The sequence below is a fragment of the Amphiura filiformis genome, chromosome 8, assembly GCF_039555335.1.
Source record: "Amphiura filiformis chromosome 8, Afil_fr2py, whole genome shotgun sequence".
Lineage (NCBI taxonomy): Eukaryota > Metazoa > Echinodermata > Ophiuroidea > Amphilepidida > Amphiuridae > Amphiura > Amphiura filiformis.
The window spans coordinates 23,320,227-23,392,315 of record NC_092635.1 but is presented as its reverse complement, the minus strand read 5'-3'; the positions used below and the strand labels follow the sequence as shown (position 1 = coordinate 23,392,315).

General features: G+C 36.6%; 1 protein-coding gene and 3 non-coding genes across 4 annotated transcripts; 1 reads left to right on the top strand and 3 right to left on the bottom strand.

The window, feature by feature from the left end:
- Window positions 1-17,305: 17,305 nt before the first annotated feature.
- LOC140159462 (uncharacterized) lies at window positions 17,306-57,663 on the top strand. The gene is made up of 3 exons (XM_072182945.1): window positions 17,306-17,473; window positions 17,632-19,000; window positions 57,554-57,663. The coding sequence occupies exons 1-3, from the start codon at window positions 17,306-17,308 to the stop codon at window positions 57,661-57,663; spliced, it is 1,647 nt and encodes a 548-aa protein (XP_072039046.1).
- Trnat-cgu (transfer RNA threonine (anticodon CGU)) lies at window positions 23,679-23,752 on the bottom strand. Its single transcript has one exon. It is a non-coding gene; the product is annotated as a tRNA-Thr (tRNA).
- On the bottom strand, window positions 23,987-24,060 carry Trnat-cgu (transfer RNA threonine (anticodon CGU)). The gene has a single exon. It is a non-coding gene; the product is annotated as a tRNA-Thr (tRNA).
- Window positions 24,295-24,368, bottom strand: Trnat-cgu (transfer RNA threonine (anticodon CGU)). The gene has a single exon. It is a non-coding gene; the product is annotated as a tRNA-Thr (tRNA).
- Window positions 57,664-72,089: the final 14,426 nt, after the last annotated feature.

Below are 72,089 nucleotides of genomic sequence, written 5' to 3'. Positions count from 1 at the left end.
TTGACCATATAAGGCATCAAATTGAACTTTTTAAAATTCACAAACGCCTATTTGCACAAAATGATGCCTAAAATCATAAATAGACCAAAATATAAAAAATGAGAAAACCGTTTCTTGAGTCGATCATGCTTTTACGATGATCATATTTGCTTACCTATAGATGCTGTATTTATTGAGTTATCGTGTACCTAAATCGTCATTTTACCGAGAAAATGAACATTGAAAGAATGGCCGTTGAAGTTTAAAGTGGTCACATTCTGCACTTTCATCGAATCTTACAGGAGAATGCGGCAGTTTTCGTTTTTCTACCTTATATAACGTGAACATCGGGTAAATCCACAGCCCCTTGAGAAGTTTGAGCGAAATCCATTCATAACTTGATATTTAAATCGGGGAAAGAACTTGAAAAACCCACATTTTATCAGCTAAAACGGAGCCATTTGACCGCTAGGATTTTGTGAAATCAGTGCTTCCGTGGTGCTTCCATAAGATGCGCCGCGCATGTAGATACGCGTTGCGTATGCGTAGCGTATTTGTGCGTTAACAAATTGCGCGATACGCCACGCGATGCGCGGTTGCGCGCGTGTACCCTGCTGGTACAACAAAGATTTTCTTTCCTTTTCAATCTCAAATACGAGTGGAATAGTGAAATAAAATCCTTAAAATATTGCAGTTGGAGTTTACAAATCTGGATTTTCATTCCTTGTATTTATAAAAAACATAACAAAGTACAAACTTATCAAAAAAACCTCAATTTTGCGAAAGAAACCATGTCTAGAGTACACAGCCGCGTTAAGCTTTTGATATTGCGGCGAATATTTGTATTATTGATACAGAAAATCCGGTGCAAATCTCCTTCATCGCCATTGTATATACAATTTGTCAATGAGTGTTATTCCCATGGCGTTGTGAAAAAAATCGTGTCAAACGAGTGCCGACATATTATATATGAAATTATGAACATTATAACGAACACGTCGAACTTCATTGAAAGAATTTATAGATTATATTTTGAGTATGTATAACCAAACAAAAAAATAACATTTCTCAGAGGTGATGGGGTAAAGTAAGTCATGTGTCGCTAAAATTGGTTTGGTTTCAGGTTCAGGTTTGTGAAGTGACGGGTTTAACTACCTCAGTCGTTAAACGCCAGGGGGGAGTCCCCTATATGTAAAGGTGGAAGTGTATGTGCGGCGGTCAAAGGTCCATTTTCAGGCTCTCCGGCAGTTCTTTAAGACCCACATTTGCATCATCCAGTCCATTGATCCTCAAACTCTTGAGTTCAAATTTGGAGAGATTAGCCATGTTTTTGGCCCAATTTAGGATAACAGACCCCCACAAAAATGTTGTATTTTGCCCAAAAATCAGTTCTTAGTTCCGAAGAAAAATTGAAAGTCAGTTATTTATGATAAGGAAAGAGGTACCGCGAGAATGTACCTCATTTCTTAACACAAATATGAACCACTTGTCTTTAATCACTGACATTTCAGTGAAGTAATTGGATTCTTTTCCCCTATATAATATACATAACTTTTGTTCCCAGTGTGTAGTTAAAATTTATCAGGGGTGTAGTACCACCTTAAAGGAAATCTGTAATATAAACTAATCAATGGCTAATATAGTTATATACTCCTACATTAAACATACCAGACGGTCTATATGAATTTCGGAATATTCCTAACAAAGAAAAAGAACTTTTAATCCTTCGTTTCTGCGATTCATGGAAGCCGACATGATAGCTGCTTGCGTATCCTTTCTGCCACAAGCGGTAGTGTAACATTTCACACATACCCTCGGCTACCTTCGGCGAGCGTGTGTTGCTTTATGGCATTCGCGACCCCACAGCGAATTTTGTTTTTAGTGCTGTTTTTACACTTTTCGTTCTCAAAAGACATTGCTGATCATAAATATTACTTGAAATACATTTTTTATGTTCTTCTGTAGTTTTATGGGTAAGAATTGTTGCGTTTTCTTTTGAACGAATGTTGAATCAGAACTTTGGTAGTATTCGCTTCGTGTCACCTAAGTTCACGAGGGACGAGGCTTGTGGCACGGATTTCGCTGGTTTCAAAATCGGGGTACCGTTACAGCGTAATAAAAATACATCGGGTATCAATATGGCAGCCACCATGGATTGCAAACTGACGGCTGATCGTCGTAAGGAATTAAGAATTTCTCCTTTATTGGGACGTATATAAGCGTGGGACTTTTACTGTTTGTCGTTTTTATTATTACTGCAACTATATAGCCATTGATTAGTTTATGGTACAGATTTCCTTTAAAGTAACGTAATCACTTGCTGCCACCATGTGATGACACTGTCGTCCTTTCTTGATGTAAAGAAGGGGATTAACTTCTCTCGTTGATGATTACTCACTGCTGAAAAGTGATGCTATATTATGTGGCTAGTGAGTCGGTGAATCGGTAAGCTTAAAATGGTTACTCAATCCTTAATTCCGGTAGCCAAATATTGTCATGCAAACTTCCTTTTGTGATCAGGCAAACATAACAGATGTACAGTTCTCAATAGCCTTAGTTTATATATTTCTCCTTTTATTTCGCCTGGTTAAAACAACATAAAATTAAAAAGTAAACATGAAAACACCTGATATGCTCTGTGACTGTTCAACACCTGTGGCGCAGCCAGCACTTTTCAGAGGGTGTACAAAGGAGAAGGGGGAAAGACAAATTGTAAGGGGGGGTACACAAAAAGCCTAAAAATCTTAAATATCGGGACGGCCACCATCCCACAGGGGGGGGGGGGGCAAGAAAGGGGAAAACTTTTCACAGGGGGCAACTTCCCTCCCCCCTTGGCTACACCACTGTTTAGTGCTGCGGGGAAATCCCGACTGTGTAAAAAATGTTAGTATTTATACCACACCTTTCACATGTACATGTACACGTGTACCTAAGCGCTTTACATTTATTTATTCCGCTGTCGTTAGAATATGTTCCATTTCACCCTGGGTAGAGAGAGAGAGAGGCAAGTAAGGTAAAGCACCTTGCCCAAGAGCACAAAGGCACCGCCGTGGAACTCGCGAACAGATTTTAGCAGACCCCGTACCTCCGCGCCAACGTGCCCCATTTCCATATTATGGATTGCTACTCATGCCATAATTAAGTAATATGACATATCACTGCATGATAGGTAAGATGTCAATTTATATAGATTCATCAGGGAGTACATCGAAGTTTTACAAATAACTGTTAGAATACACGAAGAATATGTACTATTTTTGTATCATGTCCCCCTGGTGTGATTTGCACTCCGTAAATATAATATTTGACCATTTCAGCATTAACTTTAAAAAGCGCGATTTTATTTAAATTTCGACTATATTTAGCAATTTTTAGCTTCAATGTGGCAATTTATTTCTGCGCATGATCGTGTTGCAGTGCTAGGGGCAATTAAAACTCCGGCTCTAAAAACCTTAATTGTGGATGATAAACTTTTAATTTATTAGTCAGGCTTCGTTCCATTAATTAAGGGAGTGTTCATTAATACTTTGGTAGGGGGGGCTGGTCTTACTCAGATTTTTCACCCGAAAACTTTTTTGACCCCCCCCCGATGGACCGCTAAACTTTCTGACCCCCCTCTTTGACAGACAAAACTTTTTTGACCCCCCCCCCCCTATTATCGTATAACAAACATTATACTTAAGTGTTGTTTCCAGTGGTGTGGTATCTGGGTCACATGTCATTGAGGATCGAGGCAAATGTTTGAAACATTTTGAAACATTCCTGGTGGGACAATTGCGCATGAAATACAAGCACAAGGAAATTTTCATTTTATACTTAATTTAGATTTGTCCCAAATCAGGGTGTTTATCTGATTTTACAGGGATAAATGAAATAGAGGATTTATTTGGAGGTTCATGGGCACATCAGCATAATTTGGCTATTATGATAGGACAAATGCGCGCAAAAAAATTTGGCCATATTGGAGTTTGAATGGTCAAATAATGTTAAAATTGGAACTAATTTATGCAAAAAGCTAAAATGGTCAAATATGATTTGGTCAAATATAATTTGGTCACGCATATGTACACAGGTATCAGTTTTGGCACCCAAAGACCGTGGCACCTGGTAAATCTACCCATGGGCCTATGTGTACAAAATAATTTTGCAATGAGAAATAGTAAACTGAAGTGTGCAGTAATATATGCAAAGAAATCCAATTTATTTGCAATATTTTCTTGAATTAGTTGTATTTTGATCAGATTGGCAGGCCTACATAATCATGTGTGTAGCCTACTTTGAATAGATTCTATAGTGATAAAAAGTGCCAGTATTTCTTAGACCAACCCAGATGTTGCATGTTGCTGATCATCTTTAATGTTATATTAATTGATAGATGTGTACACTAAGTGCCATAATATTTTCAAACAAAACACTGAAAACCCAAACTTGCTCACGTTAAAAGTGATATAGAGGGTCTCAATGCGCGCGAAGCGCGCGAAAATTTTGGATTTTAAAGCGGAAAACTTTTTTGACCCCCCTTTCCTAGCACCTAAAACTTTTAAGGTTCAAAACTTTTTTGGCCCCCCCTCCCTTTTTACCAGCCCCCCACCAAAGTATTTCTGAACACTCCCTAACCATATTTCCTCGAATAAACGCCCCGGGTGTTGCATTTTCAAACGGGCGTTTATTAAAGGTCATTCCCGTTAAAATCATTAGGTAAGGTTATAACCATGATAACTCAAGCTGCAACGACGAACTATGAACTTAGGAAGACTGACATCTGGTTCACTTACCATTGCTTACGCGTTTGCGACCAGAGTTTCATCGATTATCGACGCTTTTATCGACCATGTGTGCATGGAATGGAAATATATTTACTTGAGGGGGGTGGGCGACTATTCGAAAAAATACGGTAAATTGAGTTACTTTGCTCCGTTTGTTTGCTGGGGTTTGTGTTTAGTGGTGTCTGTGGGTGGGTAGGGGTGTGTGTGTGTGTTTTTTTTGTTTGATTTTGTTTGTTTTTTATTCCCGTCAGTATGTACATTCTTCAGCACTATATATAATACATTTAAATTTCGCTAGACATTATTTCATTTGTAAATGAAATCTTACGAGGCACTTGAGTCTTGAGTCTTGATTTTAGTTTGACTTACACCTGAACGATATTATATAAAAACTATATACATAAATGCATTCATCTCCATGGGTCAAATAAGTGAATGCCCTCCAAAGGACAATCGTCACAATTGACAATCCGTGAGTAAGCATTTAAAGATATTGTATAACGCTACTAACTAAATCAAGACATTTTATTACTTACTTGCCATTATCCTTCTACAATTGACCTTATGTCCAGATATAAGTACCATAATATCTCTCCGCTTCTGCTATTTATTACATGTACGTAAAGATTGTCCCAAAATAATCTAAACACTCTATACCGTAAAGAGGAACAATAAAGACAAGCAATCAAGCTTTAATAAAAAACAAATATGCCATTTACTTCAATCAATGAATCGACTTGGGAGATCTCTGCATTTATATCTTGTATGGGAACTGTGCATACTCAAATAAAAATTCCTTCAAAAGGAATAGGGCGAGCAAATGTCAAGATAAAGGTGTAGTTCCATATTGATAATACAGTGCTACTTCGATTTTCATTTGTCATCATTAGAGAGAAGTGAAATTTGGATTGAAAGAATTAAACTAGGACATGTGGGAAGGTTAGTAGTATTTGAAGTTATCTAAATGGCGAAAAGACCAAGGAGATCAAATTTGCGAAATGATATTAGAACATATCCAAAGGTGTTTTTTTTCTGTATGATAATTATACAGCTACTTACTGTAATTTATTGTAAATTGTTTTATTGGGTTAGGTTTTGTGCAACTTGAGGCATGAAAGACAGTCTTGATAATTATCATTAATGGGAAAGTAAGAAATTATTAAGTGTTGCATATTCAGACTGAATTGCTTGATCTCATCGCGATTAATTTATTGTAACTATAACGTGGATACAAAGCAAATGGAGAATGTGCTGATATGTGATCTTTCTTTTATCTGGTGAGAGAGTTACAAAGAAACAGGATCACGATATAGTAAAAATAATAAAAATGTCTGCATCGTTACAGTGGAACAAAGAAAGCTGCAATTGATGAGAGAGTTTGTTTATGCTGTTCTTGTTAAGCATTCTTTACTCCGTGTTCTGACAATAAATTTTGGTCATAAGCAAGATCAGACCTACCAAATGTGTAACAACCAGAAGTAAGAAGAAATGGCACACACTGCTTGTGTGTAGGTAAGCACAAAAGAAATGGTCAAATTCTTTTGTAGATGCCTATTAATGATTGTGCAAGCGTGACCTTGTATGCAGATACACTAAGATGCACACTGCAATTTCAGCTTATAAATATCTCTGAACAAACATCTTTAAAAATGGACTGATCTTTGTAAGAATGGTGTCAAAAATTATTGGAAAGAGCTATCTACTTTGTTTTTTCAGTACTTACTGCCAATCACATGTTCATTAGTATATAAAAGTTTGAAGAACAACATTAGAAAAATACTGCTACTACAGGGGTTAATTTAAGCAGAACCCAAGCTTGTAATCACTGTTAAAGTCAATGTTAAAAAGTGGAATGATCATGGAAATCATCTCCTCTGATGTTTATTTTGAACTATATCATTTGTTCATTTCATACAATAGAGTTTTGGCCGAATTTTTTACACTTTTCAAATCCAGGGGTGAGTTTAACAAACTTTCATTAACTTTCTTAGGAAACCATTACATAACATAACTCAATATCAAAAAATTCATTCACAAAAAATAGATCCTTACAAAACTTAATCTTTGCCTCAGGGATATTGCTGAGAATTTTAGCTTTTATATGATACCCTATTTGTTAGGAATTATCTTCAAATTCTCTTAGAAAATTATAAATAAGTGAGGCTACATGAGCTCGGTTGTTACGCATTACAGGCCAATATGAGTGCCTCGTTAAGAAATTAAGTGCTAAATAAGCAGTTAATTAAGAACTTTATTTTTGTTTTTTTTTCTGTTTTATATACCTAAATATCTTATTCATAAAAAGAAACAATTAGAATGATGTTAATAATAGTTTAGACTGAATTCTACCAATTAAAAGATCAGTGGTGGGTACACAATGCAATTGGTAGGTCTAATCTTGCTTATGACCTTTGACAACAGTAATATTTTCACAAGATTAAATTTTAATCGTTAGGCCTAATCAGTGTTTCATATTATACAAATGACGTTGTTTACAAGTTTGCGAAGGATACCCAGAAATTATACTTAAGGAAATATTTCCTTAGAAATCTAGGAACTGAACAAACAAAGAAATGAAAATATCTGTTGCAACTTTCGGATTTGCATACATGTAATTCTAGTTGTACAATAATTATTTCTTTAAAACAAACACATTGCTGCCTAAGATGACTTTATAGCATTGTTTAAATATCAAAATGAAGTAATAATTACACATTTTAATGAACACTATCGCATCTGTAGTTTCCCGGGTATATAGACAGCACAAATATTTTCTGCAACACCGGAAGTAATATGTATGCCAAGACTCAGTGCAGAAGGGCGAAAAGCGATTATACTTCTTGCCCAAAAATGAATTGATTACATTTTAGTTATGGTTTTGGTAAAAACGTTTTAATCAAACTACAACAACATTTTTAAAATGTTGTCAACAAGTTATTGTAAAAAATGTTTTTTAATGTTATACCCTTTATATAACCCAACATTTAGACGTTTTCTAGCAACCTTTTTTAATCTTTTGCGAATTGTCTCGTTTTTGGGTTTGTTGGGTTTTTAATCAATCATGCAAGATGTATAAAAGTATGGAATGAAAATTAGTCAAGGAATCTAAATGTAAATACAGAATGTTTGGGAAAATCCGAAAAGAATATTATTTTGGCTAATATTTACAAATGTCTTATTTTTCGGATGGTGGGGACATCCTGTATGATTATATGTTATATTATTTTGCCAAATTGCAATAGTTGGCAAAAATATTGCAGGGATCAGAGTAAGTGAAGTTAAAGTTCACATCTCGACAATGATCATAACGTAATTCCCCTGAAATATACATGACATCATTCAAATGCCATGTATACCGGCAATCTATATACACTCTAATTTCCTACTATTAATTTTTTGAATAGAATTCCTACTCGTTTATTTCTGTTTCCGTAACTATTCGTTTTGATGAGATATACTGTTCATTTTGATTAGGTATATTGAACCAACAATCTTATAGTTTCCGTTTTATTTTAACAAGTATCAATTCAAATTGACAAGACCTCAAACTCATTATTTAAGATGATGATCGACCCATTTTATTTTGGGAAGATTCTGTTATGTCCCCTTCGGAAAAGACAAACTATTCAAATTTGATACTTTTTGGTCATTTTTGACGAGGCAATCTTATCAAAATTTATAAGTTTCTTGTCATTTTGATGAGAATACCCAATTTATAAAATAAACATAAGTTTTTTTAGACAAGTGATCTGCCCGGGAATCGATCCAACGACATCAGTCCTACTAGACTGGTGCCTTAACCCCTCGTCCATGGCAGATTCCTGATTAAGGTAACTACAATTCGAACCTACTCCCCGCAAATAACCCATAGTAAGGCCACAAATGCGAGAAATAATTTGCCATACTCCCTGGGAAATATAACATTGAAAAACAGTGGCATGCTCGACGGAAAATATATAAAATAAACACAATTTTCACAAGGTTCGCCGATAAGTTTATGTGATCGCTTTATGGTGTTCAAATTTCAGCCAGTGGCCGAGTGGTTAAGGCACAGGTCTAATACACGTGAGGTCCCGGGAGAGATAAATTTTTCCAAGTTATCCGATTCATTTCGATTGGCATTGTCACTTTCACATGGTTCTGTTACGTCCCCGTCCCCCTAAGAATAGTCATATTGTCAAATTTGAATAGATTATATTCAATTTCTGTTTTTATTCCACAGAGACTTGCATTCCTCATGAATTAATTACAATTGCATTTTGTACAACATTAAGACATAGCTCCGTTTGGTTTGATTATAACGTTCGGGCCGATAAAAATCAAAGTGCTGTTTAGTGCTTACATCAGAAGATACAATGTGAAAGTTCGTTTTTAAGGGGGTACTACACCCATTGCATTTTTTTTTTTTTTTTTTGCATTTTGTGAAGAAATGAGAAAAAGAAATTGGACAAAGTGGTATGCAAATAGAAGGGGCAAATCTTCTCGTTCAATTGGTGGAATCGGTATCAATGAAGCGTACATGCTTCTAATGGTATAAGCCAAAAGGTGGTACATCACTGATGTTTGAAATTCACTTCATTTTGGAAAGCTTACTATCAACGGATTTCGTTAAAATTTTTGATATGTGTTGCTAACACATTAGGGAAATAATGTTGATATGTAAAATGGGAACAAATGGTCAAAAATTTCTTTTATGAACTTGGTGCTCCACAACTATCAATAAACGAACCGGTTAAAATGCTTCTATTTTCAATGTTGAGCTATATTTTGTATTTTGAACTTGCGACACTATTTCACTGAAACTTAATCAAGCCATAGGTAACAGGTTACCACAACCACACTACAGCAATGTTGAAAAAATTGTATTTTTTATCACCTATACCACCATATTAGGTAGTTTTCCGTAAGCTTCATTTTTGTGATTTTGGTAACTATTTTATATTTATTTGCTCAATCCAGCTCAACTAGGCGATCTAAATTGTACTCACCATTTACATCCCAAGGTATTTTAGTATATCCACCTCACACATTTCCATTATATATCCAGTAACAGACAAAATATCAAAATTGATGCCTCATTATGACATGTATGATATCACAGACTATCACATGTATTCAAAATTGATGCCTGAACCAATTGACCTATAACCTGACCTTTGATGACCTTATAGCCTTTTTAATCTCTTTTCCTAACAACACATTATAGAAGATACATACATGGTGTAGTATTAAATTGTCTATGTGGAAGAGATTACGCCTATTTAATTTATTCAGTGTTATAATCAGTGAGTACATTTCTATAGATAGTATAACAAAGGATTTAATGTATTCTATTCATGTATTCTACTTGGACATGTTGAATAGAATAAATTATGGTTTGTTATGAAACACACATCTAAGTTACTAGGATACAGTAAACAAAAAAATATATAGGGCTAAAATGATTTTCTAAAATAGTTTAAAAGCACTTTGTATGTAGAGATATTTTATAAGTTCAGGACATGAGGTGATGAACATATTTATATACTGGTACTTCATAAATTTGCAACAACAAAAAAGAAGATGGGTACTGATGAAAATCAGGGTATTATACCCCCTTAACTCATTATAAAACATCCGGCCAATAAACTTGATTCTATAAAACCTGATCCTTTTATGACGTTTTTATAAGCTGTTGTGATAACGTTGCTATGCCGTTATCATTGAGAAGGAAACGAATTTTGGGTATGGAATAAATTGCAACGACGCGTCGTATTATTTTCACTTAAGAAATCAATATCTTTAACTCAATATAAAAAGGTAGTATCGAGGCTTTAAATGTCTATCCTCTGGCATAAAACCTATAAGGAATAAGTTACCTCTTCATGTTTGTTTCCATGGAAATTACATAGATTGAGATCACTGACCAAAAACACGGATATGCTGCTTATTAAAGGAGTTCAAACTGTTTCAATCCTCAACTTTTAACCTTTTTAAATATTTCTTTGATGATTTGTATTTTCCCATTAAAATAAAATATAAAAAGAAATCCTTGACCCCTTCTGTTTCTTGAAAGTAAGTTACCCTTTTGCAAGCAAGCGAGCAAATCGTATCATGTAGCTAACGCACCAGTGTGGGAAGGCGCTGCGCGCAAGGCAGAAAATCTGAGAACAAAATAAAGCTCGGTAAGTGCGTGTAAGTGTGTGTTCAAAAGCGCAAAATAAGAAGAGCTGTCCCCTAGGCACGCCACTGTTTATGCCAACTCCTTAAAATAAAATAAAATGTCAATTTGTGAAACAACTTTTATATAGGCCTATACCGGTACTTATTATATGTTACATGTATACGTAGCTATTACCATTATACAGTACTATAGACATGTGGACATGGCAGCCTTAACACATTCTGATGTGTATCGATCAGCAAGCGCATTCAATTGACTTAAATGAAGCACTGCTAAAGTCAGTAGGTGATAACGAACTGTACATCGACGGCTAATGTGTGCCTTTTGTGCTTATGGCTACTCAATCACACCCTTGGGTTGACCACTTATTGACAGCAGCCTGCTAGGTAAATACGTACACCACATTTCGCCATACTGCATTTTAGAAACGCTTGCTGTTAGAATAAGAAAAATTTTAATTGTAATTATTGCACAGGTCACGGCGACCCTGTGACCTTTCCGGAAAAAGCCGAGTGGCAGGTTTTTCAAATAAATATTTTCTGTGCAAAAACTGTACCATCAGATAGGTAATGGAATATATGAATATTAACTGTACATCTATCACAACAATTTTTGATAACAACTTGCGTCACAATTGATCTAGCATAGAAGGTAGAGAATTTATTTCAATCTTAATTAAGTGAAAATTAATTTTGTAAAAACTGTATTTTTTTAATGTAATTTTCACATTAGACCCGACAAAAGATTACCGTTTTGCTGTTATGATAATCTAATCTTTTGATTTCGTAAATAAAATTAAGGGTCTAATGTGGATTTAGGATGCAAACTGGAACAATCCAATGCCTTGTCAAAAGCATTTGCTTCAAAATGGAGTTCGGATGCACTTCGTAATACAACAAAGCACATGCACAGCAGAGCACGTGGCCGATATCAAAATCGATTTTATGTATTGTGTATGTAGACCTATTCATAGGACCCTCGTATTAATTATCTCTATGCGCTTGAGAATTCAACAATATAAATAATGGTAGCTTTATTATAAATACACATTAATGTTTTAAGCAGATACAATTCCAAAATATGATGTAGTAATGAAGTTGCGATTTATTCCGGGTGTCCCAAAAGTCCCTTAACATTGTGAATTTGCCATAACTTGCGTTGGGTTAATAGTGTTGTTACAAAAATTGCACAGTATGTAGGTAATTCTTTTAGAAATGTTATGATACCAAACATGTCTATGTGGTCATGACCCTTTGGCATGAAATTAATGGATATCTACCGTACCGTAAAACCCACTTTTATAAACGCAAAATAAGTCTCGTCATTTGAGACGTGAACACGATATAACGTGTTATCATTTTAAAATCTGTTTTGTTTAATTTGGCTGTGTTTGTTTGATTGTTTGTTTGTTTGTTTTCAATGCGGAATCTTCATTTTCTGTTTTATCTGGGTTTTTATGGAAACTACTTAAGATCTTTTCTAAGGATTCGATGAACAGTTGTACACGGTACGTTGTTCTCCATTGAAAGTCGACGTACTGATCGCCTTGGGCTTTTCGCCACCGCTCTTCGTATGACATCAATGTTGTAGCCAATCTTCCTGTTCTTCCACGTCCTGCCCGAAGTAGATCATGAACAGATCCAGTTGATAGGAATTTCAGCACTAGTTGCTGGATTGTATTTCGGCTGGGTAGTGCATAATTTACATTAAACTGTTCCTTAAACATTGCTTCAGTGAATTTGTCCGACTTTGTCTCGGCAAAGAACCATATGACCTGAATCCGTTGATCTATAGGAAATTCATTTTCACTTCAACTGTTTTAAAGTAAAGTTTTATATTGTCAATATATCCTAATTATAATCTAAAACAGCAGTCATGCTTACGCTAAGCCATGTAATCCATGAATGTTCATACCTACATGTACGTAGCGTGCGCAGTGAGTGAACCAACTCTATTGTTCAGGGAAGCACATCATTCATGTTCTTGAACAAAGAACACATGAGCTTGCTTTTGTGGGTTTGATACACACATATGTACAGTCGCACAGTAAGGTCAAAGGGTCATCAATAATACTGTTTTTGGTATCAGAATAATTCTAAAAGATCAATCTATATGAATATGTTCTCCATTTTGGTATGAAGTAGGAAATATTTGAGATATGGTCAATTCACAATGTTAAGTTACTTTTGGGACACGCTGTATGTTTAAATTTTCACGATGACACTATGAAGTCCTTCGTGGTCGAGCGGTCTAAGGCGCTGGTCGTATGGTATACGTGATAGCCAAAGCGGTGCCGGTCGTGAGTTCAAACCCCGCCTCTGCCAAACTTTAAAAGAAGTGAAATTAAAATTTACTTTTAAAAAATTTCATATTGGGGAAATGTGACTGGGAGAATTTATGTATGGCGTGGAGTGGTGTGGTAAATACGCTGTCAGGTCAGCTTACCAATTTAATGGCGGAAGCCCTTTGTCCCGAACAAAAGGTATTTTTCGATTAATAGCTTGGCTCCAAATCAAATCGGCATGAAAGGAACAAAGCATTATGTAATACATTTCCACTCCTTTCAACCTAACCTCCTTGTTAGAACTGTCCTCCAACATGGCTGCCATTTCAATAATGTTATACCGTTCCCGTTGATTTATTGCATACACTCTATTGTATGGGCCATGAACGGCGACATGTAAATCGGGTGGTGATGTCAGAGCTCATTAGAGTTTGTCACTTGCTCTGTGGCAACTTTTAGTGATGCTTACACTACAAATGAGGCGAAATGTATCATAGGATTCTGGGAAGGGTAAGAAAATCTTCTCCGAGGTTTGAGTTGAAAAATATTGCAAAAAACTGCTACTATAGCAACCTTGAGAATAAATTTCTCCAACATTACCGGTTATAAATGGATCGAAAATTAAAAGTGTTCCGCTTCCTTTCAACAGGACCTGTGGTTTAGAAGTATGTGCCGCAACAGGTCACGGGTCAATTTCTGAGTTGTACAGGTATCGAAAAGGTGAAGTTACTCCGATATTTGAGTAATACACCTATTTATATATCTTCTTTCATGGTCACTGCTGGTTTTTAAAAATATTATGTGATTTCATAGCAACACCTTGCGATCAAAAATCACTGGTTATCTCAGCAGCTGTAGTCATGATTACGAATGCATTTCAAGTTATTACTAGAAAACGTTGTTATTCTGTGCAGATCATGTGGTCATTTGGATGGATGTTAAGGGTTTAGATTAAAGATAAACCCAATTACTACAATATAGTACATTGTAGTACCCGGGTGTCCCAATAAGTCCCTTAATATTGTGAATTTGCCATAACTTGCGTTGGGTTAATAGTGTTGTTACAATAATTGCACAGTACGTAGATAATTCTTTTAGAAGTGTTATGATACCAAACATGCCTATGTGGTCATGACCCTTTGGCATGAAATTAACGGATATCTACCGTACCGTAAAACTCACTTTTATAAACGCAAAATAAGTCTCGTCATTTGAGACGTGAACACGACATAACATGTTATCATTTTAAAATCTGTTTTGTTTAATTTGGCTGTGTTTGTTTGATTGTTTGTTTTCAATGCGTAATCTTCATTTTCTGTTTTATCTGGGTTTTTTATGGAAACTACTTAAGATCTTTTCTGAGGATTTGATGAACAGTTGTACGCGGTACGTTGTTCTCCATTGAAAGTCGACGATCGCCTTGGGCATTTCGCCACCGCTCTTCGTATGACATCAATGTTTGTAGCCGATCTTTCTGTTCTTCCACATCCTGCCCGAAGTAGATCATGAACAGATCCAGTTGATAGGAATTTCTGCACTAGTTGCTGGATTGTATTTTGGCTGGGTAGTGCATAATTTACATTAAACTGTTCCTTAAATATTGCTTCCGTGAGTTTGTCCGACTTTGTCTCGGCAAAGAACCATACGACCTGAATCCGTTGATCTATAGGAAATTCATCTTCACTTCAACTGTTTTAAAGTTAAGTTTAATCTTACTATAAATAGGGGAATGTTGTATGTATGTATGTATGTGTGTATGTGTTTGGCATATGTAAAAGGCTCCGTCAGTTTTGATCCAAATGTCGCCAAATTCATACGGGAGATCGAGGAATATACGGGAAATGGACTGGACTTTATTTGGTTGAAATCGGTCAAGAATTGGCTTCAAAATCAGTGAAAATGTGGTCCGTTGCTATGCTGGGTAAACAAAAAACGCGTCGTACGGGCGTATTTAATGCCAAGCCGCTCGCGTAGCGCAGCGATACCGCGCGGGTAACGCAGCACTACGCTATACCGCGCGTAAACGAAGCAGAGTCACGTAATGATTGATAATACGTAGGCGTAATAAATACGGGGAAAGGATGTGTGTTAAAAAGTACAAACAACATGAAGAGGTAGGCCTACTGTAATTGAAAAAAAAATGAGGACAAACAGGTACGAGTATGTGGGTTATAGTTAAGTCACAGTAAGAAAATGAAAACGGAATAAAATAGGCTAAAGAAGGAAAGAAAGAAACTAATAAAATCTAAGAAAAAAAGCTATAATAAAATTAGATAATTTAAATAAAAAAGCTATTAAACTGAGGACAGAACTAAATAAATAACATGAAAACAGGGAAATGTAAGAAAGGACAGATTTAGAAAATAACGGGAACGGGATTGAGTAAATAAAAAACATGGTAACGGAAATTCGCAAGCTTAGCAGCAAAAAGTTTTTAAAAAATGGCACAAAATTGGCCCATGTAGAAGAAACTAAAAAGAAAGAAAGAAGCTAAAATGGAAACTTAGGCGGGCAGACTCAGATAAATGAAATTTACTTTTTCAATGATTCTACCTGTTCAGTAATTCCTCCCGTTTTAGTGAATGCTCCCATTTACTCACCTAGCGGGGACCCGCGCGTAGCGCGGGTGTCCCGCTAGTATTGTCAATATATCCTAATTATAATCTAAAACAGCAGTCACGCTTACGCTAAGCCATGTAATCCATGAATGTTCATACCTAAATGTAGCGTGCGCAGTGAGTGAACCAACTCTATTGTTCAGGGAAGCACATCATTCATGTTCTTGAACAAAGAACACATGAGCTTGCTTTTGTGGGTTTGATACACACATTATGTACATTCGCACAGTAAGATCAAAGGGTCATCAATAATGCTGTTTTTGGTATCAGAATAATTCTAAAAGATCAATCTATATGAATATGTTCTCCATTTTGGTATGAAGTAGGAAATATTTGAGATATGGCCAATTCACAATGTTAAGTTACTTTTGGGACACGCTGTATTTCACCATAGACTCTAGAAAGGCAGCTTCTGTAACATAATCCCTGTGCATTAGTCCAATCATAGATTTATGGTTCTATTCCTTACAAGCCATTACAATTTTGCAACTTCCTGACGACGACAAAAATACGTCTGACTACAGAGGAACCCCGGGAGAGGAACACATTACATCATTTTACAAAGAAAGCCCACGGCAAATATGTTGAGAATGTAGCTGGAGAAAATGATAAAGGGTCAAGATGTGGATTCTTGAATTATTATTAGCAGAAGGATAAGACCACGAAGAAAGAGATTCAGAAGAAAAATCACGCAAAACAAAAAACAAAAAAAAAAGCAACAACAAACAAACAACCAAAACCCTTAAAAACCTAACTATATTATCAAACATGACACAATAGTGCTGCAATAATTGACTGTTTCAAAATTTAATTATGCTATTTTAGTAAATTAGAAGGGTTCTGTACTGTAAATTAAATTAGGTTTCTTGCATACTAATAAAATAGATGATAAAGACATTGAAAGGATCAATCCCTCGTTTCGAGTTTTAGTTTCAAGTTTTTAGTTTCTCTTTTGATCGACATTCGGTGCTTGGTCGATCCTTTTTATTTATTATATCAATTAATTGACTATTATTAATTGTGATAACATATGAAAAAGGGAAGGCTATAGCCGAGGCTATAGCCGCGGAGCTGAAAGTTACCCTTACCAGCACCCTACTACCATCTTAAGGGGCTGGGTTTCCCACTGGATGTTTTCAACATCCTTTGGGTGCTCCATGTGTTTTCCTGCTTATACTAGTTCTTCCTCCTTCTCAGCATCCAGTTGTCTAGGGCTTAATATTTAGTTTTAGTCTTCAGCTTCGTTTGCATGGTAGGACAGAATACCTGTTTCAGGTACTTCTGTAGGGTAGAGACACCTGAGTCTGGGAAAATCGAGACTTCACCGATGCCGCTGAGGGGTACATACACACAGATCTCCTCGGCAGGCGACCAGGTGTATCCCCATATGATTTAGTATGGGTGGCAACTGGACTAAATGCTGAAACCTTTCCTTTATATCCTCTATGACAGAAGGAGTGGCGACCTCTGTCTTATTCAGCCATTGACAAGAAATATGAGTTTACATTTAAGCACCAGGGTTAAAGCCCCTGCTATGAAGTCTGGACCATCTAAGTCACCGTTAGACTATGCTAACATCAATGACGGTTTGATCTCAAAGCCAGTTGATACCATCCCTGGACGGACCAAACCTGATGCAGATAAGGATGGTCAAGACAAATTTGTACAAAGGAAAAAAACATTGACCATCAGCACTTTCAACATCAGAACTCTCAACTCACTAGCCAAAAAGAAGAACTTGCTCATGAAGCCGCACATTATGGCATTGACATCATATGTCTGCAGGAACACCGGATTTGTCACAATGACTCCCTCTTGCAGGAAGATCTGAATGGATACAGATTAGTCACCTCTTCAGCATGGAAGAACCAAAGGAATGCTGCCACTGGTGGAGTAGGCTTCTTAATCTCACCAAGAGCCATCAATTCCTGCATGTCCATTATTAGTCATAATGAACGGATTATGGAAATTTCTCTGCTGGGCAATCCAACATCCACAGTTCTCTGCTGCTACAGTCCACATAACGAACAACCTGAAGAAGCTGTTATCTCCTTCTACCAAGAACTCTCTTCTACAGTTAATGCCATCCCAGCTCATAACTTACTTATAATTGGAGGAGACTTTAATGCTCAGCTTGGGCCATTGGATGCTCTCTTCACACCTGCTAAAGAAACCAATAGAAATGGCAACCACATGAAAGACTTCCTGCAGGAACATAACCTCATAGCCACAAACACAAGGTTTCAAAACCGCATCAACAGATTATGGACACATAGGCGTCCTAATGGCCAACTAGTTCAACTAGACTTTGTCCTGGTAAGAAAGAAGTGGATCAACTCAATCAAGAATTCACGTGCATACAGCTCCTTCGAGGGTGTGAACTCGGACCATAGGATTGTTTCATGCAAATGTCAAATCAGCTACCGGAAATGCAGAACTTCCATGAAAGACCCAATGAAACGTATTGACTGGAAGAAGGTTACCAGAGACACCATCCTGGGTGAGCAGTTTGTGGTAGCAGTCTATAACCGCTTCAGTTCTCTACACGATGAGCTACAAGAACCCAATATTAGCACCACTTATGATACCTTAGTTGCGGCTAATGAGGAAGTTGCACTGGAGATGCTCCCTAAAAAATCAAAGCAGTCCTACAACATTGCTGCATCAGACAAAGTCACTGAGGCAAGAGATGTCTTAAAGAGTGCATCTATGAATCACAATACTAGATCCACCCGAGCATCACAAAAGCTCCTCGAATCGGCCAAAGTTACTCTTGATAAAGCCTACACAGAAACTCTGGAGTCCTCTATTCAAAAGAAGACAGGGGAACTTGACAACCTCCATCATGAATATAAACATGCAGCTTCTTGGGAACTCCTCCGGGAGATAACTGACACCAAATCTGCTCCTGTGGTTAGAGTGAAAGGCAATACATCTGAAGAGCGTCGTGACAACTGGTTTCTACACTTTTCCAACTTACTAGGGAAACCAGAGCAAGACGTAAACCTTGAAGATACGTTCTTTAACAGCAATGTCTCTGACGATCTCCCAATACACACTGGTCCATTTACTATGGAGGAACTGCAAAAAGGTCTGAACAAGCTCAACAAGTCAAAAACACCTGGTCCTGACAACATACCAGCCATTGTTTGGAAAAACCCACTCTTCCATCAGCAACTGCTTGATTTCTGTAATGAAACCATGAAGGAAATAAGCCAAAAGCCTTGTCAAGATCCACAATTATACCTCTCCCGAAGAAAGGGATCTTTCACAACCATCAAATTATAGAGGTATCACACTGTCAGCACTTGCTGCCAAGCTGTATAACACTATGCTGCTCAACAGGATTTCTCCTCATCTAGATCCTATTCTCAGACGTAACCAAAATGGTTTTCGCAAGGGTAGATCAACCACACCACAGATTCTAGCCCTTAGAAGGATAATAGAAGAGCTTAAAATATCAAAGAAGCAGGCATATATTGTGTTTGTTGACTTCTCAAAAGCTTTCGACAGTGTTAACCGGAAGGCCATGCTGCATATTCTTCGTAATTATGGGATCCCTCAGGAGATTGTGAATGCTATTGCAATAATGTATGATAATCCTTCAAGTTTTGTACAAACAGGTGATGGACCAACTGAAGAGTTTCTCTCTACTGCTGGAATCCTGCAGGGTGACACCTTGGCCCCTTACCTTTTTGTGATAGTGGTAGACTATCTCCTCAGACAGTCGATAGACACTGACAAGTCCAAAGGGATTGACATCATGCCCAATAAGACGAGCAGAGAGAAGAACAAGTATTTAACCGATCTTGACTACGCAGACGACATCGCTTTAACAGCTACGTTATCACAAGATGCCCAAGATCTTCTGTCATCTTTAGAAGATGCTTCCGCCAAAGTTGGCCTCTTTCTCAATTCCAAGAAGACAGAATATATGTGTATCAATGGAGATAAGAACCCAACTCCAATCCTTTCTCGGGATGGCACACAACTCAAGGAGGTGTCGGACTTTAAATATCTTGGTTCATTTGTTGCCGACAGCAAGAAAGACTTTCTGACTCGCAAAGCTCAAGCATGGAAAGCTTGCAACAAACTGCACACCATCTGGCAGTCCAACATATCAAGAAATACCAAGCTTGCCTTCTTTAGAGCCTGCATAGAGAGTATCCTCTTATATGGAAGTGAGACCTGGACAATGAAGAAAGATCTTCAGGACCGTCTTGATGGTACCTACACCCGGCTGTTGATGAAGGTTCGAAATATATCCTGGCGTGAACATAAAACCAAAGCAGAGATCTATGATGGTGTTCCACAGGTGTCCTCCATCGTTGCTCAACGGCGAGCCAGATTTGCAGGCCACTGCTACCGTGCAAAAGACCAAATAATTTCAGATGTCATCTGTATGAGGCTTCCACGAACATGTAGAGGAAGAAGACCATTCAACTACATCGACTGTGTGGCAAGGGACGTCAATCAAGAAATTAATGACCTCCCAAATCTGATGGCTGATAGAGATTCCTGGAAAAGAATTGTAAACTCTTTCTCGGATGCGTCCGCAAGATAGATGAATCTTTGCATGTATTGAAATTGACCAAAATAAATTTAGTATTAATTTTGATAAATTAGTTGAAGCATCGAAGCAGTATCGACGGTCAATCCAAAGATCGAACAAGTTTGGTTCTAGATCCCGGGTGGGGGATGATTGTATGGACCACCCCCTGGCATAAGTTTGGTTCTGGTAATACATAATCGTGTGACCATAGGTGTAGATCCCGGGTGGGGGATGATTGTATGGACCACCCCCTGGCATAAGTTTGGTTAATACATAATCGTGTGACCATAGGCGTAGATCCCGGGTGAGGGGGGAGATGGGGGGGGGGGTAACCCCCAAAATTGTGCCAGGGGGTGGTCCTTACAATCACCCCCCCCGATCTACGCCTATGGTTCACCAGAACCAAACTTGTTCGATCTTTGGATTGACCGTCGATACTGCTTCGATGCTTGTTATTAATGAACTAATTAATCAAGATCGTTATTTTGAGAGACGTTGAGGGTGTCATCCTCTACAAAGGTTATAATATTATATGGTCAACATGTTTTTATATAGTCCTTTCTATAAAATGGAATATGGATTTCCTATGGAGCAACGTATGTGTCCCTTAAGGACCAAAACATGCAAGCAAAAAAAAATGATTCAAGCATGCTTCAGTTACCTAAATCACCCTATTTATTTCTGCTTATTCCTTTTACTGAAAATATCAAAAAATGACCTTTTTACCGTAGCCGGATGACAAATATGTAAGATATGATTTAAAAACCCTGATCCTGCTTCTTCAATTGAACTCACGAAACCTGTTACCAATTATATCCGTCGACTTAAGATATCACGTCGACAAAGTCGCCTTTGGAGTATCTCTGATACACCACAAGGAATTAACAAATAACGTTTCATTTTCATTCTGCAATGTTTTGTTGTTGTTGATTGGTTTGATTTTATATATTTCATTCGCTGTTTTAAGGGATCTAAAATGAGCGTTTATTGCGTTTCGACAGTATTTTTTGTGGGACATGAGAGCACCTCAGACCTATCGAATTGCATTCTGAATACGAAGCATGTCTTTCTGATATCAAATAATTTTCATTTTTGAAAATCACAATATAATACAAATTTTAAGACAAATGATAAAAATTTGATATTTTTCAAATTTTTGATATATAACAGTCCTCGAAGTAAATTATATAAATCTATTGATATATTCTTAAAGTGTATGTAGCAGGGAAGAAAAGCCGACGGTCAATTGAAAATGTTGACCTTTTATATTGAAGATATGGATTTTTTCCCAAAAAGACCTAATTTTTTTGTGTGTTTTGGGGGAAAAATTCCATATCTTCAATACGAAAGGTCAAAATTGTCAATTGATCGTCGGCTTTTCATCCCACCTACATACACTTTAAGTATAAATCATCAGATTTATAAAGTTTACTTTAAGTACTGTTAAATATCAAAAATATCAATTTTAATGATTTGCCATAAAATGTGTATTACATTGCGAATTTCAAAAATCAAAATTATTTGATATCAGAATGACATTCTTCGTATTCAGAATGCAATTCGATATGTCTGATGTACTCTAATGTCCCAAAATAAATACTGTCCAAACGTTCATACCCCACCCCTTAATCAAACTATCATTATGTTTTTATTAAGTTTCTTTCTTCCTTCCAACCTTTAACTCCCCCCTTTTCAGTTTCATATACGGTCGCATGTCTAGTCTCCACAGCAGCCAGTTTGGTTCCGCTCCCTCCACACAAACAGTCTGCCAATGGCCACTTATAACGCCGTTTCTGATTGGCTACACGTATATAGCCGTAGAGCTGTGCATACGGGAACTTGATTGACCTCAGTCTAGCTGGCGAGATGGCGGGTCAAACTTGCTCATGAATAATAAAGTAGCCGTGTAGCCGATCGACCAATTGAAAGCTTTGTTTGACGTCAAGCTGGATGACGTCGGCAGAAAACCGTTAGCGAATCAAAAAGGACCAGTTCGTGACCATTGGCAGACTGTTTGTGTGGAGGGAGCGTAACCAAACTGGCTGCGGAGGAGACTATCGCATGTCATAAGTTGGGTATGCTAAAAGGGTGGAGGGATTACACTTTTCTGAAAATTGCGATACAAATTTGATTGGCTTTCCGTAACCCCATATCCTACAGCAGTGGTTGATACCTCATTTTAAGCCTAATATTATACTCTTTCAGTCTACTGAAGCATATAATTATAAATTACTCAGTAAAAAATCACATCAGTTGAAATGAAAATTGCCAGGGGTGGAGGAGCAGGCGGATGCGGGAGTGTGCAATAGGGCATAATGTGAAAATTCACATGTCAGCATGTCAAAACTACTGGTTACTTTTTCAAATCTAGGGAGGGTATGATGTATTGACAGCTTTGAATGTTGAATTTGTACAACTAAAACAATTACTGACTACTTAAGGTGGCGCTACACCCTCTGATAAATTTTGTGACAAATTTAGCATTTTTCTCAAAAAGTAACTACACACTGGTAACAAAAGTTATATGTATATTATAGGGGCAAGGAATCCAATTACTTCACTCAAATTTCAGTGATTCAAGACAAGGGATTCATTATATATGTTAAGAAGTGAGGTACATTCTAGCGGTACCTCTTTTCTTATCACAAATAACGTACCGCTTGGATTGAGTCACTGAAATTCCAGTGTAGTAACTGGATTCCTTACCCCATTAATATACATGACTTTTGTTACCAGTGTGATATTATTTTTTGAGAAAAATGCAAAAATAGTCACAAATTTATCAAGGTGTGTAGTACCACCTTAAAGGGTTAGGCTATATGTTCCATTTTTTCATTTTTAATGAAATCCTAGTTGAATTTCAGTATTTTTAGCAATATGCTAATGTACAATTCTCTTCTTGATATTCATTTCCTCAATAATATAATAACCATCTCGCTAATTACTCATAAAAAGGTCATTGACCTTTACAATGTAATTAACATACATACAATTATTTTAAATAGTTCATTTGAAGCATTAATGTTTTGAGAACATATCCTCCAAATCTGATGACATTCTTGCATAAAATAAAAATTTTACAGTCATTTTTGTAATTGAGGTCCGATTTGAGAAAAACGCATTTGGTAATTGAGATTTACATAGACGCCTGTGTATTAATTAATTAGTAATTAAGCATTATCTCGAAAATTAAGCAGGTGTTAAGGTTAAAAATGGTACGGAAAAACAGTGGCATGATCGACGGGAATTATATAAATAAACATTAATTTTCATCAGGTTCGCCGTCGCAAATAATAAAGGAGACAATGAGAAAAAGTGATCCCGCCTGGGAATCGAACCCAGGACCTCAGGTTTACGAGACCTATGCCTTAACCACTTGGCCACGGGAGCTTCATGATTAGGCTGGTTGAAATTCGAACCCATAAGCGGTCACTTAAACTTATCTCCTCCCCGCAAATAGCCCATAGTAGCTAGAGCCGTAAATGCGAGAACTAAATTGACATCCTCCCTGTGAGGAAATATAACACGGAAAAACAGTGGCATGATCGACGGGAATTATATAAATAAACATTAATTTTCATCAGGTTCGCCGTCGCAAATAATAAAGGAGACAAGGAGAAAAAGTGATCCCGCCTGGGAATCGAACCCAGGACCTCAGGTTTACGAGACCTATGCCTTAACCACTTGGCCACGGGAGCTTCATGATTAGGCTGGTTGAAATTCGAACCCATAAGCGGTCACTTAAACTTATCTCCTCCCCGCAAATAGCCCATAGTAGCTAGAGCCGTAAATGCGAGAACTAAATTGCCATCCTCCCTGTGAGGAAATATAACACGGAAAAACAGTGGCATGATCGACGGGAATTATATAAATAAACATTAATTTTCATCAGGTTCGCCGTCGCAAATAATAAAGGAGACAAGGAGAAAAAGTGATCCCGCCTGGGAATCGAACCCAGGACCTCAGGTTTACGAGACCTATGCCTTAACCACTTGGCCACGGGAGCTTCATGATTAGGCTGGTTGAAATTCGAACCCATAAGCGGTCACTTAAACTTATCTCCTCCCCGCAAATAGCCCATAGTAGCTAGAGCCGTAAATGCGAGAACTAAATTGCCATCCTCCCTGTGAGGAAATATAACACGGAAAAACAGTGGCATGATCGACACGGCGTTATATAAATAAACATTAATTTTCATCAGGTTCGCCGTCGCAAATAATAAAGGAGACAAGGAGATAAAGTGATCCCGCCTGGGAATCGAACCCCCCCCCCTGAAAAATGGTGTTAATTATTAGAGATTGTCAATATATACAACATATCAAAGAATATATTTTTTGTAATTTTTGACTATGTAATGGAAATTGTACCCAACTTATGACATGCGACCATACGTGAAGATGATTTCACTTACTTGATTTTTTCTTCAAATTTCACATATTACTTCCTATTTTGTTATTTTTTATTACTGTCGCATTTCCCTTTGTTTGTCTACAAAACAACATTGCGTAAATAAATAATAGGAGTTGACTATTTATTCATCGTTTAATTGAACTACTGTTATAATTCATTTCTAATAAAATACAATCTTCCTTTTCCCATTCGTCTTTCCTGTGTTTGACCTCTATCTTTATTTGCATATCATTTATTTTTTGTATTGTGTTCTAATAATACGGTTTATGTTCATTCAGCTTGTCCCTTTGCGTCCTCTTTTCCCCCCATTTATTTCCACTAATGTCACCTCATTTCGTGCCTCTATATCCAAGTATACCCACCAAAAGTATTTGGTGATCTAACCATTGCGGCAATAAAGTTAGATCCACCTCGTATTCACTCATTTTCTTGTTCTGTTCCTCTTACTCAACATTTTATTTAGAGTGATAGTCACCAGCTAATTAGACTACCCCGTAGTCCACTTGCCCATTGTGCATACTCTGGATATTGTATTTAAGCTTAAAACTCTGATTTAATTAATGTGTGCACAATTGATAGATTTTCACATCTGATCAGTCACCCTACTCCCTCTGTTTGTTAGCTTCCCAAGTGGAAATTTCGGGGTTCGCTATCAATAAACTGGTAGATTCCAAAATCAGAATTGTTCAGTATTAAAGTGAGCCGTTATAATTATGCTAGATAATGTTGCATTCAATTACATTGTCACTAATCGTCTGATATTTTTAACTCTTTATGACCATTTTACTATTGAATACTTTAATTTTAATAAACATCAGTATAATTTTGAGTTGAACGAAATGGGTTCATTATCATGACTAATAATAACATATTTTAAATAAAATTCGACTATGGCATAGTCTACCAGCTAATGTCAATACAGTCTCATATTTATACCATGTACTGTACTTTAGACCACTTAAACATGTGACGTCATCATGGTCATTGCCCGGTAGTATACGCGCCAAAGAAAGAACACAGAAGAGACAGACCTTTAGAAATTTCTAATATATTTAACGATATTTTTGCCTCGTGCAATAATGACCTCTTGCAACAGACATAAATACCTATCCACTTCGCTCATCTCTCAACTTAATCCATGACTTGTTTTGACAAAGTTGCAATAGTTGACAGTAAAGTCTAGGGAATCCAACGAGTCAACAAGTTGACATCTGGACAATGGTCAGTGAAATAACGTAATTCCCATGAAATGCTAATCTTATCAGCCAAATGTCATCAAACAGAAAATTATATTTCTGATTAATTAATAACTGTCGTTTTTTTTACAACAACGCAAAAGCTCCATTCGGATTTCATTACAACGTTTCGGCCAATAAAATCACAATATTCTTCACAATTTCCTTTACATCAGTATCCGGCCACTAAAGTGAAACTTCACCAGGCACAAAAAGAAACTCGTCAATTATATTCATCCTTGCTGTTCAATAACTTGATAATTTTGGATTATTCTGAAATATACATTTTGTTAATTGGACCTTTCTGTCTCATTTGACACCCTATTCGTGAACATTGAGCAAGAATTGTCCAAGATATGCGCCACCAAACTCTCAAACCCCAAAATGAAAAGTTGCAATTTTGACGATTCAATTGTGCCTGTTACACTTTTGTGCGTTATTGATTGGCCCGTGGTGCTTGCGTGCAATCCCAGCAAACACAAAACGTTTTCGACATCATTCGCAAAAGGTTATAAAAGGTTGTCAGAAAACGTTTAAATGTCGGGTTATATAAAGGGTATATTAAGAGTATAAAACGTTTTCATAAACTTGAAAAACATTTTTTGATAATCTACTGCTCAGCAAACAAAAATGTTTTACAGAAAATGTTTAAATGTCGGGTTATATAAAGGGTATAAAAACGTTTTAATAACATTCCAAAAACATTCTTGAAAACTTGATACAAAACATTCTAAACATAATGTTATTTTGGGGTTGAAAAAATATTTTGCGAAAAATGTTTGCCCAAAATATTCTCAATAACGTCTTAAAAACGTTTTCACGACCTTTATATAACCCGACATTTAAATGTTATTAAAAGGTTTTGAAAAAAAACACTTTAAGAACATTTCTGTGTTTGCTGGGTTCAAATATTTTAACATAATGTTATTTAAGTATTGACACAATATTTGGCAAAAATGTTTGCAAAAATAGTTTACAATAACATTTTTGAAAACATTTAAAAATATTGTTGTAGTCTGTTTTCATACAAAACGTTTTAAAACGTTATCATGACCTTTATATAACCCGACATTTTAATGTTATTAAAACGTTTTTACCTAAACCAAAAGCCAAAATATAACTTCTTTAAAACGTTTTTTAAACGTTTTTGTGTTTGCTGGGATACAACGATGCGTTCCCATTGAAAACCGTTGAAAATGCAACTTTTCTTTTTTGGGGTTTGAGGCTTTGGAGGAGCATATCTTGGTCAATTCTTGTTCGTTTTTCGCGAACAGGGTGTCAAATGAGAAAGCAAAGTCCAATTAACAAAATGTATATTTCAGAATAATCCAAAATTATCAGGTTGTTGAACAGCAAGGATAAATATAACTGAAGAGTTTCTTTTTGTGCCTGGTGTAATCCTATAACTATGGTGTTATGGAAACGATTAAGCATCAGTAATGATCTCCTGTACTTGGGCACTTTCGTAATATTTGTTTATGTGTATTGTATAAATCGAGTACTTACATTAGACCCAACTTTAATCACCGTTTATCAGTGAGAGCTGGTAGCCTAACGGATAGAGCGTCCGTCTAGAGATCGGAAGGTCGTGGGTTTGAATCACATGCCGGCACATTCCCTTGTTTTGTTTTTCAAGTTGGGTTGTTGTGTGCCGGTCTTGATTTGTGTTTATTTGTTGTTATATTCAGTTTCCTCTTGTAGTGAGCAATCATTCTCCATTGTGTTAATTTATTCTTGTGCAGGATGCGTAGCCCCATCACCTACTTTACTTGTATTATGCTGGGGAAACGATATCTACTGTACTTTATGAACTTGCATAATATTTGTTTATGTGTATTGTATACCTCGACTGCTTACATTAGACCCAGTTTTAACCACCGTTTATCAGTGGTAGCTGGTAGCCTAATGGATAAAGCGTCCGTTTAGGGATTTAAATCCCATGCCGGCACATTCCCTTGCTTTTTTAGTTGTGTAGCGGCCGGCATTTGTGTTTATTTGTTGTCTTGTTTAATTGTAACACTTTGGATTGGTAAACTGTTCTTTCTTTCTCCCAGTTGGGAGCTGGTAGCCTAATGGATAGAGCGTCCGTTTAGAAATCTGAACGTCGCGTGTTCGAATCCCATTCGCTTGCTTTTTTTGTCAAGTTGGGTTGTGTGCTAGGATTTGTGTTTATTTGTTGTCTTGTTTAATTGTAACACTTTGGGTTGGTAAACTGTTTTTCTTTCTTTCTTTCCTTCTTTCTTTCTTTCTTTCCTTCTTTCTTTCTTTCTTTCTTTCTTTCTTTCTTTCTTTCTTTCTTTCTTATTAATTTATTCAGTTTCCTCTTGTAGCAAGCAATCGTTCTCCATTGTGTTTATCTGTTCTTGTGCAGGATGCGTAGCCCCATTACCTACTTTACTATGATGTTCTACTCAATGTTTGTGATACAGTTGCCATCCGGTTATCATAACAAATGAAACGAATGTTGGGTATCATATAAGTTACAACAACGCATTGTATTAATTTTACTTTAGAAATCAAATCTTCATCTCGATACTCATCATTGCTTTTCAAAATTGAACATGTGAGGGTTTCAAGTATCGTGGCTTTAAATGTCTGTTTCCTGTAGCACAAAGCCCATTTGAAATAATTTCATGCTAGTTTTTATGGAAATATTGCGAAGGGGGCTATGAAGGAGCTTTTAAACGAACACGAGGTCAAAGGGTGTCACACACCGTCATCATCCCTATATCTTCGTGTTAAAAATTGCCGTGATAGTACGATGAATCCTCACGTTTTTCAACAACTACGCATAATGATTTTGTTCGAGATAGGCCGTGCGACTCAGGCTAAGCATACAATTTGAGATTTTGAGAGCCTGCCACACTGTTTCTATTCTATGTTTTACGATTTTCGCATGATCAATATATGGCTGGCCGTAACCGCCACAACGTGGAGCTGCTACGCGTAGCTTACTTTTCGCTTCGCGGAGCTAAATTGACCAATCATGTTAGATCTTTTCATTACGCGGAGCCAGTGGATGCATCCTCGTCAGAGAGAGAAAACTCTTGCCAAAATTAATGTTTACTATGGGGATTTTAAATGAATCGATTGTAAATGAACCACGACCAGTTGTACAGGATCAATACCATTGTTTGATTAGTGTATAGTCAATGTTACCTTGCATGCATGTGTCATGTGTGTGGCGTGTTTGTTTGTTTGTTTGTTTGTCTACTGTGTCAGGCCAGGATCACTGACACCCACGGTACTGATACTCTCATACTATCACGGTGATCATATTGTTGAATGTTGTTGACTTGAAAATAATCATGATGCAGTCATGTCTACAGTAGAACTCACCACGACCTTTGAAGGACTTAAACCCTTAAACCAAGATAACACTCAATGAAAACAGCTCAACTATGTTACATCAGATCTTCTCTGGTTAAATACACACTGCACTTGTGTCTGTTTTACCTGTGCAATGAGCAATGAGCTGGTATTATAGTTTCAGTTGGGTGAACGATTATAAAGCGAACGCAAGGTAACACTACTGTGGGCTTTTGTTTACGAAATGAGACAATAGTCTGCTTATTGTTAACCAGCGTTCTTGAAAATGAGAAGCTTAATGACTTAACACGGTTTAGAAATAATTTCTTCATATTTGTTGGTGTTATCTGTCGTTTACATATCCTTCCTAAAACACTAAAGTACCAATATTTCCAAACACCTAAATTAGCTAAAATTTAGGACATGTTACAAAACTATATTTTCTAGAATTTCAGAGAATACTTTAAATATTGGCCGGTTATTTTTTACACAGTGACGTCAACTAGGCAATGGCCTATACTTCTAACATACACTATTTGTAGAGGTCACGCGTCAATGGTGAGCGCACTGAGTATTGTGTATAGGAAAACGGACAGTAACTACAGTATGTATGGCCTACTACTAGTATATAAAGTAAATCCGAACTGGTTTGCAGTTTGCTGAAGGTCGAATTCCGCAGGGACACCGCGCAAGTTATACAAATTAGCTCCCGGCGATACACTGCAGATCGCAGAACTGTGTGCATAGTTTACCACCACTCTGCCTAGCTATATAGTTATGTACAATACTGTATGAGTTTCTTATGAGTGCATGTCCATCTTAATAATAAGTCAGTTCGTACTTTTCATAAACTACTTTTTGAATCATATATAACTTTCGTGACCGAGGATATCTTGCAACTACGTGACGCTCGTCTGGCAAATTCTTAATGAATAAATTCGCTTCACGTAATGAGTAAGTCGTACTTAATTAGTCAGTTTTACCCTTACCTCCGAGTAATGAAAAACTCTAACATGATCATGATTGGTCAATTTGGCTCCACGGAGCAAAAAGTCAGCTACGCGTAGCAGCTCCACGTTGTGGCGGTTGCGGCCTACCATATCAGTATCCCATATGATATTTCTATTGTAAGAAAATTTTATTTGTTGTCAGGTTTTATCTTAAATACACTAACTGGAAATTAAATACACTAATTAGTGAGGACCGGTATTTTGCTGTGGATATGTTTAACTGCAATTTGCGGGTAAAAATTTGAAATCCTGAGTAAAAATTGTGATCATTTTCAACTCTTTGAGAAAAAATTTATATAAAAGAATGCATGTAAAATGCAGCTGCAATACAATGTACATTATTGACACACTATCACTCTCTTTATCTACGGCAATAATAGAATATCGATTTCAATCGAATTGAACACATTGCTCAGTTTTGAGTTTGTAGTTGACTACTAAGCGACCTAAGCGATCGATTGCTAGCCAATCAGATAGAACTCCTTTTCTTGCGTTCGGTGAAATACCAGTCGCCCGTCGCTCACCAACGGAGTATTAAATTTATATTTATCGTATAGGAAGTCGACGGTGTGTGTCAATGCAGAAAACTACAATCTTGGAAATAAGTCTTGGAACGCTTGCATGTAAATAACGGAAAACTGTCACTCCTTTCCCCAATGCAATGTTGAGAAATGCCAATGTCTTCAGTGCTTTTAACATTGATTGATGGGGAGGGGGAAGGGTAAATCATTATTGTAGATGTCATTTTTGTTTCCAAGCACAATATACGTCATTTTCATGATCAAGATCTCCGTAATCAATTTCTTTTCAGTTTAAATGGGCTTTTTAACAAATTCCAACGAGCACTTCAAAAATCTCGGCTGGAATTGATTGCTTGGTAGAGTGTTTCTTCTGTAATATGTTTTTATTTATTTATTTACCCGACTCCAGTTCATGGGGAGAAATTATGTCTCCTTCGGTGTGAACTCTGTTTTGATGTGTTGTTTTTGCAGAGTTTTTAGGTTTAGGGACGCACCATTTGATATCAAGGGGGGGGGGGCTGGGTAGTTGGGGTCGTGACAATTTTTTTTTAGCACCTCGGTGAAGCAAATTTTTTTTTTTTTTTCCCCTGGATGAAGCAAAAAAAAATTTTTCAACACCTCGGAGAGGCAATTTTTTTTTTTTTTGGCAATCGTAAAGTCCTATAATTTTCAACAATTTTGTTTGTCGAGTTGGACAAATTTGTCCATATTTTGAATAATTTTTACGTTTTGTAGCAACTAAATTTCGAGTGCAAAATTTTCTTGAAGTATAATGAACCTCTTCTGGCGCGAAATATTTTGGCATATTAAAGCTAAACTGGTGGAAAAATTGATGTTTTTTAGGTTAATTTTGTCAGAAATCCACATGATACAGGCGTCAACTTTGGGGATGATTGTATGATGGACCACCCCCTAGCAAATATTGGGGGATTTATCCCCCCGTGATCTGCGCCTATGCTCTCAATCAGTCATGTGGCACAGATTTCTAAAATAATTTTGACAATGGGGTGGAATTTGGTGAAAAACTGTGAAGTAGAGTGAATCAAGTGTTTTCACTCGCAGACCCGGCTCACATAAAACTTTTCACAAACAAATGCGCACAAAATACGTACCAGTTTGAAGCTAAAATATATTCTTGATGAAAAAAGGGGCAAATTCGCGCGAAGCGCGACAAAATTTGGCAATATAAAAGCTATATGAGGTTAATTTTTCTTCACTATTCTGTGACAAATTTTTTTTTACCCTTGACATCAAATCTTTTTTTTTCTGGTCCGAGGTGGATCAAATTTTTTTTTTTTTAGTCTGAAGTGGAGCAAATTTTTTTTTTGCTCAGATGGCGCGACAAATTTTTTTTTTTCAAAAAACTACCCAGCCCCCCCCCCCTTGGTATCTAATGGTGCGTCCCTTAGCTACTTAGAAACTGACTTTTGTCACTCTTGGCTATCCCTGCCAGAGGCTCTATGTATTGTTCTTCTGTTCTTGCACACCAAGGGAGTCTTTTGGATTCCTCATTATGGACTGGAGTCTTGCCTTTTAATAACTCATGTTAATTGCTGGTCAATTCTTCTCCATGAAAATGTTAGATGCTTTTGATATTGTGCAATCATTGTATGTGTTTACTGTATGTTAAATGTTTTTATCTGGCAAATGAAATGAAATGAAATGAAATGAAATGAAATGAAATGAAATGAAATGAAATGAAATGAAATGAAATGAAATGAAATGAAATGAAATGAAATGAAATGAAATGAAAATGAAATGAAATGAAATGAAGTGAAATGAAATGAAATCCCACAGCGTAGCGTACTTGGATTTGTAAAAAGCATAGCATGCCCTCAGCATAGGCTATTTTAACGTGCCTCCTGGCACGCTCGTGCAGTGGAAATACAAATCCGTGCAGTGAGAATTAAAAAATCCGTGCTTAAAATATATCTATACTATTCAAGTTTCAACCACACTAATGACCGGGATATTAAAGACGTTTAACCTGTTTAACCTGTTCAAAAAGGTTTAATTTGTGGTAATCAATCAAACATTCAATTTTGCCAAAAAAATTCAGGTAAATAACGCCCTTTCTCCCCAATGTTTCGATCACTCGTGCGGGGAAAGCCTCGGGACGAGCGAATGCGTAACAGGTGTTGGGGCAGAGTGATATAATGTGTGTATTTTATGCACCTTTGCAGAGTTTTTGCATTTTTTATTAACATTTATAAACCATAATACCATTTAACTTAATGTCAATAAACCCCCTTAGTATTTTCATCAAAATGCATCAAGGTACAACAATTACAATCCAATTGAATGGTTTAATTAAATCCAAATATTTTCTATTCTAATCAATATTTTACAGAGATTGTAATTTAGGTACCTGTGTGTATTCTATGCTTATTTACATTCTGATTAACATTATTTAAAGAAAGAAAAAACGTTAACTTGACCTAAGTGAACCAGGTGTGTACTTTCTCCGAGCTGTAGCTAAGTAAAAATAATGACGAGTCAATTAAATAGATTTACATTTTAAATGAAAACATACCCTTCTAAATAGAAACATTTTCTTTTCTGATTAACATTTTACAAAGATTGTAATTTAATGAAATTGTAGACACCTGCGTCCCCCGGGCTATGTCCATTTTTTAAATTGATTAATACCAAATGGCTATTAGACCTATTGGTTATAGACTAAATGGTTATCGGACCAAATGGTTATCGTACCGAATGGTTAAAGGACCAAATGATTATTGGACGTAGTGGATATAGACCTAATGGGTTTGGACGAAATGGATATAGGCGAAATGGATATTAGAGGAAATAGTATTAGACTCAAAAATGTGTGTAGCTGTAACTAGGTTCAAAAAATGAAAAGGAGAATCAAGCCAAAGTCTATACATTTTATGTAGCTATTTAGTTCCCGGATTTAGTTATGTCAGAGAAAAAAATCAAATCACAAAACAATGAGAATGTTGGTCTAACGAGCTCTTTGGTTAACATGTTTATTTAAATATTCTTAATCGTGTGTACAATCGTGCAAAATATTTTAGAAGCAAGTTGATATTACTCGAACATTTGGAAAAATTAAAAATATTAATAACTATGACGTGTTTGGGGCTCGAGGAAACTGACATATGAACATTTTGAGAAAAAAATCAGGACTCAGCGGGGATTGAACAATTGAACAATCTCAACTTAAGTCCCCATGATAACTTTCTCATTGTGTTTCAGCGGCCAATATATGAAATAATGAAGAAGGAGGCGGCCTATAGTTAAGATTGCCCGAGGTAGTACAGTGGTTAGACTCTGGACCGGTAATCCAGCAACTGGTTGAGATCAAAAATGTATCACCAAATTCAGTGATTAAAAAAAATCACTGGTGGGGGAACATACACCTCGAGGCTACTCCCCACCTCCATTTGCCAACGTGTAGTGTCTTTTTGCCCCTAAAACAACACTTGGCCCTCAGCTTCCAGTTTGAAATTTGATAGCCAAAAGGTTTCTGTACCCTGGGGGGGCACTCCCTATCTGAAATGGCAGAGATGTGCCTCGGCCATGTTAAAAGTAGGGGGCATTCAGGTCAAATGTACAATTACAAAAATATGGGGTCATTCAGTACACAACCTGAAAAAAATGGGGTCATTCGGTATGAAACTTTGAAAAAAGGATGGTCATTGCGGTAACAAAAAGTAAAATGGGAGTCATTGAGTACAGGATTGCCAAAAGAGTATCATTAAGTACACATAAATAAGTGCCAAACTGCGTAAAAACAACTTGGCCACCTTGGAAATGTGAACAATGTCATTATTTCTGGAGGAGAACACAAATACCACCTAAATTTGGGAATTAAAAGTGGGGTCATTGGGTATAGCAGGAAATAGAAACAGGGGGTCATTGAGTACATGAATTTTTTTAAAGGGGGTCATTGGGTAATAGGTAGGACCATAACAAAAAAAAGGGGCCATTGGGTACAAGCCGGTTTGAAAAAGGGGTCTATCCTGAGGCACATGATGCATATCTGTCATGGAAGTGCCCCCCGGGTTCTGTACATCTCTGGTTGGAATATACTTTGACCATAACGTCAGCTTGTTGTCAGGTATTTGTTACACCATTAATCTCAAGTTCATTCACAGTATTATGCTACAGTCCAAATTAGTCGTCCATCATGAATGTAATTCTCTTCATAAAAAGTACTTGGTCTTGCATTTGTTGGATCAAAGGTGACATCTGACTTGCTTTCCCATACTTTCTTTTTGCTACTGTCTCTGTTCAAAGTAGTAGCGGATGTAATGATGTTGACTGATATCTTTTGTATATTAAGATTGGAACGCGTTTTTAAACATTATTCAAATAAATGTAAAAGCTTTATTTAAAAAATATTGAAAATCATACATTGAGAGCGAACTTTATATGTTTGTAATTTATATTGAATCTTTATGTTTTTGTTACAAAGCCACGTCTTTTTGACTTACGTGATAAGTTTAAACTTTTTAAAAATGCGACGAATCAGGATATATTTAACGAAGTCCCCATGATAACTCTCTCACATGATAAAACTTTCACATGTATTGACTTACGTGATAAGTTTGAACTGTTTAAAAATGCGACGAATCAGGATATATTATAACTGAGTGGATAATAATTTAATAAGCCTTCTATACCGATTAATTTTTGTCTTTGTTTCTGCTGATTATTCCTTGCTATTAGGTAAGTATTAAAAAACTTGTCAGATCTATGTTTAATCATGCTTATTGACTTCTACGCGAATCATTATACAATATACTCCAAAGTGTGCTGTCAAATATCAACTTTCCACGAGTACCGCATCGATGCAGTGCGTTTAATGTCAAATCATCACCCAAGGCGAATTATCACCAAAGTATTTTACCAAACTAACATTTTAGTGCCAAGCTAATTAAAGATTGGGATTCCAAAAAGAGTAATTAACAGATTTTAATAGAAGCTCCTGTGAGACTAAGGACTACTATATAATGTCATTTCGCTTTTACTCTAAATTTATTCATATTTCAATCGTTCGATGTAAGCGATTAACCATCCATCCAATCAGGTGGGTCGTTAAATCTTTGCTGTGTTTAATAGATAATTCAGATACTTTTATTCAAAGAAAGTTCGCACGCTATCGATTGAAATATAAATTCTGCTTTAAACATAATAAGGTAATATTCCAATAGTTATATTCTGTAGGTGTGTTTATAGTTGGTTCATAGTAACGAAGTCTTGGAGCCGTTACATTTAAATGTAAATACCGCCGTAAGCTAAATTGAATTTTAAAATGTTAAACTGTGTTATTTTTCTATTTACCATATTGTGTTCAATTATAACAAGATCATGGTTGCTATTCATAAAACTCACACGTTACGCGTTATGGTGATAATTAATCTATTTGGTATTAATGTTTCTGTAGATATACTAAAGTTTTCTATTTTATTCATGAGGCATTATTGTGAACCTAGCAGCGCAGAATAAGAACACGTTTGTACTGTTTTGCCCCGTGTTTTATGAAACATCCGTTGACAAGTAGAATGACGTAATATGTGCAAATAGCATTGAGTAGTTAGCATACAGAATAGCTCATTTTCACAAACATCCATAAGATCGTCACTGATTGAAACACTCTTAACTCTCAGCTTGGAGCTAGGTCGACTATTCTGCTTAGAGAAATAAAAAAGTAAGAAACAACAAAGTAAGAAAGTAAGAAACATATTAAAACAAAAGGCATAAATAACCAAGAAAAAAATAAGTTTAATTGCAAGTATAGCAAGAGAAGTCCCATCCCACATCCTTTTTGCCGACAAGTTAATGACACTTAACACAATCCATAGCACATAGGCCCATCGGTAAACCCCATTGCCTAAATAAAGTTCGATATTGTATATAAAGTTATCATTGAGGAATGCTTGATATTCATGTGTGATAAGTGTACTCCTATTCAATCTTTGAAGTAGCCAAACCTCCTCCGTGGACAGAACGGGCACATTTCTGTAAAAGAGCATATCTTCAAAGGTTGTGAGCCGATTGAAAGATTTCTTTTCGGTTTATTAAAGCGAACGAATAAAGGCTTCTTTACACCAAAATATATTTGATTAACTCTTCAGATATAGGAGAAAAAGAGAGAGCGTAATGAGGGTTCTGGTTATCTTTTTTGTGTTTTTTGGACACCCTGTATATGGACAATATAAATGTGCTCTTTCATTTAATGACATAAAATTAAAAAAATATTGTAAGGTTGTAATATTGTAGTAATGTATATTATAATATTTTGACCTTTAAAACCTACACTTTGGTCAGAAATTGTGCTGGGATAGGTCGTTTTCAACAGATTTACCACATTCGAATTGTTATAAAAATTGAATTGCGTTATCTGTTAACCTAGTGAAAACAAGAGTTTTCAGATGGAAGTGTTAGCTTTCGTTCGATATAAAAATGTCTGATTGCATGAAGGGAACATTTAAGGTTGTCAAATTTGTTGCCAGAAGAAGAAGAGAAAGAAGATTTCAAGACCTAGTCGTGACAAAAGTCACTACACGGCTAGGTAAAAAAAACAGTCGCGTCCAGGACAAATATTGTTTCTGTTAAAAAAAAAGGCGTGTGTCGGCTATTTGAATAGGGTGAGTCGGGTTAAACCAATAAACACTTTTATTTATTCGTTACAGAGGTATTGTTTAGAGTTGTTATATCACATTTACAAAACATGGCAAGATATGACCTACATAGTCCAGTCTGCGGTGTTTCCTGTTATATAATTCGTTACAGAGGTATTGTTTAGAGTTGTTATGTCACATTTACATTATATGGCAAGATGTGACCTACATAGTCCAGTCTGCGGTGTTTCCTGTTATATATTTTGTAACATTGTAAGTAGGTCTGTATTGATGTTTTTATATTAAACGTCCAGTTCTAATATAGTAGTCCATTTTGCGCGTAGATGATAAGACATTTTGAAACCAATGTTGAGATGTTCAAAAGTGACCTCATCTGCCATCAACTGAATCTTGGAAGATGGCATTGGTGAGCTTTAAAGAGATTTTATGATGCGACCAAACGAATAGAGTTTCGATACTTCACTATTTGAAGGATTTATATGTTGTCTCCAATATCTGCTCTGATAGACTGATTTGTCCTGTGAGCTATGCATGGTCTTTTGTTCGTACCTCAGTGGAAGAAGTTGCACCCGAAGAGATGGTTGAGCCTAGGTATTTACAAGACTCTCACCTTGTATGTAAACATCCCTCTGTGGTTTGTTGCTCCCCATCGTCATAATTTCACTCTTTTCGACACTGATCTCCACTCCATAGGAAGAGCATGCCCCATCGAGTCGCCTCGGTTTGTCAAATCAACAAGTTCGTCCCGATCCCGACCCCCTTCCTAAAGGGGGTCTTTGCGAGGGTGCACCTATTTTGTGGGGGTGTGGGTATGTATGTGGTGTATGTTTAATTATTGTGTTTCACATTGGATAAGCAATTGGCTTTTTACTGATAATTTACTGCACAATTATCCTATTATAATAAAAGTGGGACAAAGTTAACATGTTTTATTACCTTTTAAGGTAATTTTCAAGGTCATAGGAGGTTATGAGGTCAAATAAATAAAAAACAACAACATTGGATTTTTATAAAACCATGAACAGTTATCTAAAGTAAAAAGTGTTAAAGGTAATTTCAAGGTCATATGAGGTAAAGTAAATTATTCTTGCATCTTCATATTAAAGTTGGCGGAAAGATCAATCTTTCAGCATAAAGGGGACCTTTGAAACTAGAAATCGCTGTGTTTTAACCCATATCTGATTACGAAGGTATTTTTTGGATTTGCATCGTGGCGAAACGTCAAACTTGGAGTACTTGGAACATCACCCGCATTATCTCTTCCTCATATATAATACATTCTACCCTTTGGCAAATTTTTTCGAAAACATTTTGTGTTTGCTAATCTCCAATATGTTCAATTCTTGACCTACCTTGACCTATGCCGTTCACTCCAACTGGGGGTTGAGTGGTGGCATCCGCATCACAATGTCCCGCCAAACTGTTCTGTCATCTGCTGTACGGCTGGCATTTACTATGGAGTTTAGGTCGGTTCTTTTGCAGTCAGCTAGCAGGCAGTCTCTCCACCTCTTTGGCGGTCTTCCTCTAGGTCTGACTCCCTGGATGTGACATTCAAAGGCCATCTTTGGAAGGCGTGAGGAGGCATTCTCTGGACGTGGCCAAAATAATGCAGTCTCTTCCGGGTTATTCTGTCCGAGATGGAAAATTCAACACCCAGGGTTTTGCGGATGATGGTGTTTCTGATCCTGTCTCTCCGTGTTACTCCCATTATTTTCCTAAGGCACATCATCTCGAAAGTGAGCAGTCGATTCTCATCCTCTCTTTTCAATGTCCAGGTTTCTGCTCCGTATAGCAATATTGACAAAACAAGGACCTTGTAAATATAGAAGCTTAAATAATGAATTCAGAAAATTTCGGTTAATATTAAATTGCATTCTATTACAGCACGTCTATTTGTACCCATTTATGAGACATCTTTATGCGTCAGAAATGAGGTAGTTTCGTTTTACCGGCTCCACACAAATTCGCCGCCAACTTAGTTTGCGCAAGGAAAACGAATACTGGTACACATTCTGTTGATCCCTTAACGTACAATTAGTTATGAAACCATGGTCTCAGCTTTATTTCTGTCTATCGTAATCCAACCTATTATGAAATACTCACTGAAAGACGCAAACAGAAAACTAGACATATAGCTGTGGTCTTAGACCACAGACTCAGCCATGATGCAGTTATGTCTACAGTAGAATTCACCACGACCTTTGCAGGACTTAATCCCCATTAAAAGCTATCAAACCAAGATAACACTCATTGAAAACAGCTCAACTAATTTAAATCAGATCTTCTCTGGTTAAATCCACACTACACATGTTTCTGTTTTATCTGTACGATATTGCAATGAGCTGGTATTATAGTTTCCGTTTGGTGAACGATTATAAAGCAAACGCAAGGTAACAATACTGTATGGGCCTTTGTTCCCAAATGAGAAAAATAGTCTGCATATTGTTAACCAGCATTCTTGAAAATGAGAAACATAATGGTTGTAGACTTAACACGGTTTGGAAATAATGTCTTCATTTTTTGGTATTATCTGTCATTTACATATCAGGGAGGTACGACCATTTGCAGATGCCCAACCTACTCAGTTTATAACCTACATGTAATGTATTCATTATTCTTGATTGACATCAAGTACAAAAAATATCCTTCAAGTGGTTTAGCGTTAATGCCCTTCGCAAGAGAGCGGTACACAAGTGAGTGATAGTCAGTAAAAGATGCATTCGATTGACACAGAAAATTGTGCAGGCCGTGCCGTGCCCTTCCTTCCTAAAACACCAAAGTGCGAATATTTCCAAACACCTAAATTAGCTAAAAATTTAGGACTTTCAGAGAGTACTTTAAATATTAGCCGGTTGTTTTTCACATAGTGACGTTAACTAGGCAATGCCCTATACCTATAACATACACTGTTTGTAGAGGTCACGCGTCCATGGTGAGAGTACTGTGTATTGTGTATAGGAAAATTAACAGTAACTGCAGTATGCCGTGCTGGGATTTATTAATATGCTTCGATATCAAATTTGTGCGACTTTCGACCTCATATATTAGGCCGATAAGAAGAAATTAAGAACCTGTAATAAAAACACAGCCCCCGAGACACAGTCATAAATGAAACAATCGAATGTCCCAAGGAAACTCCTCGAAAGTACACGTACCCATCAGCCCGGTTGATGTTTAAAGCGATTTTCTCGCTACGATGAAATTGCTGCCCATCTGTTCAGAGTACGCGACATTAAATGTACTGGTTAATTAACTGGGAGCAGAGCCCATTTAACCTTTAGCAATGTTCTTGAGTAAACCTTGTCTTTTTTCATTTTTTTTTCATTATTTACCGGTCAAGCGAAAACTGCATGGCAACTTATATAGTTTTAGGAATGAAAACGAATACGGGAAAACATTCGGTTCATACCTTAACATGCAATTAGTTATGCTGCCATGGTTACAACTTGACTTCTGTCCGTCGTTATCCGTCCTATTATGAAAATACACATTAAAACGCAAACAGAAAAACAGGCAGATGTCCCAAAGGTAAGATAAACTCAACAAAAGTACCCGTGTGTATCAGCCCGGTGGATATTTTAGCGATTTTCTGGCTATGAGGAAATTGCTGTCGATCTGTTTAAGGTACGCGAGAGGTTTTAGTTAACTGAGAGCAGAGCCCATTCAGCCTTCAAAAATGATCTTTGTGTAAACCTTTTCCTCTTTAAAAAATATTTTTGGGATACTAGTGTAAGACAATAAGTCAAAAGTTGCTTTGAACCAACAACTACACTCTTAAAAACACATTTCTTAATATGCTTTTTTCGTCTGCATTTTATTCCTTGTTTTTGCCTACGTCCTAAATTCAAAATTCGAGAAAATTAGATATTAAAATAAATCGCTTGCGTCGTGATACATGGTGAAGTTCGTTTACTATTATAATAGTACCTGAGTCTTTAATATAAATTTTCCTCACAAGGGACACTGACCACAGGATATGAAAGTGACAGGCAATTACAAGGGAGATGGAAGAAGGTGGTACGGAATTATTGAGACAAGTATAAGAAAGTGGAAAGCTTATTAGAAATTGTATGAAAGAGCATTTTAATGCTCTTTAATGCATTTTAACATGTTAAAACATGTTAAAGTCCTTTTTTTAAATATCAATGTGTCTTTTTTATCAGCGGGATAATGTATTATGCGTAAGTTACACCAACTTGTTCCTTTTCTTGCCAGCTGTTCCGTTCGTACATTCAATTTCAAGGTACCCTCTAACATTTATTGAATCTTGATATGTTTTGAGTCCTCGTCCGTTATACGTGTAGGCCTACATCTATCTGACCCCGAAAGAAAACCTCATTTGAACCCATCTCGCTCGATCAGTGTTGCAGATGCCTTATCAGCAGTGAAAGAAGCACAAACGCGTGGTGAATCAAAAATTGACTTCCCAGTCCGCGCCAAATGTCCTTAAGTTTTAAAATGTTGCTCCATCAAAAACAATCATACTATCAAACAATATCCAAAACCGGGATATAAAGTTAAATCAGAGAGTAGATATTCTTGAGAGGGCACACACCGACATCGCCTGGCTAATAATTATTTGGTGCAGCAGTGACATTAAAATGAATACACGGGATCGATACACGTGAATTGCTATGCACGATTTTGATATCAGACGAAAATCTTCGGATACTGAGTTAGAAAATGATGAATATCTCCCGTAAATGAATTTTTCTCAAGAAACCAGATGTGGTCTCATACACTTGAAAATACGTGTTGAACAGATATTATAGTCGTTAGCGTGCGCTTTGAAAATTGGCCGTGCGCTTTGAACTCAAAATTTGACCAAGACGAGTCAATTTTGTTGGTCTTGTATGGACTACAGCTCGCAGCAGGCTATAGCGGCACTCACTCAAGTGGAGAGAGTATAACCATTGACCGCAATGTCGTATACAAGCTTGCTCACAGAGCGATAAATCGATTACCCCGTCTATGTCAGTAGCCTTAGTCAGGTCACTTCGCTAATAATATGCATCTCATAAGGTCCGAATAAATGGTCATGGGTGGCTGTGGATTCAACCTACCATGGCGATTTCTACTATGAAGATATCGGGGCGATGTCACTGTGGGGCACTCTATTCACGTGGTTTCTTTTCCAACGCTAAAAGATCACGAATTTTGGTGGTTTGCAAATGAAAAGTGTCCGCACTATCGATTGATTACGTAACTGTTATGAATAATTTATTAGGGTTTTCAATGCAATCGCCTCGACCCATTAATACATATTATCTGTATTATCAAAGTACTTGGAATAGCAATCCGGTGAGTTCACTGAACTACGCCCTAATACTGATGGAGCTTTAATGGCGCTAATCCTCTCCATACACAGATGACCAAATACAATAGATGAAGGTCAACACGTATGACCTCCTATGTGACATGTTATATGTGATGTACAAAAACCTGAATATCATAAAGATCAGTATTCGTTTGTGCATATGAACTGCACATTTACGTTGCTAAATATTACTCATTATATATAATGACAAATATTGGTATTATGACAATACGGTATACATTGTATATAAAACGACTAATAGATCCTACTATCATGGCGTCAGGTCAATGTTCATCATACCCCGTATGTTTCTTAAAATTCATTCATATTTGAGACAAATTGCTGTGCCAATTTTATTGGTGTACAGGTAGATCCGTGTTTATTTTAATTTTCATTTCCTTTTAATGAAAGAATTAAGGTTTTCCACTGCACGGGAGCCACAAGGGTGATACTAATTTTAATGCTATATTTTCAAAACGAATACGCGCTCCCGGTTGGCTCTATAGCGATTTCACAGAAAAGGTATTTCTAGTGCAATGCAGCGTCGGACTCTAGCTGAGAGCGTAGCCTAAGTCATTCCGGACTCCAAAAAGGGCCTCCATACACAAATGAACAAACACAAAGGAGGATAGTCTCCTCCGTGACCAGCTTGATTTCGATGGAGCGGAACCAAATTGGCTACGGAGGAGACGGGCCATTTGGATATGCAAATTAGGTAGTGTCATATGAAGCCGTGGTAAACGATCTTTGGTATAAACTGAACTAGCACAAGTCGACAACATTGTACCCTATTGTCAATGATCTATACCTTTTGTTCTGGATCGATGAAGATGCCAGTTGGTGAAATAACCAGGAAAGTTGAAAAAGAAGGAGGAAGAACGGAATTATATCCTTGAGATAATCCCGTAGGTTATCCTGTCGCACCTATTCATAGTCCTTTATTCTCAAGTAGTTACACATCTACTTGAAAGTAGCCTTTGATGTGATGTGTGTTGCCGACTACGGTTGATTAATTTTCACTCCAGAATTGAAACCATGTCCAATGTTGAGATAATTCCTTGTGCAGGGATACCTGATGTTGCAGGGATACCACACGTGGATACTATAAGAAAGAAATGTAGTTTTGTAAAGATTCCAAAAAAATCCGACCATTTTGGAACATATATTAATTATTTAGGAGAGTGTTTTAGGATTTTGTTAGAAACGGGATGATTTTTGATCATCTATATTTTATTGTTTTAATGCATTTTCCTGTCATTTCCTGCAAACCTAATAAAGATATTTTGATAATTGAAAATAGTCTGTATCATAAATCGTAGAGGTTGAAAGCGTAACCAAGCGTGCAAAATTATTATTTGCCATGGAACTTCGGTCATATTTTATTTGAAATAAACTGGATGTTAGGATCTGCATGCATGGTATGCATAGTATTGATGGTATACAGACACTGACCTTTCCCTAAAACTAGTAAGCAACAACCCGTCATGGGTTCGAACCCTTTTGTTGTATTTTATTGTTAAAAGTAAATAAAGTGATTGCTTTTGAATGAGCGGCAACACACATATTTTGTTTGAGGATAGCTGGATCTATCTCCTTTCTTTACATCTTCTCTGAAATAACTGACACTCCAAGCTCATACAAGCCAACACATTAACCAGTGGCGGCGCCAGGAATTTGTTTTCTTTTTGTTGGGGGGGGCATAGTGAATTTCGGGGAATCAACAAATTTTACGCAAAATTGCCGCAAAAAGTGGAAATGTTCGTAATTTGGGTTTTTACTGGGGGCAACAGGGGCAAGAGTTCTGACTGGGGCATTTGCCCCACCCCACCCCCACCCCGTGGCACCACTAACATTAACATGCAAATGGTATTTTTGATAAACCTGATAGAATTAATAATAACCCACAACAACCTCTACATTAAAGTGTAAACTACAAGATAGGTTGGGAAAAATGCACTTCGACTCCTATGAGGTAAAAAAATGCAACATTTGGGGGGTATATCCTGTCTCAAAAACTGTTCTCAGGAATGTTTTCTTTTGGCCAAAAAAATATATTATCATTACGTCGATTTTTAAAATACATGTGCGGCCAAAATATATAGTTGTTTTGGCTAAAATTCAACCTGTGCTAAACTTGATACATGGACTAACGGTTGTATTTCATGGACTACTATACACGAAGTGTGTACGTTCAAGCCTGGATCGAAGAGGTCAAAGGTTTTGTATGAATAGATCTAGTGTCTTCAAACAAACGTGCGTTGAATTCACCATTACGAACTTTTTTTATTAATACTATAATCGCAGTATGGTTTGAGGGCGGAAGAATTCAAGTGTAAATATAAGTTTGTAACTTTTCCTACTTCAGTTTCATTTACATTATTATATTATGCTTCATGAATAAGCTATCCTTTCTAGTACAACTGCAGATAAATTTAGACATAATTGGAATGTAGTGTTTCCGTTTCTATACATGGTGAAAATAAAGGTCCTACAACAGAGCCTTGTGGGAGGCCGAGTCAAGCATGTTTTTCTCCGATATCATCCGCCGAAAAAGGCTTGAACACACATACAATAGACTAATGTGTCAAGTTAGAAATCTCATTAAGTATATACGGACACCATTTATACGTAGCAAGTGTTGCATCATGTTCATTTCTGATCTTAATTACCTTTTGAGAATAAAGTACCTTGCTAATGAATGGTACAGTTTAGTCATACATTCAACTGTATTCTTACACATCAGTTCGTCGGTCGTATCACATACTGACGTATTCGACATTTTAAACATTTTTGAGAAAATTGGTATGTTATGTTCTACTCTATATATTCACCAAATCCATGCCTCAAAGTTGCTTAATTAGTAAGATATTAATTAAATTAATTATGTCGTATTTACAAAACCTTGAAATGTCTGCATCACATAACGACGTATTTGCCGATCACCTATACTGCGCAAGCCCAGTATATCGTATTTGCAATTTGAAGAATTTCCCGTTTCACATACTGACGTATTTGTGCTACGTATTGGCGCGACTCTGTCATTGCACGGCAAAATTGCTGTTTTGTCCTTTTCACATGCTGACGTATTTGTGAAACTGTATCACATACTGACGTATTTGCGCGACATATTCGTCATTTGAATGGCAAAATTGACATTAGTCCTTTTCACATAGTGACGTATTTTATTCATTATTGATTTTTTGCAGAATAAGTTATGCTCTAATAGTGATAAGTGAATTATATTGAAAATATGGTATATTTGTATTACTGTTAACCTGGTTTTAATCGACAACAATATTTTAATCAAGAATATGCAGCAAATGAAAATCGCTAGATTTTCAAGTTCGGTTTTCTCGAAATGCGTATTTTGCAAATACGTTAGTATGTACGTGATACGGCCGACGAGTTTGTAAGGTAAGGTACATGTTCGTTTGTAAGTTTGTACATCAGTCATGAGTTTGTAAGGTAAGGTACATGTTCGTTGTATCGGCACAAGAATATCGTTAAAGTATATTGCCTTAGCACACTGGATTATTTTCAACATAGGCTGTACTCATGATTTGCCCTATTTACCTTCACCCCTTCTCCGATTACATCTGGCAACATTTTAATGTTTAAAAAGCCATATTATAACATTTTCATACAAAATAGATTAGCATTTCTTTGCCATAAAATGTTAGCTTTTACTCTCAGATATATCCCCTTTTATTTTAGAGCCGAGCAACTAAGAGCTATTAAGGCAAGGAAATGAAAATTGGATTTTGCTAGCAGCGCCGATGTCGCCAGCACGTATCACTCCTGCGGTCGTGTTACGGTACGATCCTTTGTTATGTAGATCACCGTCCCGCACGCCATGTACATACTGTGATTATTGAACATTATATGTATGCGTTCGACTAATAATTCCATAGTAATATTAAAACGACGGTTACTGCGTTTTATTCAAAATCTCGGATTTTGACAAAACTACAGTACAGCACGTAGAGTCTTGATTTTTGCAGGCTATATTGGTTAAATTTGAAAAATATTGAGGGCGTCCTCCTCAGCAAATGTTATAATCAGGGTGGTTATAATATGGCTTTAATGTTAAGGCGTTCGACTATGGTGCGGGAGGTTGCGGGTTCGAACCCTGGCGGTGCCTAGTACGCTCTCGTGGAAAATTGAGTTAGCTTGAAATTCCCCTGGACAAGGAACTCACTGTTAATTTGTCTCGTTGTAACCCGTACGAAACTCGGGGAGCTAATCCTGGTTGCGATGGTTATTTGTGGAATGTCTATAGGGTGTGCGCTCTTGAAGCAGCAAAATCCCTGAATTGTTGTTTAATGGTTTATGGAATGATGTGGGGCCGTAGTGGTCAGCGACAACCTGTAAAGTGTGCTGAGGCTTGTGGATCAACGTCTAGACGTTGTGCCTGTGCGTAGCGCACTATAAATCACTGCGCTTTTTTTGGGGGGGGCTACTGATCTTCAGCGCACCTTGGGCCTCGGACCTTGGGCTGCTTCTCCTTTGCGTGTACTAGCGACTGCCGCAGGGTATTGGTTGGCTTGAAGTATGTAGTGATGCCGTGAGCACGGTAGATCCACTTCAATGTCTCTGAAACATCTCCATGATAGGGAACGGTGACATAAGTCTTGGTACCAGAAGACGCAGTGGGTTCGCTAGCTGGTTTAGCGTCTTTCTCACTACGATTTAGGGCCTTGTCGATTGCCCAGTCTTTGTAGCCACACGTTTCAAAGCGTGGCCTAAGTGTTGCTGCTCAGTGATCTTATCAGAGTCCTTTGTGATGATGGTATCAGCCAAAGAGCTTTTAAATAGAAATAGAGTCGCAATAGATTATATAATCTTTTGTTCGTTTGATGCCGATTAGAAGTTGCGACAGGCTATTCATAAAAGTGGTACCATTGTTTCGAATAAAGGGGTTCCGCCATTAAATTGGTCACTGATCCGGCATCATATTAACGCTCTACACAACAGGCGATAAATCAATAAGTGACCACACTACAGTCATGTGTAAGGGCAGTCATGTGTAAAGTGGTACCATTGTACTCATGTATCCCAAATGTGTGCTTGTGTGGGTCTGAAGACTATAAGGAGGCTTTAGCTGTCGATGCAATCATCTTTACCACCCACCTGACGATAGGCGTTTCATTTAAATAAATTGAATGCTCTTGGTGATCGATTACACATTAGAATGTATGAAGGCCATATATCTATATTACACTATAATGGTAATCGCTATACGTATACATGTAAGTATAAGTATAGGCCTATAAAGGTTGTTTTTAAGAAATTTCCATTTAATTTTATTTTAAGACGGAGATTGGTATCGAAATAGTGTCGTACCAAAGAGGGGCGGGGCTGGGGCGGGGCAGATTCACCTCTGTGAGAAGTCTTGGGAGGGGAGGAGGGAGGAAGAGGGAAGGCGGGGATATGGAGAATGAGAGAAGGCTGGAGGAAGGCAGAAAAAAAAGATAGACAAGTAGATAAATAGAAATAAGGAAAATGATGGGAATGAGAGAGGGAGGGTGAGAGGGGACAATGAGAGCGAGGGAGTGATAAAGTGTAGGCCTAGGAAAGAATAAGTACAGAGAAGGAAAAGAAAGGAATGATGAATACATTTAATAATAATTATTAGGCCTATATAATAACTAAACACATAACAGCACTGGGCAGCCATTCGACGATGTCAATGCCTTTATTCGTTACGTAATTAAAACGCCCAGTCAGATGTATTTCACAACTACCAAACACAACTCACCAAATTTCGCAAACTGGACGTTGAATGTACACTCTCATGAATATTGATTGGCAACATTTTCCAATATGTCAGCGCTCTAATCGGAAACAATAGAACAATAGACCCTGCAGAGCGTTGGTATCAGCCCTGTGATACAGAGTGTTCACTACATCGAGTTTCTGGACCAATGGATGATTAGAGCGTAGTTTATGGTGCGCTGAAGATCAGGTGTGCCAAGAACATTACATTGGCGAAACCGGCCAACCAATGCAGAGTCGCATGTCCCAACATAGACGCGCCAGTTTAAGTGACAACGATTCAGCTGTCTACAAGCACCTTAAAGGCAGTGGTCACAGTTTTGACATTTTGGACCGTGAACCCCGTTGGTTTGAACGGGGAGTCAGAGAAGCATTGTGGGTACGAGCTGAACAACCGTCCCTCAACAGGAGCTGGGGCGTTAAAGTTAATTTGTCACATGGTTGGAATCGGGTCATCAAGCAATTTCCTCATCGATTGACCTCGGATGACCCTAAATCATACACCCAGCTTAACTTAATTTAATTATCAACTAATTGTTAACACAGTTATCATGATGGTCGATATCATACATACATGTATCGGATCATTCGGATTCCTTTGATATCATCTCTTTAACGAGTTAAGTTGTTGTAGAGAAAATCTGACTTATACATGACGTGTTTAATATCAACTATACTTCAACGTAAGCCAATTTTCATTCTGTAAACAACTTGAGCTTGTGGTTAAACTAATGTATTATGAAACCACTTGTAAAATACAAAAAAGTCATACTCAAGAAATTCAAAAGCCACATTTTAAAGCCAAAAAAAATACAACTTTCTAGCATGATTGTTTTGGCACTATTCAAGCAAGCGGTGGCAAAACGTTCGAGGATATCAATAGTTGTATTTTGGATCTTTAAATTGATAATCCATATGATTCCCAATACATTATACAACATGCAAGCTTATATTATTTATAAATAGATTCAGAATACATGTATAGGAGTTTATATTGTCTTCTGTCCACAATACTTGTGTGTCCCAAAGGTAAGAAAAAACTACTTATTAGTACCGGTCAGACCGGCGTTTTTTTCCTTACGGGGAAATTACTCTCGATCTGTTCAAGGTCGCTCTTATTACTGGAAGCAGAATCCATTGAACCTTCAGTAATCCTCTCTGAGTAATCGTCTTTAAAAATCAACGTTGTGGAAACTAATGAAGACAAAGAAGTAAAAAGCTGTAATGTATTCGCACTCCATTAAGGCATAAGGTGTATATACGTACCTTACAAAACATGAGAAAAATAGAAAATTACGGTTGCGTATTTCGATTATAGTATAGGAAATGTTTGTGTTATCACAAAAAAATTACAATAACATAAACAATGGTAAAACGGTGACCATCTCACATACCAGTTTCTACACGCCAAATACATTATTTGTTCAGTTGCATTTTATTGGTTTTGAATAATGTCGGTAACTATATAGAAAATTACTATTACTCACAATAAAGAATTTTTTGCTTTATTATCTCTCATATTGAGTATATGTATGTTCAATCAAATGTAAATTCCTTTACTTTTCTTTGGGATTTCTACTTCTTTGTAGTCGACTATTGTTATTTTTACTATAACTACATACACTGCCCAACACTATCAGTATGCTTCAACTGTATTTCGTCGGCAGAGTGCTACACTAATTAAAGAGCAGTTTGGACAATTTTACAGGAGGAACATTTTTTGTGTGTTTGCGAAGCCGTTTGTTTCCAAGTAGCCATAAAATGACATGGGGATGTAAAGCATTTTAATTTAAAAAATTTCAACTATACAAATGGTGTTAAAGTTAAAAAATAGATTAATAATTTACTGATTTAGATGTCGTAAGTGGCACATACGATAGTGTTGCACTCAAATAGGTATGAGTGTAGAGTGCAACACTATCGCATGTGCTACATACGATAGTGTAGCATCCACTGCTAAATTAGGATATGCGAAATATCAGCTCAAATGTCCAATATGTGTCTTTTTATGTTACTTAAAGGGGCATTTCGCGATCCACAGCCTCATCCCCCACTTATCTCAAAAAAAGATTTTTATATCACTGGAAAACTCTGGCTACATAATGTTTATGTACAAAATATCTCTTGCAGATTAATTCGTTTTGCAAAAATATCGTGAAATTTGAATTTCGTTCTGGTGCACCAGAACGAAATTACAACGTATTGTCTATGGAGCAGTGTAATACACATAATCATGCATAACTCGCAAACGCAAATCGGAATCAACTGAAATTTTGGGAATAGGCTTTTTTCGTGGATATGTACTGAAAAATGTCATAAAAGAGGATGCTAGGATCACGAAATCCTCCTTTAACAACTGTTAATTTACATAGGCACATAATATTTACAATAGCAAGACACCTTTTGCCCTAATGTAATCTCTCAAGATTTACTACTAAAATAAAAAACACAGGGTTTATCGTCTCTATTAACAGTCATGAGAGCTATGAACATGCCAGCTTAGTGACAATGCCTTTAGCCGTCAGCGTCACAGCCGGTGATGTGTTAGAGACGGGATTGGGGACTGTTTTGCACTTACTATAGTGTAGCATTCGGTGATTTTGTTGTTTATGTCCAAGGAAGTAGCGTATATGTGGCACATACGATGGTCTTGCAGCAGACGACAAATAAAATTTAGCATGCAATACTATCGTTATTAGCACATACGATAGTCCTGCAGCCTTGCAGGCATTCATAAAATTGCATTGCACTTACGACATTTTATTTTATTAATTAAAAATAATTTTAATTTAATTTAATTTAAAAAAGCAATTTTAAAACTTAAAACCTGGTTAAAAATGTGTGTTTTTATACGGCCTTCCATAATTCGTCAACATCTCAACTTGGCCAAAAATGTCACTTACGATAGCGTAGCGCTCTGTCGACGATTTTTAAATACATGTTTTATAAATACGCACGTGACCACATCCGCGCTGCCATAACAGCATGTAGACCGGAAGTCTCAAAGTGACCCTCTACATAGCAAAGGCGGAACAGCATGAGACTACTGTGCAGCAAAGTTGTCTATTTTAGTGATTATATTGTAAAATTTTCCGTCGTTGAATATTATTTCCGTCGTCAAATATTTTCAAAAGGTTGTTTTTGATAACATATTACAAATTCAAAATCACCACATTGTGTAATAATTTTGCTATTCAATTAATACTAAAAATTTTATGATATTACAGAGTTCCTATCCTTTTCTGTATAGTGGTCAATGCATGAGGATTTGATCACGCTTGATGGTTTGGAACGTGTTGCTCATGGGTTACGTGCGCATTTATAAAAACGTATTTATATAGTCGAAAGATACTGACTAATTTGTAACATTCGTGAAAAAGAAGAATTTGGCAAACTGTAGTTATTACAAACTGGCCTCAAAAAGAACTTATATATTTTCGCAAGTTCATATCTTAAAATCCTGTCAATAAAAATGAACAAAAGTTACACACGGATTATTTCAATATACTCTAAACACGTATCAGTAACCAAGCAGTTGTCCCACTGACACAACAGCAAAATGCACTGACACGGAACAGCTTCCTGGTCCATATTCACAGGCGAATAATTGGCACCCAGCAAAATAAATCTGTACAGATCTTTACACATGTGATTATTTCCAAAGAGTAAGTGGTATAGTGTGAAACGGGGCTGCTTCAGCTTTTCACACATTTTCTTCAAGAACCAGGACTTGTTCCACACTATTCCACTTACTCACATATTTCTTGTGTTGGGTGCCAATTATTGGGCTGTGAATGTGGTCCAGGAAGCTATTTCATGTCAGTGCATTTTGCTGTTGTGTCAGTTGGACAGCTGTTTTGTTATTTACTGACCAGTGTTTAGAGTAGAGTATTGAAGTAATCCTGTGTGCAATTTTGGTTCATTTTTATGCACAGGATTTTAAGATATGACCTTGTGAAGTTTCTTTTTGAGGCCAACTAATAGATTGCAGAATATTTCTTTTTATCAGCAATGTTCCATTTTAGCCAGTGTGAGGGTCAATGTGTGCTTGATCATTCTAGCTGTCTTACAGTATCACAACAAAAGTATGTAGCTTATAATTAAATTAAAAGATTTTCAAAATCCATGTTCAGGAGAAACATTGGCTAAAAACAAAAACAAACAAATGGTATATAAATTAATTCATTTGTCAGATTATGTTCACCTTTTTAGCAATTCCAAATATTGTAATCGTGATACAGGTGTAGTTCGTTAATACCATAACTATCATCAGTTGAGTCTTTTACATAATATTGGACACTGACCACAGGATATGACAGTAAAAAGGGAGATGAAACAAGACAGTTGTCGAGACAAATATAAGAAAGTGAATAGCTTATTAGAGATTATATGAGATTAAATTTGAGAGTTTAAGGAGTGTGGGCTTTTAAATATCAAATGAATGTATCTTTTTTATCAATAGTTTAAATGTATCAAAAGTCTCACATGTTTAAAAAGATTTCTGTTATGACTTTTACGTGTATAAAGATCTTGTAACCTTGATTATCAGCATTTATAAAACAAAATTACGTATTTGATTTAAATCAACAAAAACCATAACATAGCAACAGTGCATTGAACATTGAGCTTTGCAAAAAATATATCAGCAACAACATACGGTCTGAATGTTATGCTTCAACTGCGTGAGAAGATCAGAAGGTAAGTCGTAAGTCGTAAGTTATACGAAATAAGCCAACACCCGTCCGTTTGTTACTCCTAAGGATGATAAGACAAGTAATATCCAGGTTTGAGCGAAGATCTTTCCTTGATGGTATGTATAGCGATGCAGTATTGGCGATCGGCGATGTCAATTCGATACTTCGGGACTTTGTGTACATAGATGACAATTTTTAAACGGATCCGTTTTAAGGTACCGCTTAATTATCTCATATAGTTAGAACATTTAAACCCACTCGTGAAACACGCATGTTCTAACGTATTTGCTCGAACATACTCAAACTCAATGATAATACATAAGAATATAATTCTTGCCACTATCTCTTCATGGAAAAAGCAAAATATGGACTTTGTCACTTTATTGATCGGCTTTGAGTAACTAATCTCATTTGAGAAAATTTTAAATTTTTGTATATTGTTTGACTCACAAACTACCATGTCAACCCTTATTCCACCTCAGCAACATTACTCACGCCGTCGCCTTCTCAATTAAAGGCCCATTCAGTGGTTTGCTCATCCGGACGATCGTAAAAATTATCGAAATTCAGATTTTGGTACCGGCTTTGTAATTGTCATAGATGTTTGCCATAGCCTGTGAGAGGTTCAGCCGAAAGCCGTGATTTAAGACAAAATAAGACATTTTACACGAATCTGTAATTTAGATACTGACAGTATCTAAATTAGCTACATGTATTTGAATGGGGCTTCCACTTCGTCAGTGCTGCTGTTTTCTTTGTTTTTTTTGCCAAATTTGTCATTTCAAAAATACCAAATGACAATTTGAATGACTTATCCTTCACTTTTAAGCAATTTATAAACATTTTTTTTTACACTTGCGCTGGGATCACTGAATGGGTCTTTAAGATTCTTATCATCAAATCATCAGTTCTCTTATCCTCTCAAGAAATGACTATGGTAGTGCTTTACCTCTTGGTTCAATTCCACTGACATCATGCCTTCTCCTCAGAACCTCCAAAACTGGGCTGTTAAGATTATCCACTGCGCTTTAAAATACCACATCTCAGGGAGATTGATTGGATGACTGTCCATGAAATAGTAATGCACAAAATTATCATCTATAACATTGCTCCAATCTACATTCCTTAATCACTAACGTTGTATCATTCCGCTGGGGAAAGTTTACGCTCGTCAAGCGATACTATGCGTCTGGTTGAGCACAACATTACTCTCAATAATTTGCCGTACCAGAAACTGTGGAACACCATTCAAATCAATCTCCATCAGGTTTAAAACACATTACCAGCAGTGTTCAAGAAATCTCTCAAAGCTCATCATTTAAGATAATGTTTTTCTCTAAACAAGTTTGCATCGTAATGCGGGAATGACATAAGTGCACATATCCTTGGGCGTAGCGTCAAAGTGCTAGCGTTCGCTGAAGCGTTTGCGTACACACATACACTCGCATAAAGACGCAGCATAGATGCGCGAGCGTAAAAGCTATTTCAGCACGTTGACGTCACTTCAACATCAGATTGAAAAATAACATCTCTTCTCCAGGATTGTACACTAACCAAAATGTAATATTTTACTTCAGTTAGGATGTTCCTGATTTAGGTCTCACACATTCGAAAACATGTTTTATGGTTCAGTGAACAATTAAAAATAAAATGTCGAAATTATATGATTTGATAATGAGTGGGTCCTCGTCTTTGTGCGAGGGCTGTGAAACATCTCCTCAGCATAACGTGCTTAAGAGTTCTTATAAGCGCAATAAAAGAGCGCAATGATTTATAGTGCGCTATACGCACAGGCAAAACGCCTAGACGTTGATTCACAAGCTTAGGCACACGTTACATGTTGTAGCTGACCACAACGGCCACACGTCATTCCATAAACCATTAAACAACAACTTTGCTGCTTAGAAGCGCACACCTTATACAAGCCACAATTTACCTTCGCAGCCATGATCAGCTCCCCGAATTTTGTATGGGTTACAACGAGGCAATTAGCAGTAATTTCCTTTCCCGCTGGAGAAGGAGGAAGAGAAGCAGAAAACTAAACAGCATAAATGGAATTATATGCCCGGTTACGCGGGGATAGGTAAAGTTTGTTCGGTTTATATCAGGCGGAAATTACTTTTATTACTGCGCGCGTCAATAAAGTCCCAACTCACGCTCGAGTAAATTCACATAAGCGTGCGTCAATCACGCATTGCGCAACGCCCAACTAGCGTAAGCACTGCGCCCAACAGCGTGCACGCCATTCTATATCAATACACGGTGTTATGAGCCTTATTTTTCCACCTTATAGAAGCCGAACAAACTTTAGTAGCCTCATTTTATTACCACATGATAGGACAGTATTACACTGTTTCAGTCGTTTATAATTTTATCACCAATCACCTGTATTAATTCTCAAGCTCAGACATGACCAATTCCTCTGAATGAGTTGTTCTAGCTTGCTTACATTTCCTGTTTCTTCAGGGATGTTGTCTTGGGGTTGTTTCCAAAAGTATATTACCTACATAGCTAATCCAGTTAGCTTAAGGTTTTTTCTGTTACACTATATTCTTATTTCGTTTTCAGAAATCGCAAAAAGGAAACTTATCAGAATACGTTTTGGGGTCTTTGCACTCATACATCCTCTAAATGAATTTCTATAGCCTGTTTACCTCACATGTTTCTGTTTCTCCAGGAATGTTGTCGTGGGGATGATGCCAAAGATGCGACCTACATAGCTCGCCAAATCTAAAGGGTTTTCCGATTATAACAAATTCTTAATTAAGTTTTAGAAAAAGAACACTCGTTAAAATTGGCTTTTTCTTGGCACCCCTAACCCCTGAACATTGGAACTTAATCCTTCACGAATGCCCTTTTAAAGCAGCTGGACATATTTTGTATTGAATTTGCTTTCAGCATATTATAAATAATTTTATAGTCTCACCTGCGTAGTAGTTCTGAATCGTTTTCATATTGAACGTCTCAATTTACTACACATTTCTCAACTGTCACTGGTGACAATTTTGTCTCCACTTTTTTTTAATAACTAAAATTGTTTTAAAAGAGTGCAGCCTTTGTTATCAACCATTTTGACTTAATTAATATCGGATCAAAAGAGAACAAAAAATATAAATAAATCACACTTGAACGTTTAAATGGCCGATGTTTTTCTGTTTTAGCGTTTAGTACATTAATCGGAAACTACTACCAAAAAGCCGATATAAAGAAACGGAAAGTGTTGCGTTTTTATCGGGACACATTCGCGATCGAAATGTCGCTATAAATGTTTCCTTGATTCGCACATAATTATAAGAACCCTTCAAGGCTCGACAAGGGAAACCCATTATATCATCGTGTCTTTGTCAGGCTAAGTATACGGAACGGGGTTACAAATATGTGAGAGGTACAGTATTCGTGTGAAGCTGCAATCAATATTACTATTGACATAGAAAGGCTTGTTGTCAAGGACGGTTTGCAAAGTTTTCAGAATCCCCTCTTACCTTTAGTAGAGCTAGGATTAAGGGTTATTTTAATGACTAACTACAATCTTAGAAAAATATAGTTCCAACAGCCCAGCAAACACAAAAACGTTTTTAAAACGTTTTAAGTAAGGTATATTTTGGGTTTTGGCTTAGGTAAAAACGTTTTAATAACATTAAAATGTCGGGTTATATAAAGGTCATGAAATCGTTTTAAAACGTTTTGTAGGAAAACACACTGCAACAATATTTTTAAAATGTTTTCGAAATGTCATTGTAAACTATTTTTGCAAACATTTTTGGCCAAATATTTTGTCAACACTTAAATAACATTATGTTAAAATATTTGCACCTAGCAAACACAGAAATATTCTTAAAATGTTTTTTACAAAACGTTTTAATAACATTTAAATGTCGGGTTATATAAAGGTCTTGAAAACATTATAAAAACGTTATTTAAAATATTTTGGGCAAATATTTTTTGCAAAATATTTTTTCAACCCCCAAATAACATTCTGTTTAGAATGATTTGTACCAAGTTTTCACAAATGTTTTTGGAATGTTATTAAAACGTTTTTATACCCTTTATAACCCGACATTTAAATGTTTTCTGTAAAACATTTGTGTTTGCTGTACAGTAAATTACCAACAAATGTTATTTAATGTTATGAAAACGTTTTATACTCTTAATGTACCCTTTATATAACCCGACATTTAAACGTTTTCTGACAACCTTTTATAACCTTTTGCGAATGATGTCGAAAACGTTTGCTGGGAGTTTAAATGTCTAATTGAAAAATCCCGTTTGTGCAAGAATGTACATAATGCTCACCCTCACCATAATACAGGGTATTCCTCCAACTCTGGTTGGCGTAGAAAGGGAAAAGAATATGTGGAGGAGACAGAAAAGGTGAGAAAAGGCAAGAAAATGGTGAGATACCTGCACCATAATAACTAAGAATGTGTTTTTCAATGACATTACGAACTACTTTTGATCACCAATTCTGCAGTACCCTCCTCATTTAAAAACTTGAGGGAAATACACAATAAAATATGCATTACTATCAAGAGCTTAGGCAGGATAACAGGAAATAGTTCAATATTTCTACAGAAGACATTATTTTGTTTTCATCTTACCAGACTAAAGTGAGTGGTAGGGGTGCGTGGCGTGGGTGAGTGAGTGTGTGTGTCTGTTTGTTGGGATCTCACCATCCTCTTTACTGGTGATAATACAGGTCCATACGGTCCATCTTGAGGAGAGGGTCAAAAACGTGACTTAAATGGTAAGCTCTTCGTCTCTGTTCATGACGGCAGGACATCTTTTTTGCGATTGATTATCTGATGAAGCAAGTACTCCCATCACACTCATTCTGTAAAACGTTTGTAACGTCCCAGTCAACATCATGGTTATGTTGGATAGCATGATCTTCTATGTAATGGCTGACTTGCTTTGTTCTATGACATACTCTTCTCTGGTCTGGCGCGTAAAGTAATTTTCTTTTCTCCTTTACAATTTTGCAGTTTCTTTCTGACGTTCTTTCACCCGGGTGTTCAATTTTTAGTCCATACAAAAACAAAATATCCTCCATAATTAAAAACATACAAACAGACAAAAAAAACCCAAACAAACAAACAAAAACTTTGAGGCTTGGAGGTGGAGGGTGCGGTGAGTATGTGCCCGTCAAACGCGGGTGTTTTTATGTGTGGTTGTGAGTAAATTACGCTTTTGTGACCGTATCTGTGTTGGGGTAAGTTTATTATGAAATTATGAAATAAACATATGAAATATTAAAATATGGCGGTAGAAAAAATATTTATCAGCAACTATATATAAGTACCGTAAAGCATATGTGTATTATATCACTTTTATTTTTTCTATTCCATTGTAACCTCCGCATTTGCCTCGGAGGTTTTCCTGTTTACTAGTCCCTATAGAGTGTATCCATTAAACATGCTTACGCAATATAATGTTACTGTTATACAACTTTATTTTTTATTTTCAAACTAAAAAAACACTCATGACTTTCCTTACAATTTTAAATATACACACACTGGCCAGAGGTATAGCAACATTGCTAAAAAAGAAGAACTCGCTGAACTGTAAGTTGAACATTTATTTTTATTCAAAGTAATAGAAAGAAGGTGAAAAATATTGCAAACCTTTGTCCATGTCAATAATAATACTAATAACAAATTACCGACACAAATATTTGGGCACATTGCACTAATGTAGCATTATAAATCACCTTATTGTTCATCTGTTCAAAGCGCTTTACAATTACCTCTAACAGTGTCCTATTTTACACCTGGGCGTAGTTAAGCAAACAAAATTAATTGCCTTGCCCAAAGACACAAAACGTTGGCCGCGATGTGGCATACTTTTTGAATTTTGATAATTGACCGTTCCGTTTTTTCAATACGGAGTAAAATGTTTATCAATGGCAATAGACGCCTGACGTACAGCGATTAGCACCCTAAATACAGATCATCGAATGATATTTAAATGCGTGGAAAGGTATGAAAAAGAGGGAATGTCGTAAAATTTTGCTAAAATTCAAAAAGTATATGATAGCTGACTTTTCCCCTCAACAACGCCAGTCATTTAGTTAAAATACCCAAACAGTTTGAAAAACGAATGTAACAAAATCAACAGTTTCGGTGTCCGAGAACGGTTTATTTTGTAATTTTTTGCGGTCAATAAATCGAGCAGGTCTGTAGACTATTGCGTTATCGTCAACACATAGTGCTCCAGGAGCGATGTAATTTTGCTGCTGTTTAGGGTTAGGATATCAGTTGTCTATGCTATATAATTAACTAGGTCTGTACAATGCAGTGTTATGTGTGTATTACTTCTTGAAGCGGATTTCGAGAGATTTGAGCCGGAGGTCACAGTTAGGCATACTTATGTATGTATTGTACTAGTACCCGAAATACTGAACCGAAGTCGTGAAGTATGAATTAATGAATCACGGACAGTGATCAAATTGTCACCTCTATCCCTTAACAGTGTACTTCGGTTATATCTATAAATGCGCTTTTATAAATACGCACGTGACCCATGGGCACGACATACCAACACCAGCAAGCGTGACCAAATCCTCATGCATTGACCACTACACAGAAAGGGATAGGAACTCTGTAGATAAATATCATCAAATTTAAGAATTAATTGAATTGCAAAATTATTACACATTTTGCAATTCCGAATTTGTAAAAAACAACATTTTGAAAGTATTTGACAAAGGAAAAATATATTCAACGACGGAAACGTTTACAATACAATCACAAGGTTGAACAAAATAGATAATTGTGCTGCCCAGCAGTCTCATTTTGTTCCGCCTTTGCATTCAAATGTAAAGAAATAGCACTCGCTATGTAGAAGGTCACTTTGAGACTTATAATCTAGTATGGCAGCGCGGAGGTTATATATAAATGCGTATGTTATAAAAGTGCCTTTATGTATATAACCGAAATACACTGTTTAAATATATCTGGTTGTCAATATCGAAACGCTACTAAACGGTAGCGTCATATTCAATAAAAATATATATACTTCATTTGCTGGCAATTCAAGAGGAGATATGGATTTGCAAGATATATGATTGATTATAATAGTAACTCCTCATGTCTGAGTTACACTGCTATAGTGCCCCTCTTCTTTTTTTTCTTTCTTGCAAATAATGAGGTACATAAATATGACCTCAAATAATATATTATCTCTACCTACAAAGTGCTTTTAACCATCTTAGTATATCATTTTGGCCCTATATATTTTGGTTTACAGTATCTTAGTAACACAGATGAGTGTTTCATAACAATGCATAATTTATTCTATTCATACAAGTAATGTACAAATTTAAGCATCCATTTTAAACAAAATGTGATAGAATAATAAGGCTTCAATTCTGATATTTTGCCTTAGGTACTAACATCACAAAAGTGAGGCTTATGAAAACCTACCAACATTACTGTATAATGATGTACATATTCATACGTAGCGGTAAACGTAAATTGAAAGCAAAATTATACTTCTACGACACTCACCGGAGCGCTTTCACCAGGTCAACCGGCGTCTTCAGCGGATGTTATTGCTCTGAAGATTGTTGTGATGTAGTACTAGGACACCTCCGACGACGTCACAGATGTTGACGACGTCAAACATGAAGATGTTGTGCCGCCCTCTTGGTTCCGGGGGTCAGGAGTTTGTCCCAGACAGGATCGATGTCTAACCCTTTGTCACGGATCAGTCTGGGTCTTTTAGTTCTAATATAGATTGCGTCCAAGACCCTGTGAGGGAAGTCCTTGGACTCCCTTTCTAACACCTTTACGTTCTCCCAGTTAATCTGGTGTCCTTTGCTCGATGTGTTCCTTGATCGCTGACCTGGAACTGGCCGCTTTGGATTTATGTTCTGTTAGCCTCTTTTCGAGCTTGCGTCCAGATTCGCCAATGTATAGAGGCCTTGCATGTGACTTATCATTTAATGCATTCAGCAAAAGCATGATTGCAATCTACCGTGACAGTTCGTCTCACACACATAACCCTGCACTACGATCAAATAGGTTGATGACAACATTTGATTGAATGGACTGCACTCCGCCATAACTACGGTGAAGGACACCCGCTCAAATCCTTTGTTTGGAGCCAATCGATAATTTCATGCAGGGCATCTATAGGGAGTCACAGTCTTTGCAAGGGATGCTGTACACCAGATTGCTTTTCCTGTTCAATTTTGTCCTTTGGGGAGACAAGAGATCTGCGCAGAGTATTCCAGAGTGTACCAAATTTGAGTAGCGCAGAAGTATAGTTTTGCTTTCTATTAGCATTACTGTAGTTTGGGTGTGGAAACTTTTACATAATATTATGGCTTAATTAGTTTTCAGAGAAATAATGTTACTAGTTAAAGATACAAAATATAGCTCAACATTGAAAATAGAAGGATTTTAACCAATTAGGTTTTTGATCAGGAATCAGGAACCAATTATTCCTACTTTACAAATCAACATTATTTGTTCTATTGTGTTGTCTATTGATAGTAAGCTTACCAAAATGAGGTTAATTTTAACCCTAGAACTACTGAGCCATATTTTGTAACACGAACCACGAAGGGGGGGGGTGTTGTTGCCCCCTAATTTTCAATTATAAACGTTATATAACGTTTAATGTATAATGGTTGCACATGCAGGTACTTCTTTTGAAATTCCTAAACATGGTATATTAGTCGCTGATAGGATATGCAGCTTGTAGAACACGGATAACCTCTATAGGGTGTACTTGAATGTAGAGTAAAAAATTCAAACAAAGGTTTCACTTTGGCTCAGAGTAAAACGATTACTTAAAGGAAGTGTCCAGCAATCACAACATTATATCTTATATGTTAGAAAAATAATTATCAAGCACGAATCACATGATTTTATTTAAAACAAACTCATATTAACCATAAAACGAATAAAACAGCCATCTCTCAACACGCGATATTCAAAATTCCCGCGCCGTTTGTCTAGAAAATTTCGGCGCGGGAATTTTGAATATCGCGTGTTTAGAGATTGCTCTTTTATTCATTTTATGGCTAATATGAGTTTGTTTTTAAATAAAACCACGTGATTCGTGCTTGATAATTATTTTCATAACATATAAGACATAATGTTGTGATTGCTGGACACTTCCTTTAAATAAGAGTCCTTAGATCTTTACCTTTAAGACGCACTGTGATTTTTCCTTTGGTATGGTATATCCCTAAAATACTTTAAAAGCATTAAATAAGGATTTATATCTGATATGCAAGTAATAAAGCATTTGATAAAATATTATTTATGCCAAATAGTTAAAACTTTTAACTTCAATGCACATAGAAATTGCCTATTTTTCAGCTCGCGTTATATAATATAACAGAGCAATTTCGCTGCGCGCTGATCCCACGTAATCAATGTTAATTGCGTGTTGAGGTATCTTCAAAGGGAACAAATTGTATCGCGTTCATCTAGAAAATATACCAAATTTACAAATACCTTTTAAAACAATAACATTTTTAGCAAATCGGGCACCTTTTCGGGAACTAACCATTTTTTTTCTAAAACTTATATTAGTTACGAGTAATAATCTTTATGTATCTTTTAAGTTAATAGAATGTTCAGCACCGCATAATCTCAGAGTTAATTTCTGAGGTACCCATGCTAAATAATCAATTAATAATCGCTTTTTGAATAATGGTAAGTTATTATATGTATTATCACATACGAATGTGCCGCCACTTTAGCTTCCGTTACGAAAACACAGTATGATTGTTGAGTGCACTAATTAGCATCTACTTATTACTCTATAGAATTAATCTACATTTTCTGAATAATTTTACACAGAAAGAATACTGTATCTAAGTGTGATAGGGTATGCCATAATGATGTTTTAAGTGATGAACTTAAGTCTGGTGTTTACGCAATTATCTACAGTGGCAAATGGTAAAACTGGCAGCAATACAGACGTCTACTAGTACTATGTATAAAAAGTGAAGTCACTTCGCCGGCATTCCAGTGGCATTCCACGGCAGTTTGATTGACGGTTGCTATGCAAATCCAGTGCGGGTTGCTATGCAATCCAGTGCGTAGCCTAAAACTTACGTACTTGTGAACGGCTATGATGCGAGTTTGGTCAAAAGGACTTATCCTGTATTTGATTGACAGTTGCTAGGGCATTTGAGTGCGCAAAATTTGATTGTTTAATCGTCAGGTTAAAATCTCCTCAATCTTGAACGACTGTCGAGGAAGTCTATTTCGAGCTATTTTTCCAAGATGGCGCACATCGACTGCCAATTATTCGGACCCTTTCCGGCAAAAATACAGCTTATTTAGCCAGTCTCATCATGGGGTCGGTCATCGAAGAGAATATTTTCCTAGCATATTGAGGTAACTCCACAGCTACTTGGTTCTTCAAAATATGATAGTAATGGAAAGAAACGACCGTTTTTCGCCATTTAATTTTTTTTTTGAAACGATGACGTTAACATGCATCAACTCTTCCACAGAAAATACACTCCTACACTGCGCGTGCCATCACATGCATGATCGCGCATTGGCTGTGTGACTGACTTCATTTGCGCAAACGAGTAGCTATCCTATACTATATTATTACTCGAGAATCCTTGGGTTTGTTGGTTGGAATCGTTGTCTTAAAGGCCCATTCAGTGATTTGCTCGTCCGGAAGATCTTTTAAGAAATCATCAAAATTCAGATTTTGGTACATTTATCATTGGCATAGATGTGCTAACATAGCTTGCTAGTGGTTCAGCCGAAAGTCATGTAATCTGTAATTTATAGTCAGCATATAAATTACTTCAACTTAAATAAAAATACCAAATGATAATTTGAATGACTTATTCTTCACTTTTAAGCAATTTATAAACATTTTTTTTTACACTGGCGTTAAGTAACATTGATTGAAAATTCAAAAATAGACCCAGATAATCATATTCCCATTCATGCTATATCAAAAACAAAAAACGGTTACAACGTAATTGAAGCCTCATATATGAAAACTATTACTTGTGTCTTCATCCTTTTTCAAACTTTGTCCCACTTTTGAAAACTATTTTTCTGAATTAACATATATTTTGCCATGCTTATTTTTTGCTTTAATTGTGTTTTATCTTCTATTCTGAAGTTCTTTCGAAGTTTGTATGTTTTTATATTACATTTGAAAGGAAACATAATGAATCACCAGCTCAGCCTTTTAAATTACGTTTTGAACTATGCCAATAATTGGTATTTGGATACTTTAAAGTTCTGCTTCTGATTCACGCACAGTAGTGCGCACACTGTTTTTCATATATACGATGACCTATTTGATTTCTAAATTAATCAGACAATCTTTGACTACAAACCAGTTTTTTGATACAAAGTTTGTTGACTCTTAATATTGACATGATATGCCACATTTACTGTGCACGGATGCAAATTCATTCCTTTTAAAACAACACAGATGTTTAGATCTTGTATCTAAATTTAGAGACACTTTATAGCTCATTTATTAATATGACATGTATGTTTGATTATGTTTCATGAAGCATGTTACAAATGTTTCATCACCGGATGCATATCATTCACTTGATGGCAAATGGTACATTTATATACGTGACAGACAAGGAATTAACAGTGACGCGTGACGGATGACGTGTTGCCATATTCATAGGTTGAAGTGGTGTCAAAGAAGCGCATAGCAAGCTGGAGTATAGCCTAAAGCAGTATACAGACTTTTTATTGTACGTACAATATTGTATGTACAATATGTACGTTATTTAATCTATTGCCATTCTATTTCCAGTAATGTTTAAGTTCTAACGAATGTTTGATGACGTAAAATCGATAATATATTTCTGCTAGATATTGTATGTAACATATTATCGATTTTTCGTCATCAAACATTCGTTAGAACTTAAACATTACTGGAAATAGAATGGCAATAGATTAAATAACGTACATATTGTACATACAATATTGTACGTACAATACTCGGAGTCTGAAGCGCGCCTAACGGATAGGAGAGACATGGTATAAAATAGCATTACGTTTACGTTTACTTCAAAGAACCTCCACCTTCAAGGCCGATGAATATTTGCTTTCTAGTTCAAACTTAGTCACGTGACCTAAATTTCCTAATGCGGTATCTCTGATACTAACTAGATTTCAATAGAAAAGATAGAATTGATTTGCTAGTTGGCGGGAAACCTCGCTTCATTTATGTTCGACTTTCAAGCAAATACCGTATGCTATTTAATGCGTGTGGTGCCAAGTCTGTAGCGTTCTCATTAGCTTCTGTTTTTTAACACGACTAGAAAATAACAATACAATTGTAGTAGGAGTTTTGTTGTACTATTAATTCCTCAATTTTTTTACTACATGCCAGTGAAAATCGATCAATATTATTATTAGTATTAGTATTAACGTCATTTATAAAGCGCCTTTGCTAAATGACAAAGCGCTGTGCAAAACAAATCTTCCTTAAGAAGTACAGAAACATTTAAAACAAAACCAATAAAACATTAAGTTAGGCAATGAAAGTAAGGACACTGCTGAAAGACAAAGGAAGTATCTAGGAAAATAAAACATGATATAGATTTCTAAAATATCATGTGCAGTTACATCAAGTATTCGCTTGATAAGCCAGTTGTGCAGACTGTAGAACATTGCTATATAAACTTTGTAGCAGTGATGGATACTGTTAACAGCTGTAGTGCAATTTATGAGTTATTATGGAAACATAATTGGATACTATCAATTGCGCTCCTGGGTTTTCATTAGTAATCCAGACTAATAAAATGGAGTAGCTACTAACGATATCTCCGTTTTACACCTGAATTGTTTCAACAAAGCTCATCCAATTCTGCGTCAAATCTTCCTAAGGATATTTTTTATGGGTCAACTTTAGAGACCAATTATTTATCGGCGTTAGCACTCCAAGTGAGATGACATTATTGATACAAACTTTGAGAGACTCTTCGGTCCTGTCTAATTTTAGTTGAATTGCAAACAACATAGATTTTTTTAACATTTAGAGTACGGTAGTTGTTCTGCAACCATTCTGAAATATGATTGAGCTCTGAATTAAGAATTCTATTAATCCCTTCGACTGATTTACCTTTAACAAAAATTGCTGTATTATAAGCATAGACTTTGGGATTAGTACTCTCAAGATGGTTTGAGAGGTCATATGTAAATTGTAAAAATCAGGGGTTCAAAATTGACCCCTGAGGGACGCCAAAGTTTACATGGCATCAATTTTCAAAATTTTGTTTGCGAGAAATTCTTGTTTTTGGTTTAAAATTAACCTGTGCTAAATTAATACCCTGAACGACCGTTGTATTTCAGTAAATGTCTATGAGTGTGATGGTCGAAATATAATCACGAGGTGAAAGATGGATTGTTCCATTCCACGAACCGGAACGGCAAGTGGAATGGAACAATACATCTTTCACCGAGTGATTATATTTTGACCATTAAGACAGTTAATATTTGTTTTATATCACTCATACATAAATTCTATTACTAAAATACTATTTAAGGTAGGAAATACATTTTTCATCAACATAACACCATGTTTTGCCGTGATATACTTCACATTTTGGGATCCACCCTATAACTAAATCTAAGAGTCAGCGCACGGCTTGGCGCAGGCGCATTACGGCAGGCACTATGATGGTAAAGACTAATCACGATAAGTATATCACGGCAAAACATGGTGTTATGTTGATGAAAAAATGTATTTCCTACCTTAAATAGTATTTTAGTAATAGAATATATGTATGAGTGATATAAAACAAATATTAACTGTCTTAAATTTGTGTAATCACACGGAGAGGCTGATAGTAAAAATGATAAATGGTAATGATAACTGTCTAGAATTTATGTATGAGTGATATAAAATCCTATACACGCACGGAGCTCTATTGTACTCGAAGCCCGGATGAAGAGGTCAAAAGGTTTTTTTTTTTATTGAATAGCCTATTGACTAAATCGGCTAATGTGATATGCCTGAAATTGCGTCTCACAAAAGCGTGAATCAAATGCAACATTGAAATAATATACAAGGCTTGTATATTATTTCAATGTTGCATTTTGATTCACGCTTTTTTGTGAGACGCAATTTCAGGCATATCACATTAGCCGATTTAGTCAATAGGGCTATTCAATAAAAAACCTTTGAAGAATTGCTTTGAAATAACACAAATCAGCATGCTAAAATATTAGTCTGTAGACTTTCCTCTTGCACCATGAATATTGTATCTGTCATAAATATTATTGCCAAAATGTCTCACCCATTAACCGTTAATAGATTACGGATTTTCTACAAATAATAATAATAATAATAATGGAGGGTTCTTAGTAGGCGCACAATCTTCAAAAGAACTCAAGGCGCACAAACAATAAAGACAAACAAGTTACATATGTGAATCCGGAAAAGCACGAAGAAAAAGATGTGTTTTAAGCTGGTTTTTGAATTGAGTAAGCGAATGTATGTTACGGAGGCTGTTTGGAAGCGAATTCCAAACAGCCGGAGCAGCGAAATGAAAGGAGCGCTCACCAGCCGATTTAAGATTAATACGGGGAGATTTCAATAATCTTTCAGTAGAAGATCGAAGTGATCGAGCTGGTTTGTACGTGCAGAGCGTAGCAGACAGATAAGTTGGTAATGTATCTTCAAAGTGCCGAAAAGCAAGAACAGCTAACTTATACTGAATCCGAAATTCTAAAGGAAGCCAGTGAAGCTCATATATGACGGGGGTGATATGATCATACTTCCTTTTCTTCGTGATTAAACGGGCAGCGCAATTTTGTATTCTTTGAAGTCTGTTAAGTTGGTCGGTGGTGATACCAGTCAAGGACGAGTTACAGAAGTCAAGACGAGATGTTATAATTGAATTGACAAGACATGATGTAGCTCTATCAGACAGATAAGGCCGAATACACCCAATACGTCTTAAAGACAAAAATGATGAACGGCAAACTTCACTGATGTGACTGGACATGGATAACGTTTGGTCCAATCTCACCCCGAGGTACTTAACAGACTCCTGTATTATGATCTCAGAATTCAAAATTGTGATGGAATTACTAGCAACCTGCTTAACACGAGAAGTGGTGCCCACAATCATAACGTCGGTCTTATCCGTGTTTAGCATTAGCTTATTGCTGTCCATCCAACATAAAATGTCACTGATACATTCCTGAATTGCAATCTTAACAACATCAAACTTCTCAGGTGGACCACTTTGAAATACAACGGTATCATCGGCATACTTATGGAAAGAGCAATTGTGAAGATTAATGACATCTGAGAGGGGTTGGGAATATAATGTAAACAAAACTGGCCCCAATACAGAGCCCTGTGGAACCCCGTACAAAAGTGGGCACGGATTTGATGTAGAGCCGTTAACAATGACAGATTGGAATCGTTGCGACACATATGAATGAAACCATTTGAGAACATTGCCACTGATACCGAAAGTGATTTCAAGGCGTCTAAGAAGAATTGAGTGGTCAAGCGTATCAAACGCAGCACTGAGGTCAAGGAGGGCGACGAGAGAGACAAATTTCTCATCAGAGTTTGTAAGCAGGCTGTCCATGACACTCAGTACTGCGGTTTCAACACTATGACCCTTCCTATACGCAGATTGGTTTATTTCTAAGAGGTTATTGTCAAAGAGGTGTTGCTGCAATTGACGAAGAACTACTCTTTCAAGAAGTTTTGAGATAAACGGTAGATTGGATACCGGTCTGAAGTTCTTCAGATTATTACAGTCAAGTCCATGTTTCTTAAGAATGGGAACTACAACAGCCTCTTTAAGTTTTGATGGAACACAGCCTGATAGAAAAGACTCATTAATGATGCGAGTGATGAGAGGAACCAGATTCTCGGCACATTGTTTGACAAGATCAGTTGGCAGTGGGTCCAGGATGCAGGTTTTACTGGGCATTTCCTTCATCATAGCAACAATATCATCTTCGCAAACCAGAGAAAAATTATCAAACACTGGACCATTATAAATAGCAAAGCATGGAGGCTGACAATGCCGAGAATCTAATTCCTCTCTTAGACCTGTTATTTTGTCAGAGAAGAATTGGCAAAACTTGTCTGGCAATTCAGCTACAGGAATATTAGATGGAAGGGCACGAGATTTTGATTTGCCCAGAAGCTCACTTGACACATTAAAAAGTTGTTTGGTGGAAAAACCGACAGAGTCTATTTTACTTGCATAGTAGTCTTTCTTCGCGGCAGTAACATGCTTGATAGTATCGTTTCTTGCATTAATATACACCTCTTTGTGAACAGACAGTTTTGTCTTGCGCCAGAGTCGTTCAGCACTTCGTCGTCTACGTCGCGCATTCCTGACTTCTGTGGTGAGCCAGGGGGCGGATGGTCTATCCTTAACACTGCGAGTGTTCAACGGAGCATGCTGATCGAGTGTCTGTCGGAGGGTATCATTGTAGGTATCAAGAAGACTATCGACAGTCAAGTTATTCATACTAAGGGACAGCACAGACAAGTCCGCTTTCAGTTGATCCGTATCAATTGCCCTCAGATTTCGTGAGGTCACAACACGTTTAGCAGGAGCAGGTCTTAAGATGATAATCTGTCCTAAAATAGCAAAATGATCCGATATCCCAGGATGAATACGAACATCATTAAAAGTTATAAGAGATCTTTCATTTCGTACTACGGCCCAATCAAGAATATGATTTTTAATATGGGTAGGTTTATCTACAAGTTGCGAGAGTTGGAAGTCCGATAGCACAGCATTAACGCGTTTCACACAAGATTCATCCGGCTCATCGAAGTGCAGGTTAAAGTCACCAATGAATGACAAATCACTGTTTGAATCTGCGTACGAGGAAAGCATATCGACAAAGTCGCACATGAAACCATTAAAAGTTACATTATTCTTCTTGGTATGATGGATTCTATATAAACAAATGCATGTAACTGAAAGTTGGTTAACACACAACTTCATTTCAACACTTTCAAAGGAAGAGTAGTTCAACGGAGTAAATTTGACATATCTGGATAAGTTGGATCTAATGATGAAAGCAATTCCACCTCCTCTTTTTCCACAACGTGGGAAAGAGTATGACTTGTAACCATGTGGGGTCATTGTACTTTCATATGCCTCATCACCTTCAGCGTATAGCCACGTTTCAGTTAACATTAAGATGTCTAGGTCATTATCGAGGATAATTTCAGAAATGTCAGTAGCTACATCGCGACATGATTGAGTATTAAAACACATCCATTTCAGATGATCACGATTAATTTCCATAGGCTTACCATTTTTGCGGTGGTAACGTTTACGTGGTAGGCCAGTGCCAATTTCTAGCGATCGAAGTTTGGAAGCCAAATCTTTAGTCAAGCATGCAGGTTGAATAGCGATCAATTGATCACGATTGTAAGATATTCGTTGCTCACGATCAATGATGGATGTCGAATTACTCGGACATAAGCATTCATGTGTTGGATATAGCCAACTTTCTTTGTATTAGTGTTCTGAGCAACACTAAAATGCCCATGGAATCGCAAGTCAAATCATGATGGGGCTATAATAATAATGTGTTTGAAGGCAATCACACATTGTAGGAGGCAGCCTGTTATGTCAATATAATACCTATAATAGTGTCTCTATCTTTTCATTTTTATGTATATTCGTCTTTTTATATTGACCTAGGATCAGAATGATAAATATCGTTCCCCATTATATTTCTATTATATAGCTATTTAATAAACTCAAATAAACTTCTAACTCAATATACCGAGGTTTAGTTGAATTACTTACAACACTGTTCATCTCTATCGTGTATGTATTTCTATCTATATTTTCCGCGTAAATAAAAGTGCATCGCTATTTCGTTGATAATTTAGATCTATTATTGTGTACTTTTTAGGTTCATATATGGCGAGGTCTGACGACAACTCTAGGTCTCTTTCATTATTACAAATTTGTGCTGAATACCACATAAATGGATCCGGCTAATTAGCAGGTGCTTCCATGATTTTTTCTATTGAAGACCTCAAACAAAGGATTTGCAGTAGCGTCCCCAACCTAATACAATATATTTAGTTAAATCAAATTAAATTTAGTTTAATATAATATCTTTATTTGTTTTGGCGTTACATTATTTTATTGGAAATCGATGAAAACGTTTTTAAACATTTTCATCGATTTCCAATAAAATTTAAAATTTTTATTTGCAATACAAAAGACTTACGAGGCAAAGGTGTTCGATCACCATTGCCTGATCGCAATACGTTCATTGTGTTAGGAACAGCACCAAATTTGGAACAGATGTAGAGTGTGATATGATGGATAATTCTGGATATGGGACCAAGCCAAGTAGACTTTTCCAATATGACTTCAGATATTTGTGTTGAAACATGCAGTTTTTGGTTGATTTTTACCCCCAATTTTTACCCAAATATCTCTAAAATTGACAAATGAAAAGATGAGAGTGAGTAGATACTTTTTAACATTTGACTGCAATCGCCACACTAACACACCGCAACACTTTGTACAAATCTGCCAAAAATTGTTGTTTTATTTTTTCAAACCTATATGTAGGTAACTCCAATTGGGGTTTTCTTAGACAATTCCATTGTCGACTTTCAATAAATAATTAAAAAAACCGTGTTATTAATCAAGGAACGGATTCAGTTGTACCCGAAATTATACAGATCGTCGGTCACAAAACAAAACATCATGGGTCACCTGTGTATTTATAAATACGCATTTATAAATATAGTCGAAGGTAGCTGTTATTAGTTCTTTTAACATTGGTTGTGCTTGTTTTTTTCTACTAGGTTTCTGCTGGGACATTACTTGCAACGGGGGACCGTCCTCGTTTATGTGA

Bases quoted from the DNA above. Each gene is read 5' to 3' on its own strand.
- LOC140159462 (XM_072182945.1), top strand. From the start codon at position 17,306: ATGAGTTTACATTTAAGCACCAGGGTTAAAGCCCCTGCTATGAAGTCT. The intron at 17,474-17,631 runs GTACAAAGGAAA...TCCCTCTTGCAG, and splicing joins AGGATGGTCAAGACAAATTT to GAAGATCTGAATGGATACAG. The intron at 19,001-57,553 runs GTAATGAAACCA...ACCATAATACAG, and splicing joins TCAGCAACTGCTTGATTTCT to GGTATTCCTCCAACTCTGGT.